The sequence below is a fragment of the Camelus bactrianus genome, chromosome X (genome assembly GCF_048773025.1).
Source record: "Camelus bactrianus isolate YW-2024 breed Bactrian camel chromosome X, ASM4877302v1, whole genome shotgun sequence".
Classification (NCBI taxonomy): Eukaryota; Metazoa; Chordata; class Mammalia; order Artiodactyla; family Camelidae; genus Camelus; species Camelus bactrianus.
The window spans coordinates 23376474-23448562 of record NC_133575.1 but is presented as its reverse complement, the minus strand read 5'-3'; the positions used below and the strand labels follow the sequence as shown (position 1 = coordinate 23448562).

Here is a 72089-nt window from a genome sequence, read left to right as displayed (position 1 = left end):
CCATGGACTGGAAGAGATACACAAAACAGAGCTTGACTTGGTATATTCTGAAAGGCCTGCACCTCAAAGGTCTGGCTGCTGTGGCTAAGTGAAAATGTGAGGCACCACTAGAAGCAGGAGCTGAGGAGAGAGTGGTAAACTGCCAGCTAGAAGAGACATCTCCCATACTAAGAAATAGTGTGGTGGGTTTGGAGAAGTTGTCTCCAGAGAAGCAGCAAAAGCAGTTGTAGTAGACTGATTGCAATAACATCCCTAATTCCTTATCCTCCAAGTATCTGAGCCATTTGCAATGTAATATTGCAGCAATAGAAAAGCATTTACTTTCTCAACCCTTGAATATAGCTGGCCTTAGGACTTGCTTTGGGCAACAGAATGCAGTGTAAGTGACAGCCTGCCAGTTTCAAGCCTAGGCATCAAGGCACATTACATGCTGCCGCTGGAGGTTCTGATGCTGTTACTTTGCCTCCCTCCCCTTCCCCACTACTCCTCTGGTCCTCCTCCTCCCCCTCCTTCCCCTCTCCATTCCTCCACTCCTCCCCTTCCTCCTCCTCATTTCAGTCCAACCCGGAGAACAAGAGAACCTATAAATTGAGTGAGAGGCTCAGATTTTGATTTTAGATTGGAGCAGACTTTTAATGCCTGAAATTGAGACTGTTCATCATTAAGAGTAACTGAAAAAGCTTTGAGATGTGCTCAAATGGGAAAAGCCCTGAAATTCAAGCAAGAAAGATATAATGTAGGATATCTGAAAGACACATACATGGGAAAATGAAGTTATTTCATAATTACACCCCATTAAATGTAACTCATTCAAGAAACTGCCTATATGTATTGTTTTTAAGTTATAAACATCTGTCTTAATAAATCAGGTGTTTTCAGATGATATCACTTATATGTGGAATCTAAAGAAATGATACAAATGAACTTATTTACAAAACAGAAACAGACTCACAGACATAGAAAACAAACTAATGGTTACCAAAGGGGAAGAGCAGGGGAGGGATAAATTAGGAGTTTGGGATTAGCAAATGTATTACTATATACAAAATAGTAAGCAACAAGGTCCTACTGTATAGCACAGGGAACTATATTCAATAGCTAGTTACAACCTATAATCTATAATGAAAGAGAATATATATGTATATAACTGAATCTCTATGCTGTACACCAGAAACTAACACAACATTGTAAATCAACTATACTTCAATAATAAAAAATAAAAATAAAAAATAAATAAGGTATTTCCTCAACATATTCTACTCAATCCATTTCCTATCGGAAATACAATATTATTTCAAAAATATATCATATATCAGACTAAAATTTTATTACATTTATATTATTTTTTGGTTAATAATTTTTTAAGATAATCAGCATATTCAATCACATTCCACATTAAATAGGTACCTTTGGAACAAAAACCTCAGTACCATACTTCACCTCCATCAAAATGAACAAACAAACCTGATTACCTCCCCCCTCAAAAAAGCTAAATCTTCTGTATATAACAATCCAAGCAGAAGCCAAGTTGAGACTGGCTGGAAGCCATAGGAGGTGTTGAACAGAAAGGAATAGATAGTGTCGATGGGGCTTATGGACCATAAATCTCAGAGAAATTCTGAAGACTATACACCCTGAAGTCCAGGGATGAGACACTTGATTTTAGTAGTTTTTACCTAATATATTTTGGTGCTAGAAGCTAGCTTTTTACAGCTAATATTTCTAAGAGAAATCTAAACTCCTGAATAAGATAAAAAAGCCAGAGCCTGACCTCAAACATAAAGTATACTTTTAATTATAACCATCTTCAGCATAAATGGCTAAAATTAATTCCATCACTTCAATATTTCTGTATGAATTAAATGCAACTGGTAGAAAGAAATTCAGTTACTGAAGCACATTATTTCATTCCCACAGTGGTTTCTCTAATACTGCTTATCATAAGGGCATTTTTTTGCAAATTGCTCCAATGTGTAGTTTTTATTTCCCCTTTTAGTATCAGATATACTTAAATGTAGAATAGAATGATTTCGAACCATCAATTACTTTACATTATCATCTCTCCACAAGTGAGTGGTTAGCAGAAAGAAGAATAAAATATATATATTAATTTTCCAAAAGGATTATGAAATAAGAAGTATGGCCTAGTTTTAAATATCTAACTTCTTCTGAAACATTAAATCCTAACCCCAGAAAAATTGCCATGTGCTCCCAAATTACAAAACAAACATTAAAGACAAAAAGGCAAAAAAGCATTCTCTTGTATTGCTGGGCTCAAGCACTTCTCTGCGCTGAGATCAGTCACTTCACACCTGTAGTGTGTTGCCTTAGACCAGCTGTGGTTTTATATGCACTTGTGTTGTCTCTCAAGGTAAACTCTAAATTTCTGGAGGACAGGACAATACTTTTTGTTTGTTTTAGATTTCTATCACTCTTGTCACCGACTATAGTGCCTTGCAATTCCTAAGGAATTATTTTTATTATTGTTGCTATTGATTTTTTTTCTATCTGCTAATTCCTCACAAGGAAGTTTAACTAGATTTTGCTTATATTTCAAGTCTCAGAGACTAGAAATTTGCTTTCTGTCTTTTTGTGTCTCCTATGGCCAAATGGCATAGCCATTCATTCGGTCTACCATCCTCATGCCGCACTGTGAGGCCAGCACCATCTAACTCTGGTCCTGTGGATGCTGTCCTACTTGTGAGAATGGCAACAGTAGGGACCAAGATCTATTTGGATTTGTATCGGGGCAGAGCAAGAAGCCATTTGGCTGCTTCCTGAATCTTGCTACCTAGGCAGACACCTATTTCCCTCATGCCTAAGGCTAACTCTTCTTGTTAAAGTTAATAAGCAGTGGATACTGTTTGCCCTTACTTATCTCTGAGAACTTCACCTGGACAAAAATGTGCTCATGTCATCCATGAAGCTAATGATTTGCTCAATGTGTGCATGGAGCTTTCCACTCTGCCTGAGCAAAATTAAAGTGAGGATTTTTCAGCTGCAGCCTGGGTAGGGATACCTGGCAACTCCCAGAGGCGTCACTAATGAAAGAAAACTTGTCTTTACATGCTGTTAATAACTGCATTCAAATTTCACATTTCACATCTTGGAGCTTCAAATTCATCACCTATGAAAACGTGAGAGTGATAACTGTTCTTCCTGTTTGAGACAGGATTTATTTTTTATGAGGGTCAGATAAGATGATGTGTGACAAAGCCCTAGAGTAACACAGAACACATTCTCCACCTTTGATGACAGGTATCAGATTGGACCTGGAAGGAGTTTCCTAAAATATTCCTCTCTCTAATACTGCCTTTCAATCTTTGGTCCATGGGGGCATGAAGCTGAATCAGATAGGAAAGATACAATATTTCCAGTTTTAAAGATCTCTTGTCCACAAGATACAGCATCTGTCTAAATAATGGATTTCTGTCCAATCCCAGGAGCAATCTTGCACATTATAGTCGGATTCACTTCATTACCCAGTTATTTTGTACCTTCCCAGGCTGTTAGTCAAATCACCCTGCTGCCTGGCAAGATTCTGATTAATCTAGATTTCACTAATTACCCTGCAGTCACATGGATTGGACTCAACTGCTTTAGGTATTCTTGTGCTGTAGTTTTCAAATCAGTTTTCATAGAATCTGTTGCAATGATACTAGAACTGCTTCCCTGATAATGAGCCTTTCCAAAGGAAAAATAACCATGAACCGCATTTTAATTCTTCCTCATAACAATCTTTCTTTCAGGCAAATATTTTTCATTTAGGGAATCAGAAGTATTTTAAAATATAAAGATACTTGAAAAAATCAAGGAGTCAGGCTGGTGTTCCTGCTCCAGTGACATGACTAGGGAGAAATAAGGCACCGGCAGGTTGGAGTCAACAGAAGAATAAAATAAATGCTAAGGGTCAAGCCCTAAACCCAGTTCCAAACCTACAAACCTCCGATGACTATCTTCCAAGAAGCAACACTGCCACCTGGCTGTGTGAGATCCAGAAACGATGCTGATGCTTTTCTTTTCTAACCAGATCCTCTAGACATTCACCGTACTTCCAGACTAAGTAGAATTCAGGAATTTTGGGACATTCCTATAGTAACCCCAAGAAAACAAAGTGCTAGGGCACAAAATCATAATGGGATAATTGGAAAATATCTCAAGAACCATCTAAACTACCATTTAAAATTCATAAAAACAAAGTTCAAAATTGAATCACAAAGGTCGTGCTATAATACAGATCTTAAAACTTAAGGAATGAAAGATTGGAAAGTGCATAAAAGCAAATGCAGGGAAATCAGTAGTTAAAAGGCAAATGAAGAAATCAGAAATGATGGAGAGAAGAGTTTAGTGAAAATTAAGAGAATCGGTAAGATTTTAAACTAACATTTAACAGTACAATCAACAGGCTTAGATTCTTGTTTATAGTTTGGGAGGGTAATGAGGAAGAGGAATGATGCCTGGTTTCTGCCTCTAGCAACAGGATAGACGGTAGGGCCACTTACTGAAATGAGTCTGAAGGAGACTCTGGTTTGGGGAGAGCCCGTAAGTTGTTTTGACATACTGGGTTTGAAGTGCCTGTAGGTGATTCAAGGAGAGTGTTCTTTGATAGTCTGTCAAAAAGGCCTTAAATAGTTTAAGATTATTTAAGGTCAGTTTTCAGCTAGTGGTAGAAGTGAATTATTTTCCAGTAGTCAGTTAAAGGACACAGCATTACCTTCTGATCCAAGGCGAAAGTACCTTCCAGAAGAGATTGAGAAGGATGAACAGAAATCTAGGACATGCTTAGTGAACGGCAAAGAAATATTTTGTCAGAAACCAATTAGGAAATTATAAGAAAAAGAAACTAGTATTTATTAAGCTTTTACTATAGGCCCATTACTCAGCAGGGCATAATTAATATGTTAGATCATTTTAATTCTTAGCATTAGAAGACAGGCACTACTTCTCCATTAACATTCTCTAGTTGGTTAACTATTATATCATTCATCCCAGTGTTTAACATCATTTCTTCAGGAAAGTCATCTTTAACCCCTATACAATGATCATTCTTCTGTCATTAATTTCAATGGCATCTGTGTCCCCCTTCCATTATAAGCATCTACTTGTCATTAATTATTCTATACTTAATGTATCTATCAGCTTAGTGTAAGTCATGCTGTTGTAACAAACACTCTCCCAAATATTAGAGGCTTAAAACACAGTTTTTCCTCACACTACATATTCAAAACAGATCAGTAGGAAGGTCCGGCTCATGGTAGTTACTCAGGGATTCATGCTGACAGTACTTCCAGTAGCTTATTGTGTTCCTATCTCAACATGTATTTCCATGACTGCTACACTGGAGGAAGTTATGGCTTGAGAATTGAGCACTGGCAACTAAATGTCTCTTCATGTAAGTAAAATATATTCATATTTCATTTGAATAAAGCAAGTTACAGGGTAAAATATAACTTTAAGTGGGGAGGGAAGTGAAATTTTCCTATTTGCACAAAGTAGAGAAAAAAAGTATTTACAGATAATAATTTCTACCATACTTACCTTTCCCATTGGACTGCAAGAGTATGCATGCTTTGTTTGCCTTAGTATCCACTAGTATTTTGACTGGCATGTAGTGGGTACCTCCAAACTATTTATTAAATGAATCAAAGTATCAAAGCTGATATACAGATTCCAGACTATCCCTAAAACTGATGTTCTTTCCACTCTACCATGCTAAGCCACAGATATACATTGTACTGTTTTAGTTCCATCTTTATATATTCCCTAATGTATAGTTGGCTCCCAAAGTTGTCTTGGGGTTTTTAAACCTTTTTCTTCCAAAAGGTATGTATAGTCATTATTATATGATGATAGAAACATCCATTTTCATTCCATTTGAATTTGTTCTAATTTAATAGGTCATCTGAAATGAGATTTTCAGGATAATAACCTGAGACTAGATGCTGCAAGATATTAGAAATAAGATAAAAACTACATGAGAGAAGAGCTGCGACATACATACAGTAAAGGCCACATAAGAAAAAATGATATTTTGTCAGAGTTTCAGAAAGAGCTCAGAGGCCAAGCTAGTCAGTTTGTCAACTAAATTAATTCATTTATTGGGCTAGCAAAGTCGAGTAAGTGAGAAAATGATGTTGCCAAGACTAAGGTCTTTTACAATTATTATTTTTCAAAAGATTTATTTTTAGCATCAACTGTATGTCAGACATTTTTAGGCACTGGCACTATGATCTTCCAAGTGCAGAATTCTCACATTTGTTTAGAGAATGGCAAGTATTTCATTATGACCAGATGATGCGTGGGTTAAGAATTGTGGAAAGGAGGCTAGAGCCAGGAGAAGAAAAGTCCTATATGACATGCAAAGGAACATATACACTGTCATGATTCACAGCTAGTAATTTAAGCATGACAGTAACAATCTAACTCATGTTGTGTAAAGATGACTCTAATGTGTGTGTGACAGATGCATTGGATGGGGGCAAGAACAGAATCACAAATAATAGCTGAGGTTATTCACTAGTGTAGGGAAAAACTAAGAGACACAAATGAAGGCATTAACAGTGAAATGTGGAGGATGGGATAAATTTGAGCAGTATTATCAGGTTGTGGTAAGTTGAATAATTTGTCTCAATTCTTTACTTCCCTGAAATAAGTACATATATACACCCATCCTATGGCTTCATGTTGGATAGCATGTATTTTGATGGCACTTTGGCATTAGGCGTGGCATGTAACTTGCTTTGGTTAATATAATTTTAGTGGGTATTATATGAGCAGAGCCTTGGCATGTGCTTGCACTATTTGGCTTGGCCCACTTGGGCTTCAGTGAATTTCCATGAGAAAAACTACCCCCTAGGAAGTTGATGTTCCTTCCTCCCAGGCTTCAGAATGAACACGTTTGGGGTAGATCTAAACCAAATCAGCAGATCCCAGCCTAAAGCAGAATTGTCCAAAACCCCCACAGACCTGTGATTTTGAGAATATGTTTACTGTTGGAAGCCAGTAAGTTTTGGGGTGGTTTATTATGCATCATTATTTAGGTGATAATTACTAAGACATATAGTTATGCTAGATCTCAGTGAAAGACTGACTATCTGAGGAAGATGTAGAGAATTAATGGTTACACCCAGCTTTCTGGAATGGGTAACTGATAGTATGGTGGTGGTCTTCTCCTAAGGGAAAGGAAAAAGGAAAAGCAGATTGGTGAAGATACAATTATGAGTTTAGATTTGGGGCAGATTTCATCTTAAGTACTTGACAGACATCTGAGTGGTTGCGTCTTACAGGATTCTTTTTAGAACATTACAGTAGAGCAGGTAATTATGCAAGGCATTTAAGCAACCAAGGTCCCTGTATTACAGGACTTGTCTCATAGATCATGATGTCTGGAAAGTCTGGAAATTTTGAGTTGAAAGGTATCAGCATCCAGACAGTAGGTGAAGTCATGGGAAAGAATGAAGTCTTCCAGGAGTGTTTATATGATGAAAGCAGAGGAGAGACAAATACATTAATGCTTAAGGATGGGACCCCAAGATGGAGGAGAATTAGAAGATCTAGAAAGATGGGAGTAAAACTGATGGTGAGTAGAATTCTAAAAACAACTTGGGAGAGCATTTCAAGCACAAAAGGGTAGCCAACCATGCCAAATGCCCTAAAGTAGGATAAAGATCAAGGTGTGCTTGGAGTTAGAAAGACTAGCATAAAGAAGTCATTTTTCAAACATGTAAGATTAGCTTAAGCTCACTCTAAATCCAACTGAATTTTCATTTGGAATTTGACAAAGTAATTTTAAAAGCCATCTGAAAGAATAAATATAGCAAATAGCTGAAAAATATTGAAAAAGAAGGGCAATGAGAAGGAAATTTACTTACTGCACTTTGAAATGTATTTTAAATGCATAATCATTAAAACAGTATTATACTGGTGCCACAATAGCCATATCAATAAAACAGACTCTCATATGTGTAAAAAATTTGATTAAGGTTGCACTCATAAAGTTATATATAAAACGTACAACTCAATATACAGAGCAATCATTGATATTAGAAGAATAAAACATCATAATATATTTGCAAAGTACTTTTAAAAAGAAAGAAATCTGCTTTATGGCACTTTATTACAATTCTGTAATATATAATATTGTCATAGACACGTATTTCTGAAATAAAGTGCTATCAAATTGTTAACGATTCTATTGAACTGTTAATAGTTGTTGTCTTTAGGTGATGAGATTATGCGTGATAGTTCAATTTCTGTATTAAACTTTTTTAAAATTTCAAAAAATATATGTAGTGGACATATATCACTTTTATTAACTATGGGAGGTAATTAATATGTTAATTAGCTTGCTTGTGACAATTATTTCACAGTGTACACATATTGAAATATTGTTGTACACCTTAAATATATACAATTCCTATGTGTCAATTATACCTTAATAAAACTGAAAAAATAAACATATTTTTTAAAGTGCCCATTGAATTGATCACCCAGGAGATCCCTAGTGATGGTAGTGAAAGGAGATTCAGTGGAGAAGTAAGAAAGATGGACATATATATTAAGAAGTGATCAAAATGAAAGCATTTACAGATCAGTGTAGACCACTGATTTAATGTAACTTAGCTACCTGATTAAAAATAAACTTAAAAATTTGGTGGTGTGATCAAGAGTAAATGTAATAACATTCCATCTGTCCAAGATTCTAGCCATAATGTCACAGTACAGCAGGTAATTAAGCAAGGTCTTTGAGCAGTCAGTGTCCCTGTATCAAAACAAATGCATTCAACTCACAGGACAATCATCCAGGTTATATACAAGAAACTCCTGATTTTAATTTGATATGCTTCTGTAAAAATCTGGATATCTAAAAAATTGGATTTGCTGATCACTTAGAAGCAGCAAACAGGAAGGGATTGCTAGAATTGTGAGAAGCATAGAGTTAAACAATAAGTGAGGAGACAAAGAAAATATGAATAGCAGGAAAAGAGTAATCTCAAGATACTGATGCTGGTCAATAACAGACTTGAAAGTTCAATTAACTAGGATGGAAATGGCACACTCCTGAATAAGAGCATTGGCAATAGGGATGGAGAGGATAGAGAAGCATTTAGGAAGTATAATTAGTGGAACTTTTTCATTTGTGTGTGGTGGTATATTAATTAGGGTTCTCCAAAGAAACAAAAAGAACCAGGAGGATACACACACACACACACACACACACACACACACACACACACACACACACATACACATAGAGAGAGAGAGAGAGAGAGAGAGACAGAGAGAGAGAGAGAGAGAAAGAGAGAGAGAGAGAGAGAAAGTGAGCCAGCCAGCCAGTAGGATATATACACTTCCTACTCCTGGAAAGTCAAATTCATAGGGTAAGCCAGTAGGGTAGAAACTCAGATATTAGTCTTGAGTCCAAAATCTGTATAGCAGGGCAGGCATACTGGAAACTCAGGCAGGGTTTCTATGTTGCAGTCTTGAGGCTGAATTCCTTTAGGAAACCTCAGTCCTTGTTCTTGAGGCCCTCAACTGATTGGATGAGGCTCAGTCACACTACAGATGATAATCTGCATTACTCAAAGCCTACTGATTTAAATATTAATCACATCTAAAAATACCTTCACAGTGAACATCTAGACTATATTTGACCAAACAACTGGGCACCATAGCCTAGTCAAGTTGGCATATAAAATTAAGAGGTGGGAATTACAGGGAGGAATCAAGACTTGGAGATATAATGCTGCCACTAACTAGGACAAAAAAATCTAGGAAGAGGAGAAATGAGGTTTAGAAAAAGAGTCATGGGTTTATATTTTTTCACACTGAGTTTGAGATATCCTTGAATCAATCATAATTGGATTTATATTTAAAGCTTTGTGGGTGGGTCACGACTTGGGATAATAGATCTGGAAGTTAGCAGCAGATAGTTCATAGTTAGAATTGCAGGAGTAGGTGAAGACACTTGTGGGGAGAAAAAAATAGTGGACTGAATATGGTAACTTGGGGAACACCAGTATTTAAGAGGTGATATGGAAAAGTCCATTGAGGACATGGGAAAAAAATAGTATGAGAGGCAGAAGAATCAGGACAGGGTAGGGTCTTGAAAACTGTATCAGAGACAGTGCTATGCTCACCAAATCCAGTTTCATATTCCTTCTTCTTAATGACATGGAAAGCTCCATTTTTCAGACCCTTTGAGGCTAAGGGTATATGATTAGTTTCAGTCAGTGAAATGGGGGATGAAGTGATGGGTTTGAATAAATCAGAGAAAAGCCCTTTAGAGACCCTCTGGCCACACTTCCCTGCCTCAATGAATAAGGAAGTTCCAGAGAAAACCTCTAATGCCCCTCTCTCCCCTATACTCATTGAACACATAGTGTTGTTGAGAAATAAACCTTTGTTGTGGTACAATGCTAAGGTTTCAGGATTAATTTGATACTCTAACATAACCTAGCTTATATTGACTAATACAGAAGCCAAGGCAGGAGCATAATTTGCAAAGGAGAGAGTAGTCACAACAGTTTCAAATGCATCAGAGTTCCAGGAAAGAGGCCTTTCCATAGATTCCTAGATGTGGAATTATTAAGCCAGTAAGTCCAAAGACTTTAGGGGGTTTTGATTGTAACAGTTTGACAGAGAATCTCCATTGTCTTTTGGCTTTCTCTAACAAATGTGCTCATCAGATCAATAAAATGTAGTTAACTTGAACTGGAAATTGACATCACAGCACATACACACATTACAGTCTATTATCCTTATAGTTTCACTTGAAAGCTTGAGGTGATGATATAAATTCTGATTGAATTATCTTTCTCTTAGTTCTCCATTCATATTTTGCAAAAAGAGTGGTCTTAATATTTTCCCCTTAGAGACCCCAAATTATAAACAATTATAAACAATTTTTATCCTATATATTTAGTTATAAAGTTGATTGTTTAGAGTGCTGGGTGCCCTTTCCCAAGTGGAAAGAATGATAAAGGATGATTAGTTTCCAGGCCAGGTCCCACAGCCTATTTAACCTACAATGCAGCCGGACTAGAAATATGTATTATTCCAGGACATAATTATGACTTATGTTATTGATTCTAACCAATGAGAAGCAAACTAGAAGTCATTTTATGAACTTATTTACAAAACAGAAACAGACTCACAGACAGAAAACAAACTTATGGTTACCATGGGTAAAAGGGGAATTAGAGGGATAAATTGGCAGTTCGGGATTTGTAGATACTAACTACTACAGATAAAGTAGATAAACAAGGTCCTATTGTATAGCACAGGGAACTATATTCAATGCCTTGTAATAGCCTATAGTAAAAAAGAATATGAAAAGGAATATATATATATAACTGAATCACTATGCTGTACACCAGAAATTAACACATTTTAAACTGACTATACTTCAATAAAAATGATAAATAAATAAATGTCATCTTACACAAGGCACAACCATAGAGTCAACCATGAAGCTGTGCCAGATATATACGCATTATATTTGCAAAAGCAGAATGCTAAGTTCCAAGAGTACACTGATGTAAAATAAAGGAAGTCCACATAGACATAGAATACAAACTTGTGGTTGCCAAGGGGGCAGGGGGTGGGAAGGAACAGACTGGGAGTTCAAAATTTGTAGATACTTACAGGCATATGCAGAAAAGATAAACAAGATTATACTGTATAGCACAGGGTAACAGATACAAGATCTTGTGGTAGCTCACAGTGAAAAAAATATGACAGTGAATATATGTATGTTCATGTATAACTGAAAAATTGTGCTCTACACTGGAATTTGACACAACATTGTAAACTGACCATAACTCAATAAAAAAAATGTTAAAAAATAATAATAAAATAAAGGAAGTCCAACTGGCCCAAATGCACATACCTAATCATAAATTCTAATTATTTGTATGAATAAAAATGAAATTTCTTATGAAGCGAATAATTATGACATAAAATGTTCCAGCTTAGAAAAATTAAGTTAAAAATCACTTACAATCTACAAAATATATATGAAAACAGTGTTTTGATTATGCAGCATTTCCAATGTATTCCAGTCCTTCTTCCGTATATGACTCTTCAAAAGTGATCATGAGAATATCTTTTCTTCTCAGATTTATAAAAATTACATTAAGAGGGATCCTTGGATGTTAAACAATCCTTAAATCTTACTTAGTCCAAGATGTGGTCAAAGCTGAGTTCCTTAGGTCTTCACCACTTAGCTATTCACTAATGACAAAAAAATAAACTCTCTCTGTTGAATCACCTCATGTATCCTACACAAATAGGGAATGAAGGCTAAGAAATTTTTCTGATAACCTTGGCTACTATTTAAACATTAATACTTTGCATTGACTTAATGAATATTAGTGGAAATCCTCCTATAGTGTCTTAGGGACTATATATGTGACAGATTCCCTCTCAGAAGGTTGTCATTTCTACATTTTAGTTTTTAAGTGTTAAGGTTATCTATAGGGCCCATATTCTTGCTGTATTAAATGTCAGTTAATTCTTCAACATGCAAAATAAAAATTCAGCAAGATGCTTTGATAATAAAATATTAATTAACAAATACATGATGCTTATGAATTCATAGGCACTGCTCTGAATGCCTTACATTTAATTCTCAAAATAATCTTATAGCTAAATTTATTATCATCCCTATTTTACAGATAAGAAAAAAGGCACAAGGAGGTTATTTACCTACAATCACACAATTAGTAAATGGTAGATCTGGGATTCAAAGACCAGGTATCTGGTTCCAGAATCTCATGCTCCTACGTACTGCATATGCCCTTCTAAATGGTGGGTGATAAACATGCCCCAGAACTATGTTGAAAGCTATGAACTATCAGGAACTTATCCTCTGATATAAATTTTCTCTCAGTTAATCTGCTGTCTTGAGAGAGAATAGTCTATAGGTAATTTTTTTCCTCATTTTTGTAGGTGAAATAATAATACATCATTTCACTCCTTTTGTAAATTACTTGCTTATTTTTCCCATTTCAAAGGCTTCCCTAACATCTGTAATTGGAATTTCCCATGCCTTTTAAGGTTTATTTTTAACCGTTAAAAATATTTTTACGACTGACATGTGCTCCCTGTGGAAAACAAAGAACATAAAAAATTAAAATATGAATTGCTTGCAACCCTTAATGTACTTACTAGTACACTTCTGCTGCCTACTGAAGACCCGCAAAACTCAGCATCTTAACACAACCACCATTTGTTCTCACAGTTCTACAGGTTGGCTGAGGAGGTTCTGCTTCATGCTATAGGTTGGCTAGGACCAGAGGGCTGCCTGGGACTTTTTCTAATGGTGATGGCATTTTCAAAAAGTCAGGTGGGTCTTATAAGTGCTGTCACAGAAAGCTCCTGCATTCACATTCATTAAGTAACAGGAGCAAGTCATGGAACAATGTGTACATTGTTGCCAGTGTGTTTTAAAAATAATATATTTTGCAGCACATCTATGTATGAAAAAGCCTCAAATCAGCTTTAAAATGACACACACCAGGTTGTTCATTGTGGTTATTGTTGAAAAGAGAGCTGCATTTTGGAGGAATATTATATGGAGGCGGGGAGGGGGGGATTGTGATTTATCTGTGTTAGAACTTTTTACAACAAGAATATATACACCACTATTAGCTTTGTGATTAAAATATTTAAATGAGTCTAACGATAGAAACAGTAGTTGCATATTACTCAGATAAGGTAACTGCTAACTGATGCAACCGAGAATACCTGAAATGTGAATGGCTCAACATGAAAGAAGTTTACTTCTTGTGTACATAAAGTCCGATGGGGGATGGCAGAGGCTCACTGCTATCAAGTGACTCAGAGATTCGGGCTGTCTGCATCAAGTGACTCCACACCTTAACATGGACCCTTCATGTTTGCCACTGAAAGAAGAGAAAGCACGGAGGTGGCATACTGGCTCTCATGTACCTTGTTTTAGAGGTGACAAACATAGTTCTACTGATATATCAGTGGCAGGGGTGAGTCACATGACCCCTCCTAACTGTAAGTGGACTAGGAATGGAGTCTCCCCAGGAGCCCGGGAAGAGAGAAAGACAGGATGTGGATGAGCATTTGCAGTCTCGCCCATAAACTGTTACACAGTATGTGCTGAATAAAGAGCAACTATAGCAACTGGTTACGACAACAACCCTCTTAGTTTCTTAGAAGAGCTTCTGAGGTCAAATTTACCTGGAAATTCACCACTTTGTTCTTGTGCAAACTGCCACTTAGTAAGTAAACCTAAGTAAATTTTCCCTGTTAGAGAATATGTTATTTAATTTGGAGGCAGGGATTTCACCGGGATGCAACCCAAACCTTGTAGAATTTGTGTCAAGGACCAATAATTCCCCTCCCTTCCAAATGCCCTCCCAACAAAAACACTCTGATTTTCATTCATTTCACCACCGTCACAATCTAGCCCCACTTAGTTTTGTCAAATTCCACTTAAGATAACCTAATTAATGGAGTGGGCTCGGGCTCCCCCAGCTCAGGGCAAAGAATATTCACACAGCGGCTTCTTGGCATCACACTGCAAGGGAGAACTATCTCCCTGGAGACAGTATGCATAAAACACCTAGTTTGGGCACTTTGTTCACCAGTACTGGGCAAGAGCACTGGACACTTTCTATTCTTTCCCCAGGTAGAGAATCTCTCTGGTTAACCCACGATCCCAAAGTAACTGTTAAGGGCAGTGTCTCATTTCAGGCTTAGTCTCTCAACTCTGAGGCCCACCCTCGCCATGATCACAGCCCCATCTAGCCCACTACACAGTGAACTTAAAATTACCTCCCAAGGAGGGATTTGCAAAAATCCTAAACCCCAAAGCATCCTGGCTAAGAGAATTTACACTTCACTGCTCTCATCACCTCCCCACAACCACCCTCACTGCTTTTTTTCATTTCTCCTTTATATGTGAGAGTTCATCACACCACTTTCCTTCTATAATAACTGCTTTTATACTCTAAACATCTACAAGCAGGTGCAGGGTCTTTATCTTTGCTTCACCACCACTGGCACAGAACCTTCCAAAGAGCAAATGCTCAATTAATGATGGGAATAAATGAGGCACGGAGCAAGGAATGCAATTTATTACTATTTAATTTTATCTGCATTCTTGAGTAAGTTAAGGACATCCAGGTGTGTATCTTTGAGTTTTCCAAAGAGAAATGCAAAGATGAATAAGACAAACCACAATTTGACTATATTGTACTTTGTTTTCATCTATTTTAAAACCATAGCTATATTTTGCAGCCTTCTTTCACATTTCCAAGAAAATTCCCACCCCAAAGCCATATCAATCTTGTTCTGAAACCCAAAAAGATGCAAGGACTGTACTACACAATACCAAAACTCTTAAACCTGATAAACGACAACAAATGTATGATCCATGTCATTTATAAACTTGGACCCTGAACCTAAATAAACATTCTATTCAAAGAAACATTTGAAAGATACCAGGTATAACAGGAACGCAAAAAGATTTATATTATGATCTTTGCAGCCCCAACTTAGCCTCTCACTACTTAAGAGCTTGGCAGCATTTGTCAAAAATGAAGTGAAAAATCTGCTCAGACCTCACTAGGGGCGGGAGGAACTGCTGGACGTGACTTGACCTTGGAACGTGCAGCGGCTTTGGCAGCAGCACGAGCCCTGGCAGCGGCTCTGGCTTGGGCTCTCTCTTCCTCATCTTTCAAAGCTTCTTCATAATGGGTTGGGAAGGCAGTGGGGACCGTATCATTGACCTTGGCCAAAAACTCCAGGACTTTCATCTTGCTGGTTTCAGCGCGGGCTTTTGGGCCCCACAGGAACTCATAGCGAGGAGGATTACTGTTGCGCATCTGACGATACACTAGGTACTTTTCCCTCACCAAATCTTCTGTGATAAGCTTCCTGGGCTCCCCAAAGATTAAATGCTGCTTCCCATCATAGATGCCCAAAATATTCAGGAATTCCCAGGTCTCCTCCTCAGAGGCACGGTTGCCATTCAAGAAGATCATACCCAGGAGAGGCATCAGAAGCCCGTTTTTAGGAAGTCCACAGCCGCCGCTGAGACTTCCATCATCGGTGAGATCTAGCTTGCTGACAAGGGTATAGGAGTGACCACTGGGCTTGACTTCCTTCAAGTCAAGGCCAAAGACCAGCTCCAGGCGCTCAGCGGCTCTCCTAAGGATCTCAGGGAAGCGCCCCTTATACTTTTTGTTGACAAGCTTCAGCATGTCTGCCTTCGTAATGGGCTCTTTCATGTTATACTTCTCTAGCAGGAATTGCATCAACATTCCTACCTTCCCGGTTAGAGGATCTTTGCGAGAGCTCTCATTGGAGGTTGAGGCCTGAGAGGAATTTTTACTTTTCTTAACTTGGCCCTTGGCACCTACGGCAGATCTTGGGCGTGAAGCCCCTGCATCAGGAGAGCTAGTGGCAAGGGCTCCCTGAGGCTTCTGGCGAGTGCCAGCAGTAGGAGAGCCCGGGGGAGTACCCCCAGAAACAGGAGTCGGGGAGGCTGGGGCCTCTTCTATCTTTTCTGCAGTGGTCTGAGCACCCACAAGACCCTGGGTCTCACTCCGGGCCTGGCGGCGTTTCTCACGCGCACGGAGCTTACTCTTCTGACCCCGAGGCATGACTATGGTCAGGGACAGCAGGCAGGAGTGTGGGCAGGACAGTAGGAGATGCTGGACCCTGGAGGAGGGAAGATGAGAGCGTGTGAGCACCTTCAGCAGCGAGATACCATCTGGCTTTTAAGAAGCCACTTCTGCAGGTTTTCTTTAGTGTACTACTCTAAAATGCCACTGGACTCTTGCTCTTGGTCGCCCATTCCCTGGGAATCCAGTGTAAGAAGTTAGTGACAGTGAGCCTTAGGCTACAGCCTGCCTGTTCTGCTTGTGGCTGACTGGGGTGACCACAGGGCCTGACAGTGGAGGGGGGGCCTCAAGGGTGCCCTTGGTTCACAAACAGGATTATGACATCAACTGTTGGTAGGGCCGGGACCTCTTTCCTGTGCTGCTCTTAAGTTGATACCTCAAAGCTCACTGGGGCCCTTGAGAAGGAACTGAATCATGGGCACTGTCAGGGTTGACAGTGCTGACAGATGTGTGGGACCCTCTGTCCTGGACTCATTGGTCCTCAATCATTCAGTCCTCATCTTGTCTACACCTAGAGTCCGGGACCCCCCCCCTTCTGCTGACTGGCACTGCACCTTCAGATGAAGATCTCATCTCCCTTAGAAATGATAAAAAGAGATGAGGGGCCTCAGCCTGACAACCATCCTCCAGGCCTTCAAGGGCTGAATGTAGGACTGGGTAAGACTCTGTATTGTTCCTTCTATTTGGTGGGAGAAGGGGGTGATATCTTCAAGTGTCATTCACAGTCCTCACTTTGATTCCTGGGAGGATTTGGGGGCTCCTTTCTCTCTTGACTTGAGGACTTTCCCTCACAGTATGGCCCACAACTCCCTGAGACCCGGTGGTGGAAGTGAGGGTGGCCTTACATGGCCACACTGCCCATGTCTCCAGAGGCTGAGAGCTGCAGCAAGCAGGCTGAAGCCTTAGGATGTGTGGCTATGCCTGCTAGCACTCTCTGATCCCACTGTTCTGCAGTCAGTGGCTCCCTCAGTCCTCATACAGGCCTTTGACCTCCAGTCTGGTTAGGATTTGGGATTCCTCCTTCTACTGACCTGAGTCTACAAGCCTCAGACCAAAGCTCTCACCTCCTTGAGTAGTTAGAAGTCAGGGGCTCCACATCTGGCTAACTTCCCTGGGGACTCCCAGATGTAAGAGGAGGGCTGCTGCTCTGTGCAGCTCCCTGTTTTGAGGAGAGGTCTGCTTATTAGCACTGATGGTCCTGCGCTTACCCCTTTTAGGGCCAAGACTCCTCCCTCTACCTAATACAGTTGACTTATCTATCTATCTATCCATCCATCCATCTATTTCCATTTAATATCCACTACTCATTTATTTTGCAGATAGTAGTTTGTACCTCTTGATCCTCCTCACTTACTTCTCTCCTCTGCCCACCTTCCTTGTCTCTAGTAACCGCCTCTTTGTTCTCTGTATCTATAACTGTTTCAGTTGTTCGTTTGTTTTGTTTTTCAGATTCCACATATAAGTGGAATCATAGAGTATATGTTTTTCTCTAAATTATTTCACTTAGTGTAACACCCGCTAGGTCCATGCCCCCTTTAGATAAAAGCCTTTCTCTGATTGTCCACCCCCCCCAACCTCCCACTCCAAGCAAACACATGGGGTTCTCTTGTTCTGAATTACTCTAGGGCATTACAGGACTGATGGCAGGAAAGGGGGGGGGGTGCTCTGTGCAGTCATCTCTTTTGGACGTCACCTCGTTAGCTTTTCACCTGTTACGGACAAGACTACTTCCTCTGCCTAAAGAGGCTGACCCCTTTAGACAAAGGCCCTCCCCTCCCTGAGGCCTTCAGACGGCAACTACGACAGGACTTCTCCGCCTTACAGCTCAGGCCTGGGCCTCACACTGCCTCTCACAGGGGCGCAATGTGGGTGGGTCACCTCTGTTACCGGAGGGTGGGGGGAGGGAAGGAAAGTCCCTTTAGGCCACATTCAGGCCCTCACCTTGGCTCCGAAGGAGTCCTTGGAAACCGCCCTGGGCCGAACAACGCTGCGTCTGCCGGTTCGGCGCCTCGCCTCAGAAGCGGAAGTCGGAGTGCAGCCGCATCCGGCCAAGCGTCTTTTGCGGGGTCTCCCAGGGCTCACGGCAGGGGCGGGGCGCCGCGGGACCAGTGGGCGGTCCCTCAGGCTCCTCCCTCAGGGTCCTGCCCCAGGGTCCTCCGTGTCCTCCAGCCCGCGTACAAAGGCCTCACCTCCGGAGTTCCTAGTGGGGAAGTCAGGGCCTGCTGCTTGACCCCCTCGGCCTGACAAGAGGGGTGCGACCCTGTGAGCCTCCGTCTTTGGGGGAGAGCTCCTCTCACTAGCACTGAGGTCCCCACCTTGACTCTGGTTAAGGCCAAGACTCCTCCCTCTTCAGAACTGGGGTCTATCTGATCCTGTTAGATGAGAAGCTTTCCTCCCTGAGACCACACAGGTAGACTGAGGGGACGACTCTGTGGTAGCTCTTCTGGGTCAGCCAGGGCTAAGAAAAGTACAGAACTCTGGCCCCCTCTTCTTTTGGGGAGGGGGTCCCATCATAACACTCAGGATCTTTACACGAATTCTTGTGAGAGCCCAGGTCCCTCCCTCTGCAAAAGTGAGGCTGTGCCCATTAGACACGGGCCTTCACCTCGCTGAGACTTTCCAGAGTGAAATCAACCTGCTATCTCTGCCCAGGGCTTCCTGGGGACGACAGCATCGGAGATTTTTCAGGGCCTCCTTTTATGCCATGCATGCTATACTTAGTCCACATTCAGGTCCTCTTCTTGACAGATAACCAATCCTGTAACTCCACCTTCTGCTTTCCTGAAGCTCCTCCTCTTACAGCAAGGCCCTACGCCCCTGAAATTTCCAAGTTGGAAGTCAGGGTGCTCCTCATAAGATCATACTCCTTCAGGGCCTCCAAGAACAGTCATCAGGGATGCAGTTCTAAGGGAACTCACTGTTTTGGCTGAGTCCTTCCATGATTCCTCACTCACTGTTTTCACTATGTCTAACAAAGCCTGGAATTCCTCCTTCTACTGAACTAAAGTCACTACCCTTAGTCTTTGGATCACTCCTATGTTGAGGGGTGATTGTCTCCTCAGCCCTCATTCATGGGGTTCTTCATAGCGGTTTCTGTCTCTTGATTAAAGGCTTCCTGGGAAATACATATTCCTGCAAACATCTGACCAGTTACCCTATTGGAAATCTTGCAGAAAATGGGTCTCTGTCCCAAAGGTGATGTAAGATTAGGGAAATGTAGCATAAATCTAGGAACCCAGGACAGATGTTATGCTGTCAGAGAAAAAAAGCTGATATATTCCTTCTCTTCACCAGCCAGCCTTAGAGTAGTTCTAAAACATTTACTTTCTACACAGTAGAATAGATCCAGGTAATTTTGTGAGCCCCTGATCTGTTGAGGGTATCTGATTTTTCATTTGTAGATGATCATATTGTCACTGAGCATTGCTTCTTTCTCTTCTTTATTCATATCTCTTATTTATTTTGGTATTCGTATTGCTTTGAGTATGTATTCCAAGCCAATGTTTTGGTCACAGAATCCTTTTTATTACTTGATATACATTGTGAAGTGGTAGAAGAAAGTGAATTAATTGACTCATGGTCAGCCTCAGGCTAGGAGGAGTGGAACGGTGTGAGCTCTGGACAAATTCAGACCAGGGGTCTATTCCAAGCCCTGTCACTTATTAGCTGTGTGAGCTCAGGTCTATCTTTTAGGGCTAGTGGCACGCAGTTAATGTATGTAAAGCCCTTGGCGCAGTATCTGGACTGCATTGAGACTTTACACAATGTCTGTTTTTACTGTGATTATGATTATTTTGACCCCAGAGGATACTACCCACCCCGATGGAATTTTTAAATCCAGGAAGTATCAGAGAATATGTGGCAGTCTAGAACACGGAACACCAAATCAGTCCAAAATGCTGTTTACAGAGAATTTCTAAGTAAATCCCCCCCATTAAATCATATTTTGAGTGTGGGGGTGGTTTTCCAGCTGAATGAAATATAAATCTTCTAGAATTTGGTTCCAAGACTAACTCTTCTTTCCTAGCTACCCTTTCAACTAAATCACCCCTATCTTTAATAATTTCACCATCACCTAAAACCTACACTTCTCTTAGACTTCACAGAATTACAACCAAAAAACTGCATTTGAATGCCCCTTTAATAGAATGGGCTCTGACTCCTTGGCCTGTAGCAAAGAGCATCAGCCCAATGGCTTCTGAGTTTCCGATTTCAGAGTACTATCACCTTTATTCTTAGAAACTCCCTAGAGATCATGTACATAAAACACTTAGGTTATGCACTGTTTTCACCTGCACTAGGACAGGAGCACAGGACATGTTTTATCCCTGCCCCAGGTGGAGATTTCTCTCTGGTTTGTTCATAATTCTAAAGTAACTGTTAAGGGTTGTTGTCCATTCCAGGCTTATGTCTCTTAACTCTGAGATCCACTGTCTAGGGTCTGGCCCCTTTTCAGTGTTTCCACAGCCTCATTTAGCCCACCTGACAGCCTGACTTAAAATTACCTCCCATTGCAGGACTTTTATTTTCCTAAGGTCTCAAAATGCCTTGCTACAAGGCATTTATACTAAACTCCTCGTGTGGAATCATTCACTTTCCCTTTCTTATCCCTTATTTTTACTGGGCCTTTAGATCTTAGCTCACCAGCTGCTTTACGTGAGTGCTGCTCTTAGACTCTAAAATTCTATAGGCAGGGGTTATGTCTATTTTTCTTAGCATCCCCAGTACCAGCCAGGAGCCTTCTGAAGAGGGGATGCTAAATTAATATTTGGATAATTAAAAAGCAAGTGTGCAAGAAGTCAAATTTATCATGATTTCATCTCTCCCACATTCTTAAATAAGCTAGGCCAATCCAGATACATATACTTCAATTTTACAAAGACTAAAAGGAATAAAACAAACCAAGAAGGGAGTACCTCTTAACATTGATTTCTGAATCTCATGCTCACACAGACTTTACTATGGAATAATTTCCATTTTCACAAAAATCCATATTTCAATGTCATATTCTCTTATTCTAAATGACAAGAAATGATTCAAGGATTTCCAGTTTGTTTACATAATACCAAAATTCTTATTTTTCAACCTGATAATCTCCAGTTAACATGTGAGCCACATCATTTGTAAACTTAGATTGTGAAGCTAAATGAAGCTTTAATTGAGAGGAACATTTAAAAATAGAAAAAAGAAAAACCTCCAATTTGTACAGAAGCACAAGTATGTTACACAGTGTGTTCCCATGAGCCTCACCTTGGCTGTCCACTAGTTAGAAGACTGCTTTCTTTAAACACAACATGAAGTATCTGCCTCAGCCTTCACCAGGGGTGGGAGGAGCTTTGAGACACGCCCTGGAGCGCACACTGGCCAGGGCAGTAGTATGAGCCACACCCACATCTCTGGCTCAGGCTCTCTTTACCTCATCTTTCAGAGCCTCTTCTCAATGGTGCGGGAAGGCCCTGGAGTTGGTATCATTGACCTTAGCCCAAAACTCACACATTATTCTATATATCTGTATCTGTATCTATTCTGGAAAGCACCCCATACTAGTTCACAAAGATCATACTCATTCTTTTTTACAGCTACATACTATGGTACTCCATTGTGTGGATATACCACGGTCTTTTCAATCAATATACTCATGGACATTTATGTATTTTCATATTGTTGTAGGTGTGCCTTCACAGTAAATTTCTTAAAAAGTGGAATTATTGGCTCAAAGGTAAATGCGTATTTAGTTATGTTATAGATTGTCAAATTCTATAAGGTAACATTATGAGAATTTTTGCACCAATGTTCTTAAGCAATATCAGAATTAAGTAATATTCTTTAATGTAATAATAAATTAAGTAATTTTGTGCTATCTTTACTTGGTTTAAATATTAATGTTATACTTGCTTTGTAAAAAGCCTTTGCAAGTTTTGTTTCATTTTCTATGCTCTGGAACAATTTATGTGACAAAATTCATACATTTGCAATAGTAGAGTGAATAATGTAATCAACGCTCTGTGTACTCATTTCCCAACTTCAGCAATATCAACATATGCCAATCTTGTTTCATCCATACCCACCATCCCCCCAGAGTATTCTGAAGCAAACATCTAGAAAAATACTTATCCTATTATATATCTTTAGAAGGTAAAGCTACTAACTACAAACATAACCACAATACTTTGGGTACACTGTGGTAGGCAGAATTCCAAAATGGCCTCCCAGATTCCTGGCTCCTGGAGTATACACACCTTCTTCTAGTTAATTAATCGAACACTAATCAAGCTGCTGCTCTGAAGGCATTTTGTAGATGTAAACAATCATTTGTTTTCAAAACAGGGAGTCTATCCTCCATGCGCCAGACCTAATCAGATGACTCTTTAAATGGGATGGGGCTTTTCCTGGCAAGAGATATTCAGAGAGGAATTCAATGTAAGGGAAATTTTCCATTGCTGCTTTGAAGATGAAGGGGCTGCATAGGAAGGACCTAAGAGTGACTTGAGAGTGACCCCCAGCCAAAAGCTAGCAAGAAAAATGGGCACTTAAGTCTTTCAAGTTCAAGTAACTTAATTCTGCCAAAACCTGCATGAAGTTGGAAGGAACTCCTGAGCTCCAGATGAGAACACAGCCAGCTACCTAATACCTTGACTGCAGTTTGTGAGATTTCTGACCTAGAGAACCAAGCTACTCCATGCCGGAACTTCTGACCTACAGAAATGTGAGGTATCAAATGTTTGTTTGAAGCTGTTAGATTCATGGTAATTTGCTATACAGGGATAGAAAACTAATACATACATTGAAAAGTTTTTATCTACAGATTCATTTATTTCTTATAATTAGATCTTTTAAAAATATATACATTCATTTCACTTTTATTTTTTAACTTCAAAGAATCCTAAACAGCATATTTTTTTTTTTTTAGTGGAGGTACTGGGGATTGAACCCAGGACTTCATGCATGCTTTGCAAGCACTCTACCACTGAGTTATTACCCTGCCCACTAATTAGATCTTTTAAGATCTATTCTTTACCTGGAAAGGCTCTCCTTCAGATTTGATGGAGAGATCAAAAGCTTCACAGACAAGCAAAAGCTAAAAGAGTTCAGCATCATCAAACCAGTTTTTCAAGAAATGTTAAAGGAAATTCTCTAAGCAAAAGAGAAAAGGCCACAATGGGGAACATGAAAATCACAAAAGGGAGAAGTTCATCAGTAAAGGAAAACATATGCAGTTAAGGGAAATAATTATATATAAAATATGATATCAAAAACAGTAATCATGAGGGGAAGAGAGTACAAATGCAGCGTTGTTAAAATGCATTTGAAATTAAGAGATTGGTAACTTAAAACAATCATATATACATAGATGTGTGTGTACAAATATATATGTGTGTGTGTGTGTGTATATACATATACACACACATACAAAATCACCTCATGGTAACCACAAACCAAAAATCCATAATAGATACACACACAAAAAAGAAAAAGGAATCCAAACATACCACTAATGATAGTCATCAAATCACAAGAGAATGAAAGAAGAAAAGAATGAAAAAACCTACAAAAACAACCCTAAAACAATTAACAAACTGGCAATAAGAACATGTAAATAATTACTTCAAATGTAAATGGACTAAATTCTCCAATCAAAACACACAGAGTGGCTATCTATGACAAAGGATGCAAGAATATACAATGGAGAAAAGACAGTCTCTTCAATAAGTGGTGCTGGGAAAACAGGACAACTACATATAAAATAATCAAATTAGAACATTCTTTAACACCATATACAAAAATAAACTCAAAATGAACTAACAACCTAAATGTAAGACTGAAAACCATAAAAATCCTAGAAGAAAACATGGGAAGAACACTTTGACATAAATCAGAGCAATATTTTTTTGGATCTGTCTCTTAAAGCAAAGGGAAAAAAATAAACAAATGGGACTTAAAAAATCTTTTTCACAGCAAAGGAAATCATCAACAGAATGAATAGATAACCTTCTGAATGGGACAAAATATTTGCAAATGATACAACCAATAAGGGGTTAACATCCAAAATATACAAACAGCTCATACAACTCAACAGCAGAAAAACAAACCCAATCAAAAATGGGCAGAAGACATGAATAGACATTTCTCCAAAGTAGATATACAGATGGCCAACAGGCACATAAAAAGATAGTCAACACTGTTAATCATCAGAGAAATGCAAATTAAAACCACAGTGAGTTATCACCTCACACTTGTCAGAGTGGCTATCATCAAAAAGAACACAAATAACAAATGTTGGTGAGGATGTGGAGAAAAGGAAACCCTTGTACATTGTTGGAGAAAATGTAAATTGGTGCAGCCAATGTGGAAAACAATATGGAGGTTTCTCAAAAAACTAAAAATAGAACTACCACATGCTCCAGCAATTCCACTCCTGGATATATATCTGAAAAAAAAAACAAAAAACCCCAAACCCTAATTTGAAAAGATATATGCACCCTAATGTTCATAGCAGCATTATTTAAAATTGCCAAGAAATGGAAGCAACTTAATGGCCCATTAACAGATGACTAGATAAAGAAGAAGGTGGTGTGTGTGTGTGTGTGTGTATGTATATATATATATACAATGAAATACTATACAGACATAAAAATAACGAAAATTTGCCATTTTGCAACAACACAGATAGACTTGGAGGTTATTGTGCTGAAATGCATCAGATGGAGAAAGGCAAATACTATATGATATCACATATATGTAGACTCTAAAAAATAAAATAAACTAGAGACAACAATGAAAAAGAAACAGACTCTTAGATATAGTGAATAAACTAGTGGTTACCAATGAGGAAAGGGAAGCAGAGAAGGGCATGGGAGGGGTAGGGGATTAAGAGGTAGAAACCACTATGTATAAAATAAACTACAAAGATATATTGTACAACACGGGGAATATAGCCAGTCTTTTGCCACTATAAATGGAATATAACCTTTAAAAATTGTGAATCACCTTTTTGAATACAGTATTATTAACTATAGTCACAATGCTGTACATTACATCCGCAGGACTTATTTTTTTATAACTGAAAGTTTGTACCATTTGTTCACTTAGACCCATTTCTTCCATTCTCCATCCCCTCTGAAAACCAATCTGTTCCCTATGTCTGAGTTCACTTTTTTTTTAAAGATTCCACATACAAGTGAGACTATATAGTATTTATCTTTCTCTATCTGACTTACTTCACCTAGCATAACGCCCTCAAGGTCCATCCATGTTGCTGCAAATGACAGGATTTCCTTCTTTTTTTATGATGGAATAAAATTCAATTGTGCGTGTGTATCGTATTTTCTTTATCTATTCATCTATTAATGGACACTTAGGTTGTTTTCACGTCTCGGCTGTGGTAAATAATGTTGCAATGAACATGGGGTGCAGATATCTTTTCAAATTACAATTGATTTCATTTCTTTCAGATAAATTCCCAGTAGAGGAATTGCTGGATCATATAGTAGTTCTATTTTCAGTTTTTAGATGAACCTGTCTACTGTTTTCCATACTGGCTGCATCAATTTACATTCCCATAAACTCACATTTTCTTGAATAATCTAAAAAAAGCAGGTATATTTCTTGTAAATTTAGTAAAAGAAAGACTGAATGGAGTAAACCAAACCCTTAATTGACCAACTTTTACTTTTTTTCTCTATTTTCTTATCCTATTTTAGTGTGTGGTTCTTTCACATTACCAAGGAGATCCCTATTCCAATGCAATCTTGTTCTGGATCACATTTAAGATTTAAGAATTTCCAATTTGTATTTCAAAACACAAAATTCTTACTTCTAAACCTGATAAACAACAATAATAGAGTGATCCATGTGATTCATATACTTATGTTCTGAATCAAATAAATTTTCTGTTGGGGGGGCAGGGAACACTTGAAAATTACCACAAAAAAAAAGTTAACAAGTTATTCATGCATACCAGGAGCACTGGTTAACAGGCTTTTCCAACTACAAAGTGAAGAATCTGCTCAGACCTCCCTAGGGGTGAGAGGAGCGGCTGGATGTGGCCCTGGAACGCGCACTGGCCGTGGCAGTAGGGCCATCCCTGGCTGCAGCTCTGGCTCGGGCTCTCTCTTCCTCATCTCTCTAAGCCTCTTCATAATGGGTTGGGAAGGCAGTGGGGACCGTATCATTGACCTTGGCCCAAAACTCCAGGACTTTCATCTTGCTGGTTTCAGCGTGGGCTTTTGGGCCCCACAGGAACTCATAGCGGGGAGGATCACTGTTGGGCACCTGGCGGTACTCTAGGTACTTTTCCTGCACCAAATCTTCTGTGATAAGCTTCCTGGGCTCCCCAAAGATGAAGTGACTCCTTCGATCATAGACACCCAGAATATTCAGGAATTCCCAGGTCTCCTACTTAGAGGTGCAGTTGCCATTCAAGAAGATCATACCCAGGAGAGGTATCAGAAGCCCATTCTTAGGAAGTCCCCAGTCACTGCTCAGACTCCTATTTATGGGGATTTCTCATTTGTTAACAAGTCTATAGGGGTGACCACTGAGCTTGACTTCCTTCAGCTCGAGGCCAAAGACCAGCTCCATGCGCTCAGTGGCTCTCCTGAGGATCTCAGGGAAATTCTCCCTGTGCATTTTGTTGACAGCCTTAAGCATGTGTGCCTTCATAATGGACTCTTTCATTTTATATCTCTGCAGCAGGAGTTGTATCAACATCCCTGCCTTTCTGGTTATAGGATCTTTCAATAAGCTCTCAGTGGAGATTGAGGCTTCATAGGAACTTGCACTTTCTCACCTTGGCTCTTAACATCTTTTTTTCAGAACTTGTGCATGGAATAGCTGAGAAATAATGATGGTGGATGGGGATATGTGAGGCTCCTAGGAGTTTCACCAATAGGGGAATCCAAGGGAGCATCCCCAAAACAGGAGAGGAAAAGAAGGGGGACTCTTCCTGCTGCACTGGTCTAAGTACCCTTGAGATCTTACATCTCATCCTGGGCCTAGTGGCATTTATCATGAGCACTGAGCTTACTCTTGTGACCCCCAAGGAATGATGACTGTGAGCAGGAACAGTAGGCAGGAGTGTAGATGATACTGGCACTTGAATATGGGAGAAGGAGATGGTATGAGGATTTTCAGCAGGGTGATTCAACATAGGCTTTAACCAAGTCCATCTCTGCAGGTTTCCTTGAGGGCATTGCTCTAGGAAACCACAAGGCTGTTGTTCTCCTGGTCCACCTGTCTCTGAGAACCCAGTGGAGACACAGTGAGTCTTAGGCTGCAGCCTGTCTGCCCTGTCTTTTACTGACTAGGGTAACAGTATGAATGGTAGTGGGGCCACGTGTGTTTTTCAGTGTAGGGAGTCCTCTCTGTTTAGCTTCAGGATTATCATGACAACTCTTGGCAAGGCCTGGAACCTCTTCTGTCCTCTTCTCTAAAATTGACACCCCAAATCTCCCTGGTACTGTCAAGAAGGAAATATGGGGAGTGCCTCACCCCACCACTCTTATCAGGGGGCACCCAGCACTTACAGCCCTATGGGTACCTCTCTGTCCTAAGCCATCATTCAGTGTCCTCATTTGGATATCACACAGGGTCATGGACTTTTCCTTCCCCTGAATGGTGGCTAGACCTTCAGATCAAGGGTCTCACCTCCTTCTAGACCTCATATAAAAAGTAATGGGGATCCAGGAAAGAAATAATTGATAAGCTAGATTTCATTCTCTCAAAACTTCTTTCTCTGAAAAATATACCGTCAAGAGAACAAGACAAGCTACATTCTGGGAGAAAATCTTTGCAAAAGACATATCTGATGAGGCTGTTATACAAAATATACAATGAACTCTTAAATTTCAACAAGAAGAAAATCAACAACCCAGTAAAAAAAAATAGACAAAAGATATGAATAGATACCTCACCAAGGAAGATACACAGATAGCAAATTAGCATATGAAACGATGCTCAGCATCATGTATCATTAGGCAATTGCAAATTAAAATAACAATGAGATACCACTACATGCCTTTTAGAATGGCCAAAGTCCAAAGGACTGACAACACCAAATACTGGTGAGCATGTGGATCAACAAGAACTCCCATTTGTTGCTGGTGGCAATGCAAAATGGAATAGCCACTTTGGAAGACAGTTTGGAAGCTTCTTAGTGAATTAAACACATTCTACAATGTTGGTGGGAATGTCAATTGGTCCAGCCCCTGTGGAAAACAGTATGGAGTTTCCTCAAACAAATCAAAAATAAAATATGATACTTTTGGCAATCCCACTACTAGATATCTATCCAAAGGAATTGAAATCAGGGCCTCAAAGAGAAATCTGCACTTCCATATTCATTGCAGCATTATTCACAATAGCCGAGACATGGAAGCAGCCTAAATGTCTAATGACAAATGAATGGCTAAATAAAGTGTAAAATTTACATACAATGGAATATCATTCAGCCTTAAAAAGAAGCTAAACTCACCAGTTGGGACAGCATGGATAAGTTTGAAGGACATTATGCTAAAGTGAAATAAGATAGATGCAGAAGGATAAATACTGCATGATATTTATATGACAAATCTAATATAGTCAAAGTCAAAGAAGCAGAGAGTAGAGTGGTGGTTGCCAGGGGCTATGAGAAGGGGGATAATGAGCAGGTATTAGTCAAAAGTTACAGTTTCAGTCATGTAAGATAAATAAGTCCTAGGGATCTACTATCCAGCATAGAGCTTACAGTCAACATTATTGTACTATACACAAACATTTTTCTAAGAGGTTAAATCTTATGGTAAGTGTACTTAATCACAAAAATTAAAAAAGGTAGGAGGAAACTTTTGGAGGTAATGGATATGTTTATGGCATAAATTGTGATGATAGTCTCACAGGTACATATCTCCTGTATATACCAATTTGTATACATTAAATATGCATAGTTTTTTGTATGTTAATCATACCTCAAAGAATTGTTGTTTTAAAACTGACTAAACAAACTTTCACCTTACAATCTAGTAATCATGCTCCTTGGTATTTACCCAAATGAGTTGGAAACTTATGTCCACACGAAAACCTGCACATAGATGTTTATAGCAGTATTCATAATTGCCAAAACTCAAGAGCAAAAAAGGTGTCCTTCAGCAGGTAAATGGATAAATTGTGGTATATCCTGACAACTGAGGATTATTCAGTGCTAAAAATAAATGATTTAGCAAGCCATGAAAAGAGATGGAGGAACCTTAGATATGCATTACTAAGTAAAAGAAACTAATCTGAAAAGGCTACATGATTCCAACTATATGACATTCTGGAAAAGGAAAAAGTATAGAAAAATTAAAAAGATGAATGGTTGCCAGGGGTTGGGGGGAGGGAGGGATGAATAGGCAGAGCACAGAGAATTTTTAGGGACGTGAAATTACTCTGTATGATACTATAATGGTGGCTACAAGTCGTCATACATTTATCAAAATCCACAGAGTGTACAACACCAAGAATGAAGCCTATTGTAACTATGGACTTTTTGTGCTAATGATGTGTCAATGTAGCCTCTTAGATTGTAGCAAATATCCCACTGCAGTGGGGGATGTTGATAGTGGGAGAGGCAGTAAGAGGGTATATGGAACTTTTTGTACTTTCTGCTTCATTTTGCTGTGAACCTAAACCTGCTTTTTAAAATAAAAATTTTAAAAAATGATGTAGATAAACAACAAGCTTATAAGTTTATACTGTATAGCACAGAGAACCATATTCAATATCTTGTAGTAACCTATAGTGAAGAAGAATATGAGAATGAATGTGTGTATGTTCCTATATGACTGAGGTATTGTGCTGTACACCAGAAACTGACACAACATTATAAACTGACTGTAATTCAATACAAATATATTAAAAGAAAAAACCAAACTGATGGGGGCCCGGTAGCTCAGCCTCACATCCCACCCTGGGGATTTAAGTCTTGAGTGCAGGAGCAGGGCCAGATTCTTTGTTCCCCTGGCTATTCAGGAGTGGGTGGGCCCCTGGGTCCTCACTCATTTTCCTTGATTGGACTCCTGGCAGGGCCTGAGGCTCTTCTCTTTTAATCTGAGGCCATTTCCTCCGGGAAAGGCTTTTACCTCCCTGAGATCTAATAGAAGGAGGTGAGGGTGGCCTTATTTGGCCACACCTGCCATGGCCTCCCTCCCATGAGTGACAGCTGTATGAAGCAGGCTGAGACTGCATGATGGTGAACCCACTCAGGGTTCTAACTCAGCATCCTAAATCTGACCCATGTGAAGGCCTCAATCTGCTGACCTGGGACCTCCCCCTCAAACCATGTTCCTCATTGTTCTGTTATCCCTGAAGAGGATATGAGGCCATCTCTGCCTAACATTTACACCAAGATCTGTCATGACAACAGGGAGGATTCTGTGAGGTCTCCACAATTTGGGTTTGGTGGTCCTAGAACTCTTCGGGGTGCTCACCTTCCTCCTGGCAATCCTGGGAAATCCTATCTCTACTGACCTGAGTTGGCCAGCCTCAGACTAAGGTCTTCACCTTCTTGACCTCTTAAGTGGAAATCAGGTTCAGCCACATCCTGCTGAGGCTATCTGGGGACTCTGAGGGCTGACAGCAGGGTCAAGAGTCTATGGGCCACACTGTTCTGGGAGGGCAGTGCTTCCTTCATTCCTCATCCAGGGTTCTCTCCGTCATATGTGGCAGAGACTGGGACTCCTCCCTCTGCTGACCTGAAGTCATCCTCTTAAGTCCCTGAGAACCCTCAAGAATAAGTGAGGGCCTGCTCAGGCTGACAACTTGGCCCAGCATTTTGCTCTCCCCAGTCTTCCTACAAGGGGCCCTTCATCATGGCTTCTGTTTTTTGATGAAAGGCCTCCTCTGAAACGCCATATCCCTGCAAACTCCTGACCACTTTCCCTACGGCAAACCCTGGGCCCCTGCCCCAGAAGTGATGTGAGATAGGGACACTCCAACACAAGGCTGAAACTCCAGGATGGATGTGCTGTCAAAGAAAAAAAAAGTACACTGATCTATCCGTTTTATTTACCAGCCAGACAGCCTTCAATATAACTTCTCTTTGAATAGATTCAACTTCCAAATGCAAGGGGCTGTCCAGCATGATTTTGCAAGCCCCTGATCTTTTGAGGTTATCTGAGTTTGGATATGTAGATTATCATATTGTCACTGAACATTATCTTTCTCTCCTTTATTCATACTTCTTAATTATTTTGATATGCTTATTGCCTTATTGCTATGGTTATGGATTCCAGTCCAGTGTTTTGGGCACAGGGCCCTTCTTTTTATCACCTGAGATATTTTAGAGTAGTGAGAAGGAAGGTGATTTAAGGAATTAAGTTGGCCTCAGGCTGGAAGGAGTGGAGAAGTGTGAGCTTCAGACTTAATTCAGGCCAGGGGTCTAGTTCCAACACTGTCACTTAACAGCTGTGTGAAATTGGGTACATTCCCAAACTCTATGAGCCTCAGTCTTTTCATTTGTGAAATGGGTTTGATATGCTCTGTCTTGGGGACTGATGGACTGTACAGAGTGCCTGTAAAGTACCCAGCCCATTGCCTGGCCTACACTCAGACTTAAAAGGATGCCTATTCTATGATTAATTTTTCCCCTGGAGTTTCAACCCACTACACTGAGATTTAATTTTAAATCCAAGAAGATGCCAGAGAATTAAGCAGGGTTCTAGGACAAAGGAACCCCTCCCAGGAAAAATACTGCTTAGCAAGAAAAACTATTTCCTCATTAAACTATGTCAATCCATGTTGACATAAGGTAGACTTCCTCAGCAAATGCGACACAAAGCTCTAAAACATGTTTCAAGGACAAAAAACGTACCTCCCTCTCAGTTGCATTTCCCTATAAACTCTCCTAATTTGATTCATTTAACCACCCACAAAAATCTAGACCTTGCCTAGAGCTTGCCAAATTATATACAAGATAACCTAATTTGAATGATTTTTTTTTAATGGAGTGGGCTTTGGCTCCCCCACCAGGACAACAAGTGCCAGTCCAGGAGCTTCTGGGCATCCCACCTCAAGAGAGTACCACCCTTCTCAAAAACTCCCTGGAGATGATGTGAAAAAAACATCTAACATGCACAATGTTCACCTGCACTGGGACATGAGCACAGGACACATTCCATTCCTGTCTCGGGTGATTTCTCTCTGATTTACCCACATCCCTAAAGTACAGGCCTACCTCGAAGATATTGCAGGTTTGGTTCCAGACCGCTGTAATAAAATAAGTGTCACAATAAAGTGAGTCACAACAATTTTTTGGTTTCCCAGTGCTATTATAAATTAAGTTTACACTCTACTGTAGTCTATTAAGCAAGCAATAGCATTATGCCTAAAAACAATGTACGTACCTTAACTTAAAAAGGCTTTTGCAAAAAAAATGCTAATCATAATCTGAGCCTTCAGTGAATCATCACCTTTTTGCTGGTGGAGGGTTTGAAATATTGTGAAAATTACCAAAACGTGACACAGAGACATGAAGTGAGCAAATGCTGTTGGAAAAATGGCACTGAGAGACTTGTTCAAAGCAGAGCTGACAGAAACCTTGAAGTTGTTAAATAAAAAAAGTAGTATCTGTGAACTGCAATAAAGCAAAGCACAACAGAATCAGGTAGGCCTGTAACTGTCAAGGGCAGGTTCCCATTCTAGGCTTTGTCTTTCAACTATGGGGCCACCATCTGAGAAGTCAGCTCCGCTCATGATCATCACAGCCTCACCCAGCCCACCATGCCCCTAACTCATAATTACCTCCCACTGAAGGACTCCGATTTTCCCAAAGCCCACCACTGCCTTGCATCAGGGACTTTACATTTGACTGCCGATGCTATCATCTGGAATCACCTCTCTCCTTTCTTATCCTGCCTTTTCATTTGTCCTTTTGATCTTAGAGTATGTATCACCATTTTCCTTACATGACAGCTGCTTCTTGACTCTGTGATTTTATGGTCAGTGGCTCGGTCTTTTCCTCAGCTTTCCCAGTACTAGCATGGAGCCTTCTAAGAGCAGATACTCAATTCATGTTTCGGAAATAAATCAGCCTGTGAGCGTGAGGTCTAATTTATTATGATTTAATTCCACATTTAGAATTAGCCAAGCACATACTGTTATTTATAATTTTTTAAAACACAAAATGAAAGGGATTAGGAAGCCAAATAGTGACCATATTACTTTTTCTGTATTTCTCGATGCCACATATTTTACTGCTACATTTTTTCACATTTTCAAGGAAATGCACATTGCAATGCCATGTTATCTTGCACCAGATTACTAAGTAAGATGGAAGTTATCTCAATTTCTTTTACAAAACAGCAAAATTCTTACTCTGAGGCCTGATAAACAACAGTATGTGTGATGGATATAACTCAGAAACTTAGATGATAATGCTAGCTAAATCTTCATCTAGGAGTAACATTTGACAAAGAGCAAAAAAAAAAAAAAAAACCAAAACACAAATATCTCCCAATTCCCCATATAGAAGAGGAAGACAAAGGGATTATACACTGTGTTCCCTCAGTCACACACAGCCCTCCACTACTTGGAACATTAACTGCTCTCTTCAACCACAAAGTGCAGAATCTGCCTCAACTTCACTAGGGGTGGTAGTTGCTGCTGGACATAACACTGGAACTTCCACTGGCCACGGCACTGGTGTCAGCCTTTAGTGTAACTGTGGCTTGGACTCTCTCCTCTTCATCTTTCAAAGCCTCTTCATACCAAGACTGGAAGGCACTGGGGATGGTATGATTAATCTTGGCCAGAAACTCCAGGACTCTCATCTTGCTGGTTTCGGCATGGGCTCTTGGACCCCACAGGAACTCATAGCGAGCTGGATCACTGTTGGGCACTTGCCGGTATTCCAGATACTTAAGCTTCACCAAATCTTCCGTGATGAGCTTCTTGGGCTCCCCGAATATGAAGTGTCTCTTCCCAGCGTAGACTCTCATTTTATTCAGGAACTTCCAGATCTCCTCCTCAGTGGCGCAGTTGCCCTTCATGAAGATCACGCCCAGGAGATTCAGCAGGAGGCCGCTCTTGGGAAACCCCTTGCCTGGGCTGACCGTCCCATTGTGAGGGAGGTCCATCTTGCTGACAAGGATGTAAGAATGCTTGGGAAGGTTGACTTTCTTTAAATCAACACCAAATACCACCTCCAGGCTGAAAGAGGCTCTTTCGAGGATCTCAAGGAATCGATTTTGGTACTTCTTACTGATGATCTTCAGCATATCTGCTTTCACAAAGGGCTTTTTCATTTTATACCTGTGCAACAGGAACTGCACCAACATGCGCGTTGCATTGCTTAGAGGGTCTCTCTGAGACCGCACAGCGGAAAGCAGGGCCTGAGAGGCACTTTGCTTTTTCTCAATTTTGCCGTTGGCTCCTTTGCATGATCTTGTGCGAGACACACCTGCAGACACAGTGGTGGTGGGCAGAACTCTCTGAGGCCTCTTGGGAGCACCACGTGACCCAGCACCACGCTTTCTCTGAGTAGTAGCTCCAAAAGGAGGGGGTGAAGAGGAGAACGCTTCCCCCTTGGTTGCAGTGGCCTGAGCACCCCTCAAGCCCTGGGTCTCACCATAGGCCTGGTGGCGTTTCTGACGGGCGCGGAGCTTACTTTTCTGACCCCGAGGCATGGTGATTGTGGTCAGACACAGCAGGTGATCTGGGCAGAGAGGAGAGAGGATGAGGAGTGTGAGCACCCGCAGCAGGGAGGTACCAACCACTCTGACTTTAAGAAGGCCGCTCTGCAGGTTTCTGCACAGGCACTCTAGGAACCCACAGGACTCCTGATCACTCTGTCCTCTGAGAACTCTGTGGAAATAATTAAAGTGAGCCTCAGGCTGTAGCCTGCCAGCTCTGCCCGGTGTTTGCTGAGGCTCAGGGTAGCAGTGGGCGAGTCCAGTTCTTGTGGAGCCTCCTCTGCTCTGGAGGACAGGGGTCCCCAGTTCACACTCAGGACAATCATATCAACTTCTGGCAGGGCCTGGGCCCCGTGTTCTGTGCTGCTCTAAATTTATACCTCAAACCCAGCTCCTCATCTTCTTGGGAGGCCTTCAGGAGAGGTGGAGGGGCATCTTAGTCCACCACCCCCGCCAGGGGGCACCCACAGCTGACAGCTCTATGGGACTCTGTCTGTATCCGTTGAGGTTCCCAGTGCTCATTTAAGGTCCCTTGGCTCTAGGTAGGGCCTGGGAAATCTGCCTCTGCTGATCTGATGCATCTCTTCTCAGACAAAGGCTCTCACCAATCTGATGCCATCAAAAAGAAAGGATGGTTCACATACACCTGACTTCCATGCCTGGGCTCCTCAGTGTTGCAAGCAAGGAGGGGAGGGACTCTCTGTTGTCACCTCTTTAGTGGGGTGAAGGGTATCATCAATGTTCATTCAGGGTCCTCACCATAACTCCTATAAAGCCCTGGGTCTCCTCCCTCTGCAAAATTGTGGACAATTAATCCAACATCCTTACCTCTCTGGGACTCTCCAGACAGTAATGAGGGGAGTGCCTCAGCTTAACAGATATTCTGGATTTCTGAGAAAAGGTGCAGAATTTATGAGATCCTATTTTTTCAGAGTCGGTATTCCCCTAGTCCTCATTCATGTCTCTGACCTTAACACTGGGTAGGCAGTAGGACTTGTCCCTCCAATAACCTAGGGAGTCTAGCCTCAGAGCAAAGCCCTCAATTCCCTGAGTCCCTAGAGGGGAAAGTCAGGGTCCTCTATATATGACTACCCCTAACTGGAGCCTCCTAGAAGTAAGTACAGGGGCGCTGCTCTGTGACACCTCACCTAAATGGGGAGAAGTTCCCTTATTAATACTCAAGGCCCTCACCTTCACTGCAGTAAGGGCCTACGTATCCACCATTTGTAGGACGGGGGTTACTCCCTAGATCAAGGCCCTCCTTCCCTAACACATTCCAGGCCGAACTCAGTCTGATGGCTCTACTGGGGCTTCCTAGAGCTTACAGCAGCAGTGAGACTTTGTGTGACCCCCTCAGTTTCCACCAAATTCTTCACCTTGACTCCAGACCAGTCCTGGGAATCCACCCGCCGCTGGCCAGAGGCCTCACCTCACACAGAAGTTTTCACTTCCTGGAAACTCGAAACGGAAGTCATGATGACTCATATCCGGCCACGAGTGCACAGGGTCTCTAAGAGCTGACAGCAGGGGCGGGGCTCTATGGGACGGGACCCCAGTGTTCTGGAATCGGTGGTCCCTAGGTCCTCATTCAAGATTCCTGTCTATCAGAGCCTGGGACTCCTTCCTTTACTGAACTATGTCCACAAGCCTCCAAACAAAGCTTCAGCTCCTTGAGCTCCTAGTGGGTAAATCAGGGCCTGTTATTTGTGACGACCTCTGCCCAGAGCCTCCAGGAACTGAGGGTGCTGCTTTGGGTTGCCATCTCTACCAGGGAGAGAACCCCTCATTAGCATTCAGGACCCTCCCCTTGACTTTAGTTAGGGCCTAGGTTTCCTTGATTTGCAGAAACGAGGCTACTCTCTTAGACCAAAGCTTTCTGCCCTGAGACTCTCCAGGCAAAACTTAGCCTAAAAGCTTTGCTGGAAATCTCCACAGCTGATCACAGAGAAGGGACTTTGTGGGGCCCCCTGGGTTATGGGAGTGGGTAATGGACTCTCTGGTCCACAAGCAGGCCCTCACCTTGCCTTCAGACCAGCCTTCAGAATCCACCTTCTGCGGAACAAAGGTTGTGCACAACCGTCTGACCCCCTAGCCCCGGAAGCGGAAGTCACTAGCGAGCCACTTCCGGCCACGGCTGTGCGGCGCACGGTCTCTGAGGACTGACTGCAGGGGCGGGGCTCTGTGGACTCCGTGGGCGGTCCCTCAGGCTCCTCCCTCAGGATCCTCCGTGCGCCACCTATCAGAGCCAGGAAGCTCTCCCTCTACAGACCCGAGTCCTCCAGCTCACAAAGCCCTCGTCTCCTGACTCCCTAGTGGGGAAGTCAGGGCACCCTGCTTATGACCCTCTCTCCCTGAGGAGACGGTTGCTACCCTGTGAGCCTCCCTCTTTGGGGGAGAGCTCCTCTCACTAGCACTGAGGTCCCCACCTTGACTCTGGTTATGACCAAGACTCCTCCCTCTTCAGAACTGGGGCCCATCCTGTGAGACAAAACCTTCCCTTACTGAGACCTGACAGGCAGAAATGAGGCTTCTCAGCCTTATATCTCAGCCTAAAGCCTCTCGTGGTTAAGAATGGTAGGCAGGGATCTGTAAAGCCCACTCATTTGTGTATCTTACTCCCTTTCCTCAGTCCTGGACCTCACCTTGCTCCTGGCCAGTCCCGAGACTGGACACTCCCTGACAAGAAGTTATTCTGCTCAAGTTAAGGTCTACTTGTTCCTGAGACTTCCGAGGTAGAAGTTACAGTGAGCCATATTAGGCCAGGGATGTTTGGGTCCTGAGAACTGACAGAATGGAGTCTCTACCGATCAGATGACCGTTCTGGAATCAGTGGTCCCTACATTCCTCACTTGGGGTCCTCCACTTGGCATATATCTAACCTGAGATTCTCCCTCTACTGAACTGAGGCCATTCTTCCTTAGACCAAGACTTTGAATTTGCTGAGAACTGTAAGGAATATAAGAGGGGATGTCCAATCTGACTTCCCTGCTTGGGCATTGTAGGCCTCCAAGCAAGCTTGGGCAGGTCTCTGAATGACCTTATATTTTGGAGTGGTTGTCTCTTCCAGTCCTCATTCATGGGGGTCCTCATTTTGTCTATTTCTTGGATTAAAAGGTTCCTGGGGACTGTCACACCCCTGCAAACTCTTGAGCAGTGTCCCTAATGCAAACCTTACAGTTTCATGTCCCATACTCAATGTGAAATGGGGAACCTACAACATGATGCAAGGGGTCCAGGATAGGGGTGGACTCCCAGAGAAAAATAACACTGATCTGTCCTTTTCAATAGCCAGAGTTACCCTCTTATGTGACTTGTTTTGATTTACAGGCAGACCTTTTTTTATTGTATTTCACTTCATCATACTTGACACATAGTATGTTTTATTACAAATTGAACGTTTGTGGCAACCCTGCATTGAATGTGTATATGGGTACATTTCCCCAACACCATTTGCTCACTTCAGGTCCCTGTGCCACATTTTGTTAATTCTTGAAATATTTCAAATTTTTTCATTATTGTATTTGTTATGGTGTCATCAGTTAACTGTGATCAGTTATCTTTGTTACTATTGTAATTGTTCTATATTTTTAAATTAAGATGAATACATTGTTTAAGGTATTGTTTAGTAAATGTACAATAGGATTAACAACTTTTATAAGCATTGGCAAACAAAAAAATTTGTGTAACGTACTTTATTGCAATATTTGCTTTATAAAAGTGGTCGGGAACCTAACCCACTGTATCCGAAGTATGCCTGCACTTCTAAAGGAAAGGAGCTGTCCAGGATGGTTTTGTGATTCCTTGATTGAGGTCATTTGACACAGCATATAGAACTGATCATACTATCACTGAATATTATTATTTCTCCTTATTCATAACTTTGATTTACTGAGGTATTGTTCAATGCTTAGGATATACTGCAACCCAGTTCTTTGGGCACAGAGTCATTATTTTTAACCTAAGACACATTTGAATATTAAAGAACAAGAGCTCTGCTTTAGGTAAAGAGGAGTAGAACAGTATGGGATCTAGAGAAATTCAGACCAGGAGTATAGTTCCAGGCCTGTCATTTGCTAGCATTAATGAGCAAGGGCTCACTGCCTGCCACACATAGAAGCCAATACAATGGCACTGACTTTAGAGATAGGAACTTTATGGCAAGGTAGATTGGCAAGGAGACAGGAGGCAGTGCTCTCACATCTGTCTCCTCAAATCCAGGGTTCAGGGTAAAATTTAAGGGTTTTAGGGGAATTTCAAACTTGAAGGCTAATTGGCCAGTCTTGAATTAGTTCACATAAGATATTCATGCCACTGGAAGCCAGACTTTACTAAGTGAAGGACTTCACTTAATAAGGATCTCCCATGGCAACATTTCTATTCTTTGAGTTCCACAGACGGGAGATTCTTAGTTCTGGGGTCATCCTGGAAACATGGGTTCCTGCTTGCATGTGTACAGTGCTGTCTCTAAAAATAACTCATGGTTTGATTAATCAACAACCTATTTTAAGGAGGCAAAACCAAAACCAGTTTAAGCTGCTCAGTGTTTTACATGCCTTTTCAATCCCCCCACCTTTTTTGGTACATTCCTCCATCTTGAGGGAAATAGGGAGATGACTGCTCTAGCTGCTTCATGCTGATTAGAGGGAGTGATTTTTTAAAAGAGGAATGAAATTGTTTGCATTTAATCGTAAACACTGAGTCCAACCTTGAACTCTTAAGTCTTGGGCTATCATCATGCGAGTGGGGGAGTCCTTTTAAATATAAAGAGACAAACAATATGGACAAAATTTGTTGGAGTAAAAGGATTAACACTAAAATACACACAACTAGGACTCAATTTTAACAGTCCTTCAAAAATAGACCTCATTCCTTTGGCAATCCATATAAGCATGTTATAGCATCTAATTCTTTCACAGTATGATATTTTAAGACTGCAGTTAGCACTCAGTCTTAAGGAAGGGCCTCATGTAACATTTCATAAGGGCCCAACTGGAGCTTGATTCTAGGGGCTACTCTTTCCTAAGCAGGGCAACTGGTAAGACTTTATCTGAAGTTGCTTTCTTGACATTTTAGTGGTTGTCTTTATGGTCTGATTCATCTTTTCAGTCTTTCCTGTAGACTGAGGTCTCCATGAAGCACATAATTCTACTGTATTCCAAGGGCCTTAGACACCCCTTGAATTACCATGGCTATGAAAGCTCCTCAGTTGTCACTTTGAATTGAAAGAGGCAACCCAAAATGAGGCATCCTTTCTTTTTTGTTATTGAAGTGTATTTGATTTACAATGTCAGTTTCAGGTGTACAGCAAACTGATTCAGTTATGCATATACATACATATATATTTCTTTCAGATTCTTTTCCATTTTACGTTATTACAAGAAACTGAATATAGTTTCCTGTGCTTTACAGCAGGTCCTTGTTGTTATCTATATATATAATCATGTGTGTCTGTTAATCCCTAACCCCTAATTTATCCCTCTCTGCCCTTTCCACTTTGGTAACAATAGTTTGTTTTGTATGTCTGTGACTTGGTTTGTAAACAGAATTTGTATCATTTTTTTTTTTAGATTCCACATATAAGTGATTCCACATATATGGTATGTGTCTTTATCTGTCTGACTTACTTCACTCAATATGATAATCTCTAGGTCCATCCATGTTGCTGTTAATGGTATTATTTCATTCTTTTTTATGGCTGAGTAAAATTTTATTGTATAAATATACCACCACTCCTTTATCCAGTCATCTGTCGATGGACATTTAGGTTGTTTCCATGTCTTGGCTATTGTAAATAGTGCTGCTGTGAATATTGGGGTGCATGTGTCTTTTCAAATTATAGTTTTCTCTGGATATATGCTCAGGAGCGGGATTGCTAGATCATAGGTTAAGTCTACTTTAGTTTTTTAGGAATCTCCATACTGTTTTCCATAATGGCTGCACCAAACTACATTCAAATAAGTTTGTCCTTTTGAAACTCAAATCCTAGATATTTTACAGTTGGCAGAGAAATTTGTACCTTTTCCTTACAGACTTTATATCCCCTGTCTGTCAGAAAGCTTAAATTAAGGATTTTATTTTGGTCTGAAACTTCCTGGGTTTTATGAGCTATTAGTATATCATATTAAGACTCCCTCATTTAATTGGAAATCTCTTAAGTCCTTGGCTAAGGCTTCCCCAGAGATGGTGGGGGCATTCTTAAGTCCTTGTGGGAGTACCATCCTGCAATACTGTCATTTTATGTTAGTCTCCAGATCGTCCCATTCAAAAGCAACCAGCTCCTGGTAATCAGGACTTAGGGATATGCAGTAAAAAGCACCTTTTAAGTACAGAATCATACACTAGTCCAAGTCTCCAGATAAACTTGTAAGCAAACTACAAGGATTTAGCACCACTTGATATACATCCTCCACAATTTGGTTAATGGCTCTCAAATCCTATACAAAATGATAATCTCTGGTTCCAACTGTTTTTACCAGCAGGATTGGAGTATTATGTGAGGACTGACAAGGTTAAATTTATTAGCTTTTAAGAAAGGTGGCTATCAGAGGCTTTGTAATTTTCTTAGCATGCCTCTTTAAAGACTATTGCTTTAAATTTAGAATTTGGGCCCCAGGATAGAGTTTTACTAACAGGTCAGCTGACTTGGCTGGCTTCTTAGCCTAAACTGAGCTCTACAGTTGGCTGACTAGTTTTCTCAAAATAGTTAACTTCTTAGCCAAAAAACAAGACAAAACAAAACAAAACACTGAGGAGCCTGGAACAACTGCCTTTAGCAAATGCTGGCTGCGTCTTCCCAGCCTTCATGGATTAGGCCCAACATCAACCAGTGGTCTTATCAAAAACTCGAGGTCTGAGTGATGCAGAAATGTTAGCTGCACCTGGAAAACCCTGGCATTCATGGGAGATGAAGGAAAGCACCAGGGTTTGCCAATCTATGGCTTAGAGCACACTTTGTTCCTTTGTAGGAAGCACCTGGGCACACTAGAGACTTGCACCCTCAATTTAGGAACCAATTCCATCTCCTAGTTTGGTTTCTGTAAAGACTTGGCTGTAAGAATTCCCTGGACAAGCCACTGAGGAGAATGGACAGCCTCAAAGATGACCAGCTTGGATGTGAGGGTTTACTTAGGAAACACTGGAAAGCTTTCCATTAGAGATGAGTGTCACGAACTGTAGCTTGAGAGGCACACAAGATAACCAGCTGCCAAGGAATCTGACCCAGCGGTTCCAGGACTGTAGCCCATTTGGTCAGAAGCTCCTAATAGTTTTTCCCCTACCTGCTGAAGGCAAGCTTGCCTATCACAGAGGGGCCTATCAAAATTCAGGCTCTATCTCACTCACCGTCTTGAAAAATTTTCCCATTGAAAAGGAGGGTGAAAGAGGCGATTGTATCACTCTGAAGGAAGCAAAGCAAGAAGTGGTCTTAGAGCTGAGTTTCAGAGAGAAATTCAGGAATATACAGGTTGAAATACCCAAGTCCTCACTTCCTTTCTGAGCATGTTGGGGTTTAATCTTTCTGATCAATGACTGAAACATTTTACCTCCCAGAAGAAATCACAGACAAGCTCATCTAGACATCAGGGCAACTTCCAGGTGGAATAACTTCCAGACCAAGGCCTCTATATAGCCCATGACCTTTAGCACCACCACCAATATTTGTTCCTCCTGGCAAACTTTCCTTTTTAACACTGTATATATACACACTTAAAAGCAATTCAGCACTAACCCCCTGCTAGTCTGGCGCATAAAGAAGAGGGTTAAAATTCTCAGAAAGATCACAATGTGTACAGTTTTATATAAAAATCCTTTAACCCTGGCGTGGGGTATGTTCTTCCCAGGTGGAACATTTTCCTGCTTTATGTTCCCTGATTTTTCCTTTGCTGTCTCACCCCAACAAGGTCATCACACCTAGTTTCATTAAGAACACACACGTAACAATACCTCCAGGCAATCATATTTGTCACGGGTGAAAAATCCCATCACATCCATAAGGCAAGGTTTCCAGTCCTGGAGCAATGTCTTGTCTCTCCCAAGTCAGAGGCCCCTCATTAATATCAGGTTTAATAAAGTTTTGCTATAGTCACCCAAGAGCCAACTCCTATTAGCCAGTCCTAACAAATATTATAGACATGACATAGGCAAACAAAGAAATCCAAAGGCCTGGGACTTTAACACAAGGTATGCGACTCTAACCCAATCCTTTGAGTACCGCATCAGCTGTAACATCTGCTGTTGTCTCTCTTAGGTTGGGACTCTAACCCATGATCCTGATGAGGTTATTAGACAATTTAGGTATAGGCATGTTTTAATGAGGTTACTCACCCAAAAGACGTCTGATGCAGGAGCTGTTTCTTCTCTCACAAGTTAAAGCAGCCCAAGGAGCCTGGTGTGCCATGATGGGGAAGCAACAACCCGACCACCGGCTCTAGACAAATTCAGTCTAGGCGCCACTCAGGGTCGGTGGCTAGGGCCCACACTCTGCCGGGGGCTCCAGCGTCTCAGGCAGGTGATCACAAGACCTCAATCTCATCTGGGTCCCCAAAACTGTTACTGAGCAAGGGCTCACTGCCTGACACCTACAGAAGCCAATACTACACCAGTTTGGGGGAAAAGTGCTTACTGAAAGGGGTTAGGGGAATTTCAAACTTGGAAGCTGATTGGCTAGTCTGGAATTAGTCCATATAAGCTACCCATGCTGCTGGAAGCCAGATTTTCCTCATTGAAGGAATGCTACTTTGTAAAGGGCTCTGGTGGCAACATTTCTATTATTTGAGTTCTGCAGAATGAAGTTTCTCGGTTCTGGAGTCATCCTGGAGACATAGGTTCCTTCTTGCATATGCATAGTACTGTCTCAAAAAATAACTCAAGGTTTGATTAATCAACAACCTATTTAAGGAGGCAAAACCAGTTTAAGTGCTGTTCTCTAGCCCTTATGTGCTGTTCACTAGCCCTGTGAACTTGAACTCAGTACCAAATTGCAAGACAAAAAAACCTGCAGTTTATCAAAATGCTGCTTAGCAAGGACAATCATGTAATGTCTACATCAGAGGACATAATATATAATGAACTTGTGGGAGGGACTTTCCCAGTTGGAGATAACTCAAAGTTCTTAGAAATTTGTTGATGGCCAATATCTTGTCTCCCAGCTACCCTTTCATCTAAATTGCCATTATTTTCAGTTACTTAACCACCAACAAAAATCTAGAACTTACCTAGAAGTCGTCAAAATACACACAAGATAAAATAATTGAGTACCCTTTTAATGGAGAGATCTCTGGCTCCCCCAACCCAGGGTAAAGATTGCCAGACCAGTGGATTCTGGATTCTCTGAGGCCCTCCATCTGAGGGTCTGGCCCTGTTCTCTGCTCCCATAGCCTCATCGAGCCCAACAAGCAACCTTTCACTGAAGTATCTGCATTTTCCTAAGGCCCCTAATTGCCTTGCCTCAGGCCATTTACATCTGATTGCTTTGAACTCCAACTGCCTCCCCTCTTTACCCCCACTTTTTACTTGTTCTGTAAGTCATAGGGAGTATCTCACCATCTTTTTATATAATAGCAGCTCCTAAACTCTAAAATTCAATGTGCAGGGGCTAGATCTTGTCTTTATAGTTGTTGTTTTGGTTTTTTTGTTGGGGGGGGCGGGGGGTGGAAGCATTCACAGTACTAATATGAAGCTTTCCAAAGAGTTCATTCCCAATCAATGACTGGGAAATAAACAAGAGAGTAGCATGTGGTCTAATCCATTAGAATATAATTTACCTTACATTACTGAATAATCTAAGCAAATCCAGGTATGTAACTTTTATGTTTACAAGAAAAAAATGAGAAAGAATTAGGTAAAACAAAAATTGACAGTCCTTTCCTTATTTACACTCTTTCTTTTGGCCTTTATTGATCAAATATTTATACACTGCCTACTGTATACTATGTACTATGCTCAGACTACATCCCCAAATAAGACAAAATATCTACTCTTACTTTGAAACCACCTTATTGAGGTATGATTGACATACAAAAAGCCGTACACATTTAATATATACAACTTGATGAGTTTGTAGGTAAGTATACACTCTTGAACCATCACTACACTCTATGCCATAAACATATCTGTTACCTCCAAAAGTTTCCTCCTGCCTTATTTATTTATTTATTTATTTATTTATTTATTGGGAAGGGGTAAGAACACTTATAACATGTAACCTCTCAGCAAATCTTTAAGTATCACATATGGAATTGTTAACTGTAGACTCTATACTATACAGTACACCACTAAGAATTATTCACCTTAGATAACTGAAAATTTGTGCCCTTTGACAAGTAATTCCCCATTTCCCCTCTCCCCAGCCCCTGGCAGCCACCATTCTACTCTGCTTCTATCAGTTTGACTATTTTAGATTCCTCATTTAAGTGGTATCTGTATTTGTCTTCTGTGTCTAGCTTATTTCACTGAGCATAATGTCCTCTAGGTTCATTGCTGTTGTTGCAAATGACAAGACTTCCTTCTTTTTAAGGCTGAATAATACTCTGTTGTATGTATATACTGTATTTTCTTTATCCAGTTGTCCATCAGTGGACATTTAGGCTGCTTCCATGTCTTGGCTATTGTGAATAATACTGCAATGAACATGGGAACACAGATATCTCTTGGAGATCCTGATTTCAATTCCTTTGGATGCCCAGAAGTGGGACTGCTGAATCACATGGTAGTTAAATTTTTATTTTTTTTGAGGAACCTCAATACCATTTTCCATAATGGTTAAACCAATTTACATTTCCACTAATGGTATAAAAGAGCTCTCTTTTCTAAATGTGTACACTTAATCAGTTTAGTCAACTTGGGGAGAGAGCAAGACAATCAACTTTTTAATTGTTGTTGAGGTGATAACACAGGATCTACTCTCTTCACAATTTTTAGGTGCACAATATAGTATTGTTTAATATAGTCACAATGTTGCACAGCAGATCTCTAGAATTCATTCATCTTTCATAACTGAAACTTTATACCAGGTGAACAGCAACTCTCCATTTTTCCCTCCCCCAGTCCCTCTGTGTTTCTGTATTTGACTATTTTAAATACCTCATATAAGTGGAATCATGCAGTTTTTTGTCATTCTGTGACTTACTTCATTTAGAATAATGTCCCCTAGGTTCATCCATGTTGTCCTATATGACAAGATTTCTTTAATTTTTAAGGCTAAATAATATTCTATTGTATGTATATGCCACATTTTTTCTCCATTTATCTGTTGATCAACATTTGGGTTGTTTCCATATCTTGGATAATGTAAATAATGGTGCTATGAACATAGGAATGAAGATATCTCTCTGAAATACTAATTTCATTTCATTTAGATATACAGTTGATCCTTGAACAATGTGGGGGTTAGAGGAGCCCACAGGCACACCTGGTATAACTTTATGGAAATACATTGTAATTTCTGTGTGATATTTTTGCTTTTTCATTTCTCTAAATAGGTTTCTATGTAGTACCAATTCTTTTTCTACCACTTGCTTTAGTTTCAGTGCCTATGTCATAGAAAGTCCATGTCATAAAAATAATCAAAAGCAGTCTTGAATAATCAGACCCTTCTGCCAGACTGTCTAATGTCAATTTGTTTTCTAGCACTGCTTCTTCTACATCTTCTTCCTCATCGTCTGGCACTAGCTGGGAAGCACTCATTTCCATCAAGTCATCTTCTGTTAATTCCACCGGTGTGGTGTCTATTAGCTCCTGCAGTTCTCCAAGATCCATATCTTGGAATGTTTCACCCTCCACCTCTTTTTTTTTCTTGGCCATATCCACAGTCTCTTTCATGATGTCCTTGATTGGCTCTGTCATAAATCCTATGAAATCACACACAACATCTGGACAGAGTTTTCTTCAGTTTATTGTTTCAGGATTGATGGCTTTCATGGCTTTTTCTGTAACAAGGATGATATCTTCAGTGGTGCAATCTTTCCAGACTTTCATGATGTGCTCTCTGTAGGGGTTCTTTTCCATAGTGTTACCAATCCTTTCCATAGAATATGGTGCACAATGAGCCTTAAAGGTCCTTATGACCCCCCCCCCCCCCCGCAACCTACAGGCTGAATTAGAGATGTTGTGTTTGGGGCAAGTAGACCACTTTGATGCCTCCTGTGTTGAACTCATGGGGTTCTGAGTGGCCAGAGGCATTGCCAAACACCAAAAGAATTTTAAAAGGAAGCCCTTTGCTGACAAAGTACTTCTGACTTCAGGGACAAAGCATTGATGAAACCAGTGTGAAAAAAGGGTTCTTGTTGCCTAGGCCTTCTTATTGTACAATAAAGACTAGCAGCTGGTGTTTATCTTTTCCCTTCAATCCTCCAAGGTTAGCAGCTTTATAGATAAGGGCAGACCTGATCATAAATTCCACTGCATTTGCACAAAACAGTAGTTAGCCTATCCCTTCTTGCCTTATATCCTGGTGCTCGCTTCTCTTCCTTACCAACACACGTCCTTTGTGGCACTTTTCCCCCGGAATAGGGCACTTTCATCTGCATTAAAAACCTGTTCAGGCAGACATCCTTTCTCCTCAGTGATTTTCTTAATGACGTCTGGAAACTCATCTGCTGTCTCTTGGTTGGCAGAAGCTGATTCTCTTGTTATCGTGGCATTTTTAAGCCAAACCTCTTTCTAAAATTATCAAACCATCCTTTGCTGGCATTAAATTCTCCAGTTTAGATCCTTTAACTTCTTTTTGCTTTAGGTTGTCATATAGTGACTTTGCTTTTTTTTTGAATCATATTAGAGTCTATAGGTATGTCTTTCTTACAGAAATCCTGCACTTACATAAAAGCTATATTTTTAATACTAAAGTTAAATTTCACAAAATGTGCAAGGTTTTCATACCTGCCTGTGTAGCTGCAGCTACACCTTCATGAATTTCCTTTTCTTTTTAAAATAATGGTCCTTATGCTGGATTCATTCATTTTGAAACAGTGGCAACCCCAGCTGCATATTAAGCAATTCAACTTTTTCTTGTAATGTCATGACTTTTCTCTGCTTCTTGGGAGCACTTCCAGCATCACTAGTGGCACTTTGTATGGGGCCCATGGTGTTATTCAGGATTTACAGTATGGTACTAAACACGATGAGAAATACTTGAGAACGAGAGATCCCTTTTTACTGAGATACACAATTTACTAGAGAAACGGACTGCTCATGTGGAGATGATGGTAGTCTTAAGCTGATATTAAAACTCACTGCAAAAGCAACAGGAGTTGGCTATGAAATTATTACAGTAGGACAGTATGTACCAAGCAGTTATAATTTAATACTGTATCTTTACACTTGTTTACACTTCTCTCATATGTGAATGGTGCTTTGCATGGTCTGTAAATGTATGTGCATAGGTTTGGATAAATTTTACCTTTTTATAATAGATTTGTGTATATTTTATGGTAGGAAATAATAAAATAGACTAGTATCTACATATATTTTATGCATGCATGACATAACCTCACTTTTTCTTAATTTTTTTTGGATATTCCTAGGCTATGTAGTTCATCTCTGGGTTTTTTCAAGTTGCTCCAAATCATCAAAAAGTTTTACAATATATTTATTGAAAAAAAATCCATATATAAGCGAATGGCGCAGTTCAAACTTGTGTTGTTCAAGGGTCAACTGTATATTCAGAAGTAGGACTGCTAAACCATATGGTAGCTCTCCTTTCACTTTTCTAAGGACTCTCCACGCTTTTCCATAATGGCTGTGGCAATTTATATTCCCACCAACAGTGTACAAAAAGTCTCTTTCTTTCTTCAACACCCTTGCCAACACTTGTTGTCACTTATCTTTTTGATAATAGCTATCCCAACATGTGTCAGGTGATATCTTACTGTGGTTTTTATTTGCATTTCTCTGAGGATCAGTTATGCTGAGCACCTTTTCATATACCTGTAGACCATTTGTATGTCTTCTTTGGAAAACTACTCAGATTCTTTGCTCAGTTTAACTGAGCTATTTTTTTAAAATTAATTTGTTTGCTATTGAGTTGTATGAGTTCCTTATGTAATTTGGATGCTAGCTTCTTATCAGATATATGGTTTGTAAACATTTTCTCCTATTCCACAGGTTGTCTTTTCATTTTGTTGATTGTTTCCATTGCTGTACAGGATCTTTTTAATTTGATGTACTCCCACTTATTCATTTTCACTTTTCTTGTCTTTCTGTTGTCAAATTAAAACAAAAAAGCATCGCCAAGACCAATGTCAAGGAGTTTTTCCCCATGTTTTCTTCTAGGAGTTTTATGATTTCTGATCTCATTTTTAAGTCTTTAATCCACTTTGCATTATTTTTTGAGTATAATGTAAGATAAGCATCCAGTTTAATTCTTTTCCATGTAGTTATTCAGTTTTCTCAACACTATTTGTTGAGGACACTATCCTTTCTCCATTGTGTATTCTTTGAGCATTTGTCAAAGATTACTTGACCATATATGCAAGGGTTTATTTCTGGACTCTATTCTGTTTCATTGATTTGTGTGTCTGTTTTTATGCTGGTATCACAGTGTTTTGTAATATAGTTCAAAGTCAAGAAGTGTGATGCTTCCATCTTGGCTCCTCTTTCTCAAGATCACTTTGTCTATTCAAGGTCCTTTGTAGTTTCAAGTGAATTTTAGAATTTATTTCTATTTCTGTGAAAAATTCCATTGGAATTATGATATTGCACTGGGTCTACAGATCACTTTGGGTAGTGTAAATATTTTAACAATATTAATTCTTCCAATCCATGCCCTTGGGGTATCTTCCCTTTTATTTGCGTCTTTTTCAATTTCTTCCATCAATGTCTTGTTGTTTTCAGTGTACAGATCTTTCACCTCCTTGGTTAAATTTATTCCTAAGTATCTTATTATTTTTGACATATTTTAAACAGAACTGTTTTCTTAATTTCTCTCTCAGATAGTTGTTAGTGTTTAGAAACACAGCTAATGTTTGTGTGTGTTGATTTTGTATCCTGCAACTTTACTGAATACATTTATGAGTTCTAACAGTTGCCCAGGGACCTGGAACATCCACCTCACTCTCTCTCTCTCCAGAGAGAGGTCACAATCTCTCTTGGTGCTGAGCTGTGTCAGCTTTAGGGAGGGGCTGATCCCAATAAAGTCAAATTGCTCTTCTTACCCATTTCAAGTGCAGTTAATCTAGGTTTTATGCAAGTCTGGGATACTGAAACTTCTTAACTGGATTCTGGATCTTTTACATTTTGTTACTCATATCATTTTAAAACTTGTGTTTCTGTGGAGAAACAAGTGCTGAGAATTCCTATTCCACCATCTTGCCAATGCCACTCAACCAAGACCCTTTATTTCTTGATACCAACAATCTTTTTTCACAAGAAAATCCCAATACACCTGACATGTTATCTTTTTCTGGACCACAAAAAGAAATTCAAGCAGTTTTGATTTGTTGTACAAAATATTAAGACTTTTATACTTATACTGAAAAGCAGCAATAAATGTGTGATATACACTATTCATAAACACAGATACCGAAGTCAAATAAACCTTCAATTACAAGGAACAGTATTTTAGGAGTAGCAAAAAGAAACCCCCAAACAGAAAAGGATAAATCTCAGACTTACTCAAGTAGAGCAAGAAAAGAAGACATACAACATGTTCCCTGTGGCTCCACTTGGCATTCAATTACTTAGAATATTGACCTGTCTTTTCAACCATAAATGAAGGCTCTGCCCTAGACTTCACTAGGTGTGGAAGGTGCTGCTGGACTTGGTTCTGGAATGTACACTGGCCATGGCAGTAGTGCCAGGCTTGGCTGCAACTCTGGCTCGGGGTCTCTCTTTCTCATTTCTCAAAGACTCTTTATACTTCATCCTGGGATGAGATTCAGGACCTCCAAGGGCTGACAACAAGAACTGGACTCCCCAGGACCCCAGTGTCATGAGTGGGTGCTTCCTTCATTTCTTTTTAAGGGGCCTCACATTTACATCTGACAACTCCTACTGACCCAAGATTGCCCTCCAAAGCTCTCAAGTCTCTAACAATTGCGACAAAAAAAAGTGAGGAGATGCTCAGCCTGAAATCTCAGCCTGGAGCTTTCTAGGTCTGAGAGTAGGTGGGGGGCGGGGGGGGGGGCTGGTGTCTTTGAAACACCCAATATGCTGGAATGTTGCTTTCCCCAGTCCTGATCCACAGGTGTCCTCATATAGGCCCTTGTCACTTTGATCAAAGGGTTCTTAGGAAATGTCACATCTCTGAAAACTCTGGAGCAGTTTCCCTACTCCAAACCTTGCAGAGAATGAGTCCCTGTCCTAGGAGTGATGTCAGATAGGAAATCCACAGCACAAGTTAAGGGGGCCCAGGTAGTGGGCTGGAAGAGAAATAGAACATATCAATCTAGTCCTTCTCTTCCCCAGCCAGACTTTAGTTTTCAAGTAACTTCTGTTCTAATAGGTTTAATTTTTATAAAGAAATGGCTGAGACAGATGATTTTTTGAGTCCCTGATCTTTTAAGCTTATCTGAAATCACATATGTAGATGATCCTATTTTCAGCAAATACTACCTCTTTTTCCCCTATACATACCTCACCTTCATTTTGCTATGAATTACAATTCAGTAGTTTGACCACAGAGCCCTTATTGCTTGAGACACGTTTCCCAGAAATGAGAAAAAAAAGTGAGTTAAGGGACACAAGGTCAGTGCAGGCTTAGAGGAGTGAAAGAGTGCGGGCATTAGACTAACTCAAATTATGGGTCTATTTCCATCCGTGTCACTTACCGGCCATGGGAACTCTGTCATGTTATTAAACTTTGTGAGTGAGCCTCAGGCTCTTTATCTGCGAGGCAGGCTGATGCACCCTGCCTGGTAGGACTGACGGCGCAAGTAAGGTAACTGTGAAGCACACGCCTCCCTTCACATGACTGGTGGATTTTACCTCCCTTAGATCTGACATAAAGAAATGAGGAGAGCCTCGCCTGAGAGCCCTGCCCTGAGCTTTCTAGAGCTGCTATCAAAGGGTAGGGCATGACTCTCTTTTGTTTCCTCTATTCAGGGATGGGTAGACCCCTCAGCCTTTACTCAGGCTCTCCAGTTTAACTTCTGGCAGGGCCTGGGGTTCCCCTCCTTCTTGACTTGAGGCCTATTTCCTCATAGTAAGACCCACCCCTCCTGTGACCCAACAAGGGGAAATAAGGGTGGCTTTATCAGGCCACATCTGCCTGTGATCTCACAAGAATGAAAGCTGTGGCAGGTCGGTTGAGGCCCTATGACAGATGGACCCACTCAGGGTCCCAAGTCAGGGTCCTAAATTTGATTTCCAGGCAGGCCTAAGATTCCTCCCTCTGTTGACATGGGACCACCACCTTGAGACCACAACCCTCACTTCCCTGTGACTCCTGGGAGGGAACTGATAGGCCACTCTGCCTGACATCTTTGCTTGGGGCCTCCTGGGCTGACAGCACAGAAGATTCCCTCTGGCCACTGCTGATATGGGGGTGTGTGTTCTCATACTCTTCACTGTCCTCACCCCAACTCCTGGCACAAACTAGAAATATCCAATGTCTTGCCTTGAGGCTCCTCCCCTCATACTGAGGCCCCCAATTCCCCGAGACCCCCTAGAAGAAGTGGAGTTTGCTTCGTCTGGCCGCAACAGCCCATGGTTTCCCAAGGTTAACAGCAGTGGAAGGAATATGTTCTGCCCCCACTGTTATGAGATGGGTAACCTTTTCAGTCTTCAGGGTCCTTACCTTGGCTCCTGGCACAATCTGGAAAACCTCCTTCTGCTGAGCTGTCGCTGCCTCCTTTGTTGAGCTTCCTCATCTCCATGAGATGCTCTGGGAGGAAGTAAGTATGACTTATAACATCACCATGCCTAAGTGACATAGCCTCAGATCTGACAGCAGGGACAGTGCTCTATATGCTCCCTTCTTTCTGGGAGAGATCGTTTCATTGTCACTCAGTGTCATCACGTTGACTCCTGTTAAGTACTGGGTATCCTTTCTCTGCCTCATGAGGCCTTCAGCATTAGTCCAAGGACTTTAAATCCCTGAGACCATCCCCCCTCAGTAAATAAGGGATAAACTTAGCCCCAAAGCTCTGCCTGTGGCCTCCCAGGGCCAACTGCAGAAGCTGGACTGTCTAAGGATTTATCTGTCAGTGGGTGGTTGGTTGCCACATTCTTCACACAGGACTTTTACTTTGACACTGTCATGCCTGGGATTCCACTCTCTGCTGAAGAGCCAGCCTATAAACCAAGGTCCTCATCTCCTTGCGGCCTTCCAGCCAGAATTCAGGGGGCACTTCAGCCTGCCAGCTCCTGCCTACGGAGGCCAGGGCTAACAGCAAAGAAGGGGCGAGTGCAGCCCCTTTAGTCATGGGCTGAGTGCTCCCCATGTACACACACTTTGACTCTGCACCCTTCCTGGGACTCCATTCTCTGCTGATCTGAGGCCACTGTCTTCAAAGTTCTCACCTTCCTGGGACCTGAACTGAAAGTAAGTGTTACCCAGGACTGTTCTAGAACTCACACGGCTGCCAACGTGGATGTGACTTTATGGGATCCTACTGTTTGCCATCATCCTCATTTGTCTTTATCTCCATTTCTGTGAGAGACTGATACTCTTTCCTCTACCGACATGAGAACTCTGCCCTTAGACCAAGATTCTCATGCCCCTGAGAAGCCTGAAGAATAAGTGAGGGTATGCTTAGCCTAACAACCCAGTCTGAGACCCTTTGTGTTTGAGAGCAGACAGGACTGGTGTCCCAGTGAACCCCTCTATATTCTGGGGTGTTGGTCTCCTCATTTCTCCTGCACGGGGCCCTCATCTTGGTTTCTGTCTTTTGGATTAAAGGCTTCTTAGGAAATTCCATATCTCTGGAAGCTCTTGAACAGTGTTTGCTCTGCAAACCTTGCAGAGAATGGGTCCCTGTCCCAGGAGTAAGGTGAGATGGGGAAGCCATAGCACAAGGCAAGAGTCCCAGGACAGGTAGTAGCCTGTCAGGGAAAAAAAAGTACACTGATCTATTCCATCTCTTCATCAGCCAGATGAAGATTCCCATGGAACTTCTATTCTGATAGGTTTACCTTCTACAGGGAAGAGACTGTAAGGATGATTTTGACAGTCTCTGGTCTTTTGAGGTCATCTAACATCGCAAATATAGATGATAATACTGTCACCGAACACTGTCTCTATCATTTGTTTATTTATACCTCTTAAATACTTTGGTATTCTTATTGCTCTGGCTATGTACTCCAATCTAGTAGCTTGAGCACAAGGCCTGTCTTTTTAACACTTAAGAAAAATTTTGAACTACCGAGAAAAAAATTAAATAAGAGATACAGGGTGTGTCTCAGTTGGGGTGGGCGGGGGGGGGGTGGAGTAGAACAGTGTGAGCTCTACAGTAATTGAGACCAGAAGTCTAGTCCCAGGCCTGTCACTGACTAGCCCTATGAACTCTGGCATATTACCAAAGTCTGAATCTATGGGCTTCAGGCTCTCCACTGTGAAGTGAGTTTGGTAAGCCCTGTGTCATAGGACTGGTAAATACCTGTAATGTATGGAAAGCCTCTGCCACTGAGCCTGTCTTGTATTGAGACATTAGGAAATGGCAGTTATTGCTATGATTATCTTGACCTCAGATGTTATCATCCATCCAGCTGGGTTTTGTTTTGTTTTTTTTTTTACATCTAAGAGATGTCAGAGAATATGCTGCATTCTAGCCCCCAAAACCCCTCCCAATTAACCAAAACTCTGTTTAGCAATGAAAACTAAGTAATATGTTCTCTTCACCTGCCTTTTACTTGTTCTCCTTGAAGTAGAGAGTATCTCATCCTCTTCCATAATGATAGCTTCTCCTAGAAACTGTAATTGCATGGGCAGGAGCTTGGACTTTTTTGACTAAATATCCCTAGTACAAGCAGGAAGATTTAACAGCAGATGCTCAATTAATGTTTGTGTAAAATAAGAGCCATGAACAGAGGTGTGATTTGCTATGTTTTATACTCTCAAACATTCTTGAAAAACATAAGCAAATCCAGGTATATATCTTTGTTACGTATGTATCTTTTAAATTTACAAAAAGAAAGACTAAATGGAGTAAGGCAAACCAAGAACTGACCAACCTTCACTTTATCTGTCATCTATCTATCTGTCTTCTGATCTTAACTATTTTAGTGTGGAGTTCTTTCACATTTCCAAAAATATTCCTATCCTAAGGTTATGTCATTCTTGTTCTGGATCACAAAAGTTATGTAAGGATTTCCAATTTGTATTTCAAAACACAAAATTCTTACTCTTAAATCTGATAAACAGCAATAAGGGTGTGATCCATGTCATTCATATACTTATGTTCTGAATCAAAATAAACTTTCTATTGAAAAGAAAACCACTTTAAAATTACCAAAAAAAGTCAACAAGTTATTTATGCGTATCAGGAGCACTGGTTAACAGGCTTTTCCAACTACAAAGTGAAGAATCTGCTCAGACCTCCCTAGGGGTGAGAGGAGCGGCTGGATGTGGCCCTGGAACGCGCACTGGCCGTGGCAGTAGGGCCATCCCTGGCTGCAGCTCTGGCTCGGGCTCTCTCTTCCCCATCTCTCAAAGCCTCTTCATAATGGGTTGGGAAGGCAGTGGGGACCGTATCATTGACCTTGGCCCAAAACTCCAGGACTTTCATCTTGCTGGTTTCAGCGTGGGCTTTTGGGCCCCACAGGAACTCATAGCGGGGAGGATCACTGTTGGGCACCTGGCGGTACTCTAGGTACTTTTCCTGCACCAAATCTTCTGTGATAAGCTTCCTGGGCTCCCCAAAGATGAAGTGACTCCTTCGATCATAGACACCCAGAATATTCAGGAATTCCCAGGTCTCCTACTTAGAGGTGCAGTTGCCATTCAAGAAGATCATACCCAGGAGAGGTATCAGAAGCCCATTCTTAGGAAGTCCCCAGCCACTGCCCAGGCTCTCATCATCGGTGAGATCTAGCTTGCTGACCAGGGCATAGGAGTGACTGTTGGGTTTGACTTCCTTCAGCTCGAGGCCAAAGACCAGTTCCATGTGCTCAGAGGCTCTCCCAAGGATCTCAGGGAAATTCTTCCTATTCCTTTTGCCCACAGTCTTCAGCATTTCTGCCTTTTTAATGGGATCTTTCATTTTATACTAGAGTGTGAACTGCACCAACATCGCCGCCTTACTGATTAGAGGATCTTCGGGAGAGCTCTCACTGGAGGTTGAAGCCTGGGAGGAATTTTCACTTTTCTTAACTTGGCCTTTAGTACCTACATCAGATTTTGAGCATGAAACACTTGCAGCAGCTCTGGTGGTGGCTGTGGCTTTCTTAGGCTTCTGGGCAGTGACAGCAACAGAAGAGCTAGAGGGAGCACCCCCAGAAACAGGAGAGGAGGAGGAAGTAGTTTCTTCTTCCCCTGCTGCAGTGGTCTGAGCACTAAGACCTAGGGTCTCACCTCTGTTATGGCGGCGTTTCTCACGAGCTCGGAGCTTACTCTTCTGACCACGAGGCATGATGGCTGCAGTCAGGGACAGCAGATGGGAGTGCGGGCCAATGGACAGGTGATTTGGACACCTGGAGGATGGAGAATGAGATCATGTGAGCACCTTAAAATAGGGAGATTCCACTTTGGCTTTATCAAAGGCTGCCTCTGCAAGTTTCCTTGAGGGCACTGCTCTAGGAACCCACAAGGCTCCCGTTTTCCTAGTCAGCCCGTCCCTACAGAATCCCACAGAGGAACCATAGAGGCCTCAGAGTGAGTTTTACTCCATATCCTATTAGCCCTGACTTGGATTTACTCAGGTGATACAGGTACTGGCGGGGGGGGGGGGTCCTCTCAGTTCATCATCAGTATTATCATGTCAACTCTGGACAGAGCCTGGGCACCCTCCCCTCTGCTACTCTAAAGTTGACACCTTAAAGCTCCCTGGGATCCAGGAGAAGGAAGTGAAGGGGTGCCTCAGTCCACCTCCCTGCAAGGGGACATCCAGTGCTGAGAGCTTAGTAGGGTCCTTTCTGTCCTGAGTTCACTGAGATCATCATTCACAGTCTTCACCTTTGCTCCTTACAAGGCTTGGCACCACTCTCCATTTGTTGACTGGTGGCTGCACCTGACTTAGGATCTTGCCTCCTTTAGACTTGATATAAAGAAGTGAAGGGGATGCTCAACCCAACAGCCCTTCCCTGAGATTCCTGGGATGAAGTCAAAGGCTTGTGATAAGACACTCTGATGTCCCCTCTATTCAGGGTAAGATGGTCCCTTGAGTCCTCACTCAGGTTCCTCAGTTGGAAGCACCACTTTTTCTTGAACTGATGCCTATGTAATAGTAAGAGTCAAACTCCCTGAGTCCCATTAGGAGGAAGTGAAGATGACCTTATCTTACCAAGCGTGGTCTCCCAAGAATGAAAGCTGTTGCAGGCAGATTGATGTCCTTGTGGTCCCACACAAAATCCCAACTCAAGCTCTACATTTGACTCGTGAGAGGGTCTAAGATTTCTCCCTCTGCTGACCTGGGACCATTTCCCTCAGGCCAAGACCCTCGCTTCCCTGTTAGCCTGCAGTGGGAACTGAGGGGCACTTCTGCTTGTCGCCTACCCTTGAGATCTCCCAGGGATGATGATAAAGAGGATTCTTTGTGGTCTCACTGATGTGTTATGGGACATCCCCACAGTCCTCAGGTTCTCACCATGACACCTGGCATAACCTGAAATCCTCTGTTGCTGACCTGAGGCTGCCCCCTCTGACCTTGTCTCTCACCTCCCTGAGATGTTCTGGGAAAAAGTGAGTGCAACTCATGTCAAAATGACCAATTCTCCCAAGCCTGAAAACAAGACTGTTGCTTTATGTGGCCTCGTTTTTTGTGGGAGGGGCCTCCCATCCTCACTCAGTGTCACATCCCTGAATCCTGTTAGTGACTAGGTCCCTTTGCTAAATTGGGCTTATTCCCTTAGACCTAGGCTCCCACCTCCCCGAGACCACCTCCAGAGGAAATGAGGGGGTACCACAGCCTGCCAGTGCTGCCTGGGCCCTCCTTTGCTGAGTTTGGGAGTTATCAGGTGTAGCCCTTAGCCACTGGAGGGGATAAGTCACTCCACATCCGTCTACCTTGTCTGGGGCCTCCTAGAGCTGAGTACAGGGGCGCTGCTCAGGGTGGCCCCCTTTTGTGGTAGACAAAAGGCTGCTACTCATTAGCAGTAAAAAGGTTAACTGCTCATTAGCACTAGAGACCCTCATCCAGGACTTACATTGCTTCCATCTGCAGAACCGAGGCTACCCTCAAAGACCAAGGCTTTCTCCCTGAGACATTTCAGGCCGAAGTCAGCCCGCTAGCTCTGCTGGGGCCTCCCAGGGCCAGATCACAGAGCGCAATGTGGGTGGGTCACCTCTGTTACCGGAGGGTGGCGGGAGGGAAGGAAAGTCCCTTTAGGCCACATTCAGGCCCTTACCTTGGCTCCGAAGGAGTCCGTGGAAACAGCGCTGGGCCGAACAAACGTCGCGTCTGCCGGTTCAGCGCCTCGCCTCAGAAGCTGAAGTCGGGGCCCTGTGTGGCAGGCGCGGGGCTCCACGGGACCAGTGGGCGGTCCCTCAGGCTCCTCCCTCAGGGTCCTGCTCCAGGGTCTTCCCCCAGGGTCCTCCGTGTGACACTGACGTCCTCCTCTTGGCTTCTGCCTCTTCGATTAACAACTTCTTGGGAGATGCCACATCCCTGCGAACACCCGAGAAGTTCCCCCTCTGCAAACCTTGGTCCCTGTCTTCAGAGTGATGTGAGATGGGGAAGCTGAAGCATAAAGCAGGAGTTCCAGACAGGCGGTGCGCTCTCAGGGGAAAAAATATGCTGATGTTTTCCTTCTCTTCTCCAGCCAGACTTAGAATCTCGTGTAAATTCTGTTCTGATACATTTATATTTTACAGGGATGGGGCTGTCCAGGATGATTTTGTGAGCCCCTCGTCTTTGGAGGTTATCTGACACTGCATATGTAAATGATCATGTTGTCGCTGAGTATTAGCTTTCTTTTCTTTATTCATGCCTGCCATTTATTTTGGTATTAATATTGCTCTGGGAATGTATTCCAACCCAGTTGTATGAGCACAGATTTTTTTTTTATTGCCTGAGACACATATTTAAGAAGAAAGAATAAAATTGAATTAAGAAACACAAAGTGGGCCTCAGGCTGGGAAGAACTGGAAGTGTGGGCTCTTGACTAAACCAGATCAGGGATCTAGTTTCAAACCTGTCCCTTAATAGCCATATGAATTTGGGCACATTACTAAACTCTGTGAGCATCAGGCTCTGCAACTGCAAAGTAGGTTTGATAAACTCTGTCTTGTAGCACTGGTAGAAAGTGGATAACTGTGTGTTAAGTGACTGGCAAAGTGACTGGCCTATACTGAGACTTCATAATAAATAATAAAATGTGGCATTTATTACTACAATTAATTTGGACCCCAATTAATAGGTACCACCTACCGTGCTGGGATTGTTTTTTGTTTTCTTTTGTTTTTGTTTTTTATTCCAGTAGAAGTCAGCAAATACGTAGCATCCTAGAAGAAAGAAAACTCAATCAATAAATTGTTTGATATGGGTATATGATACAGTTCCCCAGTTAGATGCAAAACAAAGCTCCTAAATTTGTGTCAAGGACTGACAACTTCCCTCCCTCTGAGCAGCCCTTCATCTAAACCACCCTTGTTTTCATTAATTTAACCATCACCAAAAACCTAGAACTTGTATCCAGTTTGTCAAGAGTATACACATGATAACTTCATTTGAATGCCCATTGATGGCACAGCCTCTGATTCTCTCAGCCCAGTGCAAAGGGTGCCCAGTGGCGTCTTACCATCTTGCCTCAAAGGAGAATCATCTTTACTTCTCAGAAACTCCCCGGACATGATGTGAATAAAACATCTAATTTGCACAATGTTCACCACCTGCACTGGGACATGAGCACAGGACACATACGATCCCTCCTGCAGGTGATTTTTCTCTGCTTTAGTCACAATCCCAAAGTAACTGTTAAGGGCAGTTTCCCATCCCAAGCTTAGTCTTTCAACTACAGGGCTCACCATAGTTGCTCACCTTTATCCCAGGCTCCTGCAGCCCACCATGCAGCTAACTTAAACTGCATCCCACTGAGGGACCTGCAGTTTCACAAGGCCCAACACTGCCTTGCTTCAAGGAATTTACACTTGAAATGCTCTTCTGGCACCTCCCTGCTTTTGCCTGTCCTTTAGGTCTGAGAGAAAATCTCAGTATCTTTTTATATGACAGCTTCTCCTAACCACTAAAATTTTATGGGCAGTGGCTTGGTCTGTTTTTTTCCTTTCCATCCTCAGTACTAGGATGGAACCTTCCATAGAGTAGATGTTTGATTAATGCTTGGAGAATTAAAGAGCCAGTAAATAAGTAGTCTAAATTATTACAATTAATGTATCCAATATTCTTGAATAAGCCAAGCAAATCCAGGTATATGTCTTTTAAGATTACAAAACTAAAGATGAAAAGGAATAAGGCAAACCCAGAATTTACCACATTTTGCCTTTTTATTTTTTCTTCTTCTTCTCATAATCCGAACTATTTTAATGTGAATTTTTTGCACATTTCTAGGAAAATATCTGTTCCAAAGCTATGTTATTTTATGTGGATCACAGGAAAAATTATTCAAGGATTTTCAATTCAGTTTACTAAATATCAAAACTCTTCTTAAACCTGATAAACTCCAACAAATGTGGGAGCTATGTCATTCGAAAACTTTGATTCTGAAGCTAAATAAATATTCCATGAAAAGGAACATTTGATAAATACCAATAAACAAATAAGGCTACAAGTTACCCATATAGAGCAGGAACACAAAAAGACATACATTGTCCACCCTTTATTCCTACTCTGATCCTCTACTACTTAGAACACTGACTGCCCCCTTAAAAACAAAGTGGGGACTCTCCCGAAGACTTCACTAGCCATAGAAGCTGCTGGCATGGCCCTGGAATGCGCACTGGCCGTGGCAGTAGGGCCATCCCTGGCTGCAGCTCTGGCTCGGGCTCTCTCTTTCTCATCTCTCAAAGCCTCTTCATAATGGGGCGGGAAGGTACTAGGGACCATATCATTGACGTTGGCCAAAAACTTCAGGACTTCCGGTTTTAGCATGGGATCCTGGACGCCACAGGAATTCAGTGTGGAGGATCACTGTTGGGTGCCTGCTGGTACTACTGTTACTTTAGCTGCACCAAATCTCTATAATGAGCTTTATGGGATGTGCAAGATGAAGTGCCCCTTCCCTGAATTTACATCTGTTATATTCAGCTCTTCCCAGACTATCTCCTCAGGGATACAGCTGCCCTTCATGAATATCAGGCTCAGAACAGTCACCAGGCGGCTGATCTTATGCATGCCCTTTACATAACTCAACCTCTCATCTTAGGTGAGGTCCAGTTTTCTGACAAGGGCATGAGAGTGGTCAGCTTCCTTCACATCAACCCCAAAGACCAGCTCCATATGCCCAGAGGCTCTCCTAAGGATCTCAGGATGTGAAATGCTCTTTTTCATTTTTTTATGACATTCTTCACCAAGTCTGACTTGGAGATAGGCTCTTTCATTTGATAACTGAGCACTGGAGAATTCACCAACAAAACCGCTTTCTAATCTAGATGGTGTTTGGACATCTTCTTAGTGTCTGGCAAAGCTGCATGGTTCTCTGACTTTCTCTTCTTGACCCCTGGAGTCCTCAACTGACATGCTTAATGAGGGGCCTGTGAACTCTCCCAGCTTTGGGTCTTTGGGTCTCCCTGTGGGCCTGGAAGCATCACTCATATGTGTAGCACCAGTGCTTCTAATACTGAGGCATGATCACTCTTGTTGGCACCAGTAGGTGGGAGTATGGGTAGGAGGCATGGCAATGGGGCACCACAGGCTAAGGAAGAGAAGGAAGACGTAAGTGGTCTCAGCTGGTAAACTCAATTCTGTTTGCTCGGACAAAGGCCAGCTCCACCAGACTTTTCCTAAGGGCAGTGCTCTAGGGTCTCATGGGTGTCCTGTCCTATTTGTTCCATAAGCACTTAAAAAAGGAACTGAGGAGGCATTTCACAGTGCAGCCAGCCAACCCAGTTGGAGACTTCCCAGGGCTCACAGTAGGGTAGGTAGAATTGGGCTTTATTGGGTCCCCCTGTACTAGAGTGGGTGGTCCCCTCAGTCTTCACTCAGAGTCCTCTGTGTGACTCCTAGCAGCTCCTGGGACATTCAGTCTACTGACACGAGGCCATCTCCCTTCAAACCAAGGCTTTCATTTCTCTGAGACTCCTATAAGGAAGTCAGGAGACATCTCCCATGGTCACCTCTGTCTGGGTCCTCCCTCCTAAGGTTGACAGCAGGGCCTAGATTCTGGGGGACACTCTCTCTTCTGAGGTAGGTAGTCCCGTCACTGTTCATGCTGGTTCCTCAGCTTGACTCCTGACAGAGTATAGGAAGCTTCCCTCTGCTCAACTGGGGTCATTCCCTTCAGATCTCACGTCCTTGAGTCATCTGAGGAGAAAATAACACAGGACAAAGAAATATAGGACCTGGCTGTTGATATACAGGATGCCTGGCAAACCTACCTGAGTGGAGAGTGAGGGGCTTTAACTGGAAATGCTGCCTGGGCCTCTGAAGTTCCTCTCTTCTGGAGTTCTGTTATTCTCAGTTCATGTGGGAGGTACTTGGAGAAATCAAGGTACTCGGTAAAAAGCCAGTTTGAGGGCCTGCAAAGGACCTACTGGGGAGAGAGTGACAGCAATGACGGGTGGAACAGCAAGCAGGCTGTGCTTACATGTCTTGCTGAGACCTTGTTACAGGGGATCAAATACACCTCGTAATCAGTGCTGGAGTGGTGTTTACATCAGCATTTTCAAAAATGGGGCCTGTGAAATAATATTAGGTGCTATTAAAAAATTCTAATTATTTTAGAGTAAGCTGACTTAAAGTTGAATAGGTTTTAGTTTCTGGTTTTGTTTTCACAGCAGGACTTCCCAGAGCCCTCAGTATGCCACTATGCACTGAGAAACTCCAAGGGGGATAATACAGCAGGATGAGTTTTCTGAATATACTTGACCATGAAAAGCATGTCATCCTGCCACTTTTTTTTCCCCCACATTGAATCTCAGGACTTCACCACGGCACATTTTGCAATGCTGTCTATACTATCCTCAACTTGTTTTTCTGAATGTTTTCAGTGAAAGTGTAGTGGCCCTTCAACAGGGCAAGAACATAGGCCAGGGCCATTTTGTCTGTTTTAGTGCCAAGAAAAATGATATTTAAAGTGCAAGAATATTAATAAGCAACATGAAACATCAACTCTTAAGATACCTTTCCAAAATTTCAATTTAGAGTCAACAGGATGCAACCACATCCAAAACTTGCTTGAGATGCCTGATCATTAAGAGACTTACTCTAAGGGTCATGGTCATGTTAAATACAGGTCACCCTGAATTTTCCAAAGAATAATACTATATTATGACTATTTAAAGGAAAGTAGATGTATAGTTTCTCAGTCCTCAAACCTCCAAGGAGGAAAATAGGCTAGAACAAGCCCAGCTGTAGGGGACTTAATCAAAAAAGGTGTGTATACAGGGTAGGTGTTCAGCGACAGTGGAAAATCAGAATGTTTGGAAACCACAAGGGAGAAATTCCATCTTATGAATTGGCTTTACATATGGAAGTGGCAAAGTAATGTGGTATTACGGAAGCTGTACAAGTGCCTGCAATTCATCCAAGTGGTACATGGTACTGTGTCTTTCAAAAGATCTTATTCTGGACTCCTCCAGATGTTGGGATTGAGTTTGTTGGTATTCTTTCTGCTATTCGTACAATGATTAGTTCAGAAACTGGAGGAGGTCATGTCCCTGCAGGAGACACGCATAGCAGATCAATCTGGGAAAGACAAAGACAGGGAATAGAGACAGGGGCTCAGAGCAATGACCCAGGGATGCCTGTAGAAGTCTAGAGGGGTACAGCTGAAAACACACATCCATTTTCCTCTTCACAGTTTGAATAAATTTAAAAACTAAAGCCATTTCCTAGGCAAAGCTGTAACACAAACTCAGCTTTGGTCTTGTTATTTGGACTTAGGGTATACAGGTAATTAGAAGTGCGTTGATCTGATCAAGTTACTTTCTTAAATGCTATATTTCAAAGCGTTTTCAAATAAAAGACAAACAAGATGGTGGCTCAAGATAGCTGACAATGAAAAAAAAATATGAGTAACATATTTAGAGCTATATTAGTGCATTTCCTGGGTAATTTTAGTATTCACTAGTGTCTTCATCTCTCAATGGACCAAAACTTATGAATGTCAATAATATATTGTTTTAGTCATGTACTCGCTAATTAATAAAGATATTAAATATAGTCATTTCTGAAACCTGTGCCTCCAGCTCATACTTTGGCAATGCATCTTTAATGGGATTTTAGTATTTTTGTATATCCCTCTATGGTATTTGGATATGTATATGATTTTAAAATATTATAAAATTAAAAAAAATTATAAAATTATTCATCAGGGAACTGAAACAGGGCTTGGTGACTTTACTAAAAATCTTTTTCAATTGAAAACACATCCTTACAGTAGCCATTGATATTGGGAGACAACGTCAAGTTTTACAATTACGTGTTACCATATACCATCCTTTCATTACAGAGCAAGAAATCCAGAACAAGATAAAAACATCTCAACCAATGTTTAAATGGATTATCAATTTTTCAAAATTTCAGTTTTGCTTTAGAGAATCATTCTTATGTTTCTTCTAACTAGTTTTTCCATTTCATTATAAAAATCTATTAAAAATATTAATGTTTAATGTTTAAAGTGATCATTATAGAGAGCTGGGAAAATAGGAAAAGCATGAAGAAAAACAACAATACCATATAATCTCCACTACTCAGAGACATCTGCTGTTATCAAACTACTCTTTTTATTTGTTATTAGGCAGTTTTGGAAGACTGAAAAAAATCTCAGCTTGGCATACACAAACCACCTAGTGAACAATGGCAGAATCCTACCACCTAGTTAGTTCTTTTCAGTTTGCAGATGGGTAAGGAAACTCAGCCTCAAGAAAAGAATGCTGTTCTCTAAATTATTCCTCCCTGCTTTTCTTTATCCAGTGACTATATACTGCTTTCATTACTGCAGGGTTTTGCTTAAGCCACTGACAATGATTTTTCTTTTCTAAAAAAGAACCTATGGAGAAAATGGCTTAAAAATTGCATAGGATATTCAGAGAGCAAGAATAAAGGAAACAAAAATCCACTATCAGGATTTGAACTTCAGGCTTTGTTGGTAATTGACAAATGTAATGAATGTAACGAAGAATGTAGAATGTAATTTTTCTCCAGACTTTAACATCTACTAAACACTCAATGACCAAGTGGCCTATATTTGTTAGATATTTATTTAATGACTTGGATTTGGCGTGACATTTGCAAATGAAAGCTAGAGGTCTAGATCATGTGTCTGTGATCTAGAGAGATGGGGCCTTAAGTTCTGAATTTTATCTTAGTGTGTATCTAAGTCCAAATTGTTAGAACTAAGACCTCCCTGGCTTTCAGTTCTTCACTGAAGATGAAGACATAGGTAAGCTATTTAAAGAAGAAAATGGAGTCCACACTACAAATAATGGCGAAACAACACTAAGTATTCAAAATCCAGAACAATATCAAATGATCAACAAAAGGTACAAAGATATTACAATATAAATTAATAAATAGGTGTTGTTAAAGTTAAAGAAGCTCTGTTTTAATTAGAGCTCTGTTTAAATTAAAGGAGACCTTTGTTAAATTCAGTCATTCACATGTCTAGAATACACAATTATGCCGCAGAGAGTCACACAAATGATGGAGGGGAAAGTGGATTTGTGTGTGTTGCAGGGAGTAGGACGGGAAACAGGAACAGTGGCAATAAACAAAACAACAGAGTGATGCGGAAGCGATTTCTTTCCATTCTCTCAGCATTAGCTGAGGCAAAGCAACGGGTAACAGAACTTGTGAGTTCTTAAAAAGATTCGGTTCCACTCTCTTTTAACCAAAATCATTTGGGGAGTTTTTGGAGAATACAGATTTCCAGGGCCACTACAACTGCTGAATCAAGACGACCCTTGTAATCTAGATTTTAAAATAAGAAGCCTCAAGTGATTCTGATGAGAAGCCTAATTTGGAGCCACACAGTTACCCACATTGATGCCTTGTTAGCACTTCATTAAGAAGTGTTAAACTTTTGGAAATTAAGGTTTTCCCAGAAGATAAAGTGCTTTCTATTTAAATTCAAACATATTAATTGGAAGTCCATAGATATCTTGGGAATTCTATGAAAATTTTTGGTGATCATTTTCAACTGCTGGGTTTTCCTTCAGTAATGAACGTTTTTTAGCTGGCTGTGGACATTTATTAAAATATAGGCCTCAAACTGTCCAAATTGTGACAGGATGAATAAAATAAGAATGGCTCAAAATGTTACTTGAAATCCTGCTAGGGCACTATTAATATTTAGAATTTTTTATTAGGTAAGAATAAAAACAGGCTTTAAGTCACATAAAACATTCTTTTTTCATTCCCTTTAAAGACTTCTCCATATATTTATTAACCTCTTTTCAGTTCCATCCTTATAATTAAGTTTCTTTATATCCTCACACTTCCTTTCTTCCTTCCTTCCCTCCTTTCCTCCTTCCTTCCTCCAATTATTCACCATTCTTTTAATAAATATACATTAGATGCCTTCTAATGGCCCAGACTATTCATGGTAGATAGATACTACTGTATAAGAGTTAAAAAAATCCCTGCTCTCAAGGAGTTGATGGTCTACCTAATAAGCTATTTAGTGTGTACATTTTGCAATAACTGCATAGCATTTTTTATCAATTTCATACTCATTTATTTTTTTTAATGTATGGGCAGTTTACCTATGTTAACTATACTAACCTTTCTGATACACTATTCTATGATGTAAATCTCCATTTTATAGATGAGAATACTGAATTACAGGGAAGTTCTGACTTAAACGGACCTAGGCCGTACTGTCGCATGGACTCGTAGATATTGGGAATATCACCATTACAAATGTTCTTGTTTATCCAAAATACAGAGCACATGTAGTTAAGTGGCTTTTCTGCTCCTGTTCATTCAAAATTTCATCCAAACATTTATTAAATTAACACTTTATTAGGGAATACATGGACACATAAAAATATCCAAGTCCTGCCACCAAGAACTTTATAGACTATATGGGAAATAGATAATAACAATACAAAGTTATAAATGTTTTATTGCAAATAAGTAGAAGAACAAACTGGAGCATGGAGGTATCTTAGACTATCTGTGGTGATTAGGCCAAGTTTCTATGAGGAGGTGGAAAACAATATAAGAAGGCCTTTCTGAGAGGAGAGGACAGCAAAGGTAGATAGGAAACACCTTGGCATATTCTGGACCACGACCACAAGTCAAAGATCAATCGTCTCTGCTGGTTACAATGAAGGTGATAAATTGGCTACCAAATCCTTGATCCTGGTTTGCAGTCCAGTGACTACTTTAGATGTGCATTTTCCCCCTATTATGTGAATCCGTCTTTCTTTCTTGCTTTTAACATTCCCCTTTCTTTCTTTCTTTCCTTTCTTTTCTTTCTCTCTCTCTGATACAGGAGAGTTTCACTGCTCTAAAAATTCTCTATGCTCCACCTATTCATTTCCTCCCCGCTTTCTCCAATCCCTGCCAACCACTGAATTTTTTATTGTTTCTATAGTCTTGCCTTTTCCAGAATGTCATATAGGTGGAATCATACAGTGTCTATAGCCTTTTCAGATTGACTTCTCTCACGTAGCACTATGCATGTAAGTTTCCTCCATTTTTTTTGTGGCTTGATACCTCATTTCTTGCTATTAATGAACAATATTCCATTGCATGACTGCATCACAATTTGTTTATCCATTTACCTACTGAAAGACATCTTGCTTGCTTCCAATTTTGACAATTACAAATAAATCTGCTATAAACATCCTGTGCAGGTTTTTATGTGGCCATAATTTTTCAACGCATTTGGATAAATCCCAAAAGAGCATGATTACTAAATATGGAAAGATTATGTTAATCTTGTAAGAAATTTCCAACCTGTCTTCCGAAGTGGCTGTACTATTTTGCATCCCCACCAGCAATGAATGAGAATTATTGTTGCTCCATATCCTCACCAGCATTTGATGCAAAGTTTTGGATTTTGGCCATTCTAATAGGTGTGTAGTACTATCTCATTGCTGTTTTAAGTTGCAGTTCCCTAATGATGCATGATGTGGAGCATCTTTTCACACGTGGTTTATTTGCAATCTGTATATCTACTTTGGTAAGCTGTCTGTTCAGATATTTTGCTAACTTTTTAATTGGGTTGTTCACTTTATTGTTGTTTTTGTTGTTGTTGAGGTTAAGGGTTCTATATATGTTTTGAATACAAGTCCTTTATCAGATGTGTTTTGCAAATATTTTCTCCTTGCATGTAGCTTGTCTTTTCATTCTCTTAACACAGTGTCTTTTGCAGAGCAAAAACACTGCTTTTCATTTTAATGAAGTCCAGCTTATTCATTTTTTTCTCTTATGGATCATGCTTTTAGTATTGTATCTAAAAACTCATTGTCAAATCCAAGGTCACCTAGATTTTTTCTTCTGTTATCTTCCAGAAGTTTTACATTTTAGAATATTACATTTTGGTTTATGATTCATTTTGAGCCAATTTTTATAAAACATGTAAGGTCAATGTCTAGATTCATTGTCTTGAACGTGAATGTGCAGTTGTTAAGTACCATTTGTTGAAAAGACTATTCTTTTCCCCTGGATTGCCTTTGCTCCTTTGTCAACAACTAGTTACTTATATTTGTGTGGGTCTATTTCTGGGCTCTTTGGCCCATTAAATTAATTTGTCTATTCTTTTGACAACACCACACTCTCATGATTACTGTGGCTTTAGAGTAAGTCTTGAAGTACAGTATTACCAGTCCCACAACTGTGTTTTTTTCCCCAATATTGTACTGGTTATTCTGGGTCTTTTACCTCTCCACATAAACTTTAGAATCAGTTTGTTGATATCCTCAAAGTAACGTGCTGGGATTTTTACTGAGACTGTGCTGAATCTATAGATTAAGTTGGGAATAACTAACATCTTAACAGTATTGAGTCTTCCTATCCAAGAACATGGATGAATTTTCAGTGACTACTTCTATCAGGTATATATGTATGGCTAATATACATTTTCATTTCATTTTCAGTTCATGTTCAGAATGAACTGCTAATCAAACTGCTCTTCTTATTTCAAAAATGAAGATAAACTAGATATAATAAACTAGGTAAAACAAGGCCCCTTTATTACAGAGATTTTAATTTTAGCAAGATTTCTTACATCAGCTATTTCAGTTTAATTGTTTTAACCTTTCCTTTGATTATTGTGGGCAAGGCACGTTTGAACAAACATAAGGCAGAGAGGTTTGTAAGAACAGTCCATTCCTCAGCAGATGGTAAGTAACCACATTCTATTTAACAACATACACGCTACCTGTAGATGTCACTATACCCTTACAATTCTTCTCAGTGCAGTGACCTGTTCCTTCCCTCCACCGCCCTCCCCCCATTCCTTCAGAGTTACAGAAATGAATATTTGAAGAGATGTTGAATTTCTGTTTTCTAAACAGAGAATTGAGAGGTGAAATTTCTCAGAATATAAAATACAAAATTGCAAATCAGGAAGTCTCTCTCTCTTTCTCTCTCTCTCACACACACACATACAAAGACCAAAAGGAGTGCTTTCAATCTTTGTTTCATTTAGTCAATTGGATAACCTTCCAAGTTAGAAACAAGATCCAACCAAGAATGTGGCTATTACCTCTCTTTTCTTCTTTATTTATAAATGATAAGTAAAATCTTAGCCTAAAAATAAACAAACTCATGTTTCAACAACTGTTCTCTCATAAGATCTTAGAGGAGTTAAATAAAATGGATTTCTTGTTTTAAAAAAAGAATGTGAAAATGATGCTTTCATGGATTAATTAATGCCAGAAGAAATATAAACAAATCTGCTTAGGTTTAAGAATGGGGTTTTGCTTTGGCAACATTTTGTCTGAGAACTGAAATTGGCAGAAGCTGAACAACAAGGCATGAGCGATGTGTTGTCCTCTCCGCTCAGTTGTGCGACACATCAGCTAACAGACAGGCTGGGATGCTGCAGAAAACATTTATGATAGCAGTATAGGAATTTCAGGGGAACTGGGAGCTCAGTTACAATACCTGAGGAAGAATATGGATGTTGAAAGACCAAGAAATCAATGGGCATGGGTGCTAAGATATGGGTAGTTTTCCTTTTTGCACTGGGCTATCAAACACTGGGCCCAGTTTTTTATTTTGGGGGCAGTTATACCCCCCCTTTATTAATTTGGGCTTAGGCATCACTTTATCACAGCCTGTAGCATATCAAAGTGTTCCAGGTGAGAAGAGAAGGGTACTCAGAGGTGATTTAGGTGTCTTACAAGGCCTAGAAGGTCATCCTTAGCCTAACTGCAAAAGGCATATCTCCTCCAGTGAGAGAAAAGTAGCCAGAGCTGAAGCAGTAAATGATCTCAGCTTTCCAAAGGCAAAGAGAGTTGGAAAAAGGGAGCACCAGTTAATTAAAATCAGCTTTTCCGGGAGGAAAGTGCATGTCCAGGTTATCCTCTGGTTGATGCTGATTGACAAAGGGCACAGCTCAAAAAAGCCTCCACTGGATCAACAGGAGGATTATGGAGTCATATCCTTCTACACATGGGCCGAGAAGAGAGAAGAAAATCAAATACGTCATGTAGTTGGAAGGAGCATGAGTAAAAAAGTAAGGAATTAAAAATAAAGTAAGGTGTGTAGAATGGAAAAGCCTGAAATAAATCCTATAGATGAATATAGATTTGGGTAAAAGTTAATAATAGCAAGCTGCACCTGGAGCCAGGAGTAGCCACTGCCAATGCTATTAAGGCCTTGCACTGTGGCTATTTGTAAATATGCCTCATACTCCTTGCTAGTGACTCCTCAGAGGGCTAAAACAGAACCTTATTCATCTTGGTTCTCCCCATGGCACCTAGCAAATCATCTGGCACCTAGTAGATTCTCAAGAAACATTTATTTATTAAACAAACTAAAGAAAGCAAAAGATATATGCTGGGAAAAACAAATAGAATGCTGTTAGTTCTTGGATGCTGTTAATAAAAAATAGGATGTCAAAAAAGGAGTGTGAATGTCTCAGTTTGGAGATTGTGAAAAAGTTGCTGCTGTTGGCAGACACTTGGAGTGCAGAAGGGAGATTCAATTTGTATATGGGAGATCCATTTCCTTTGAGAATATATGGAGATGGTCCCTATTTGATGGAGAAATATAAAATAAACTGGACTTAAGTCTAGTTGGAAATACAAGAGGTTAAGAAAGAGGCTGGAGAGGCAGATTTGGGATTCCTTAGTGGACAGAACACATTTAAATCTTTGAAATGAATGAACCCTCTGAGGGAATGTGTACAACATGTTATACATATGAAGAAGGTCAAAAACTAAAGATTTTGGGGTATCTGGAGTCAACAGATGGGAGAAGAAGGTGGAATCATAACCAGATGAAGAGAAAATAGTGTTATATTAGCTGAGAAAATTGTCAAAAAAGGCAATCATACTACAATAATGAACAACATATAATGAAAGAATTTAGGTGGATAAATAAAAATAACAAATAAACCCTTTTACTAATTTTTTCCAACAGGTCTTCAGTTGCTTAAGAGAGCTGCCTTGCTATGATAT

At 40.9% G+C, this 72089-nt stretch overlaps 3 protein-coding genes and 1 pseudogene across 3 annotated transcripts; all 4 read right to left on the bottom strand.

The window, feature by feature from the left end:
- Positions 1 to 15115: 15115 nt before the first annotated feature.
- Positions 15116 to 18721, bottom strand: LOC105081374 (melanoma-associated antigen B1). The gene is made up of 2 exons (XM_010970538.2): positions 18606 to 18721; positions 15116 to 16701 (listed from the first exon to the last, which is right to left on the bottom strand). Exon 2 carries the CDS (start codon positions 16641 to 16643, stop codon positions 15594 to 15596), a length of 1050 nt encoding a protein of 349 aa, XP_010968840.1. The 5' UTR covers positions 16644 to 16701; positions 18606 to 18721; the 3' UTR covers positions 15116 to 15593.
- Positions 18722 to 26681: 7960 nt separating this feature from the next.
- On the bottom strand, positions 26682 to 27374 carry LOC105081161 (melanoma-associated antigen B3-like; annotated as a pseudogene).
- A 6394-nt stretch (positions 27375 to 33768) lies between these two features.
- Positions 33769 to 35302, bottom strand: LOC105081380 (melanoma-associated antigen B3). The gene has a single exon (XM_010970550.3). It carries the CDS (start codon positions 35300 to 35302, stop codon positions 34262 to 34264), a length of 1041 nt encoding a protein of 346 aa, XP_010968852.2. The 3' UTR covers positions 33769 to 34261.
- A 20477-nt stretch (positions 35303 to 55779) lies between these two features.
- Positions 55780 to 56808, bottom strand: LOC105081168 (melanoma-associated antigen B4-like). Its single transcript, XM_010970304.1, is given in 1 exon segment — positions 55780 to 56808. A coding segment is annotated over 1 exon segment (1029 nt).
- Between the last annotated feature and the right edge of the window lie 15281 nt (positions 56809 to 72089).

Excerpts from the sequence above, each read along its gene's own strand:
- LOC105081374 (XM_010970538.2), bottom strand. The coding sequence starts at position 16,643 with ATGCCTCGGGGTCAGAAGAGTAAGCTCCGTGCGCGTGAGAAACGCCGC.
- LOC105081380 (XM_010970550.3), bottom strand. The coding sequence starts at position 35,302 with ATGCCTCGGGGTCAGAAAAGTAAGCTCCGCGCCCGTCAGAAACGCCAC.